Source organism: Lycium barbarum, chromosome 9 (genome assembly GCF_019175385.1).
Source record: "Lycium barbarum isolate Lr01 chromosome 9, ASM1917538v2, whole genome shotgun sequence".
NCBI classification, from domain to species: domain Eukaryota; kingdom Viridiplantae; phylum Streptophyta; class Magnoliopsida; order Solanales; family Solanaceae; genus Lycium; species Lycium barbarum.
In genome coordinates, this window is record NC_083345.1 from 16494220 (window position 1) to 16566308 (window position 72089).

At 33.4% G+C, this 72089-nt stretch overlaps 4 protein-coding genes across 4 annotated transcripts; 1 reads left to right on the forward strand and 3 right to left on the reverse strand.

Moving 5' to 3' along the window:
• Nucleotides 1–11622: 11622 nt before the first annotated feature.
• Nucleotides 11623–21326, forward strand: LOC132608847 (sucrose synthase 2). Its single transcript, XM_060322614.1, has 15 exons — nt 11623–11857; nt 12477–12609; nt 13504–13655; nt 13763–13955; nt 14499–14617; nt 14727–14943; nt 16770–16865; nt 16949–17122; nt 17279–17395; nt 17506–17672; nt 19181–19405; nt 19887–20208; nt 20299–20543; nt 20658–20796; nt 20937–21326. Exons 1-15 carry the CDS (start codon nt 11760–11762, stop codon nt 20973–20975), a joined length of 2436 nt encoding a protein of 811 aa, XP_060178597.1. The 5' UTR covers nt 11623–11759; the 3' UTR covers nt 20976–21326.
• Nucleotides 21327–22657: 1331 nt separating this feature from the next.
• On the reverse strand, nt 22658–28805 carry LOC132608848 (uncharacterized). Its single transcript, XM_060322615.1, has 6 exons — nt 28461–28805; nt 27502–27567; nt 24142–24216; nt 23505–23634; nt 23296–23418; nt 22658–23163 (listed from the first exon to the last, which is right to left on the reverse strand). The coding sequence occupies exons 1-6, from the start codon at nt 28616–28618 to the stop codon at nt 23020–23022; spliced, it is 696 nt and encodes a 231-aa protein (XP_060178598.1). The 5' UTR covers nt 28619–28805; the 3' UTR covers nt 22658–23019.
• Nucleotides 28806–40827: 12022 nt separating this feature from the next.
• On the reverse strand, nt 40828–44499 carry LOC132610916 (endoglucanase 17-like). Its single transcript, XM_060325326.1, has 8 exons — nt 44085–44499; nt 43064–43270; nt 42769–42969; nt 42444–42536; nt 42202–42363; nt 42003–42114; nt 41755–41918; nt 40828–41532 (listed from the first exon to the last, which is right to left on the reverse strand). Exons 1-8 carry the CDS (start codon nt 44325–44327, stop codon nt 41200–41202), a joined length of 1515 nt encoding a protein of 504 aa, XP_060181309.1. The 5' UTR covers nt 44328–44499; the 3' UTR covers nt 40828–41199.
• Nucleotides 44500–63148: 18649 nt separating this feature from the next.
• On the reverse strand, nt 63149–68321 carry LOC132608857 (pectinesterase-like). The gene is made up of 2 exons (XM_060322625.1): nt 67183–68321; nt 63149–63993 (listed from the first exon to the last, which is right to left on the reverse strand). Exons 1-2 carry the CDS (start codon nt 68174–68176, stop codon nt 63293–63295), a joined length of 1695 nt encoding a protein of 564 aa, XP_060178608.1. The 5' UTR covers nt 68177–68321; the 3' UTR covers nt 63149–63292.
• Between the last annotated feature and the right edge of the window lie 3768 nt (nt 68322–72089).

Sequence of the window (72089 nt, forward strand, 5' to 3'; positions counted from 1 at the left end):
TGGTGGGAAGGTATGAAGAAAGATGTTGCTAACGTTGTTTCTAGTTGTTTGACTTGTCAGCAGGTTAAAACCTAGCATCAGCGACCCGCGGGATTACTACAACAGATTGAGATTCAAGAGTGGAAATGGGAAAGAGTTACTATGGATTTTATGATCGGGCTACCGCGAACCCTTAGAGGTTTTGACTCTGTATGGGTATTTGTAGACCGACTAACAAAATCAGCACACTTCTTGCCAGTAAAAGACTACATATGGTGGAGTGAAATATGCACAGATATTTATGAATGAAATTGTCCGACTTCACGGAGTTCCAGTATCCATCATCTCTGATAGAGGATCAAAATTTACCTCTCGTTTCTGAAAATCTTTTCAAGAAGCATTGGGTACACGAGTAGATCTTAGTACGACATTTCATCCGCAGACAGACGGGCAGTCTGAACTTACTATACAGATCTTGGAGGATATGTTGAGAGCCTGCGTTCTTGATTTTGGAGGTAGTTGGATTCTTACCTACCCTTAGCTGAATTTGCCTACAATAACAGCTTTCATTCAAGCATTGAAATGGCTCCATATGAAGCCTTATATGGAAGGCGGTGTCGTTCTCCTATCGGATGGTTTGAAGTGGGAGAGGCTAATGTATTGGGACCAGACTTGGTACAAGAAGCTATCGACAAGGTCCAGTTAATTAGACAGAGGTTGCTCACGGCTCAAAGCAAACAAAAGTCGTATGCAGATAAGAGAAGAAGAGATTTAGTGTTCACAGTTGGGGACAAAGTTTTCTTGCGAGTCTCTCCTATGAAAGGTGTGATGCGATTCAGAAAAAGAGGTAAATTGAGTCCGAGATTTATAGAACCATATGAGATACTTGACCGCGTAGGAGAGGTGGCTTATCGTTTGGCACTTCCTCGTGAGATGTATTTTATCCATCCAGTGTTTCATGTTTCTATGCTAAGAAAATGCATAGCAAACCCTTCTCGTGTGCTGGAAGCACCGACTATAACGTTAGATGAGAACTTGAAGTATGAGGAGGAGCCAGTGGCTATTGTTGATAGCCAAGTAAGGACGTTACGATCAAAAGAAATTGTGTCCGTGAAAGTCTTATGGAGAAATCATACCGTTGAAGAAGCTACTTGGGAATCGGAAAATGATATGCGAGTCAAGTATCCCCACTTGTTTCAGTCTACAGGTATGCCCTTGTTTTAAATTCGGGGACCGAATTTCTTAAGGTGGAGAGAATGTAATATCCCATATTTAATAATTTGTATTTTGGTGATTAGAAAAGAAAAACAAAAAAATATAGAAAACAAGCATATTTCTTACAAAGGTCAAAAAGAGAATAAATAAATAAAATAAAGGAAAATAGGCCAAAGCCCAAAAGAAAAGGACAAGGACATGAACTTAATAGGGATTAGGGAAGGGAGTATTTTATATTATCAGTAGCCACCAACAAAAAAAAGGAAAGCACCTTTTCACTGAAGGAAAATTACGGAAGAAGAAGAACAAGTAAGACATACTTTAACTTTGGTGAATTATGAGAGATTTCCTTCCTGTACCAACACCTACCCTATCATTAATTTATTAGTTGAGTAATAGAAAAAGGGAGTATAATTTTTCCTTCTCGGTGTAGTGCAGCCATGGATTTGCTACAAAAATAAGTGATAAGTCATCACATTAAGGGGAGAAGTACTACTAGCAGTAAAGTAGCACAAGATATTTTTAATAAGTCAACTTCTTCTACCATAGAGATTGGAGTATCAATTTAAGAATAAATGTAGATCATGACCCACCTTCCATCTCATCAAGTTACACCTACATGAATTTATAAGGAATCACTAGTCAAATTTATGAAATAGGCATATGGGGTTGACAAATGATTAGTGGGGTTGACAAATGATTAGTGGGATTGAACTGATTATATTGGAAGCTTATGAAGCTGATATATGGATTAATTTTGTGATAACATAGGTAGTTGAAGAAGTCCTACAGATTTGCGTGGTGACGAGTTTGGTATTTCGACACGAGTACTGTGAGTAGTAGTTCATAACCTTCATAGTTTATACATGATTTTGAAAATAAAATGCATTACTGATGCTTTGAAATTGCATGTGGGACAAGTCCTTTACTTGATATGGCACCGAACAGTTTACTTGAGATATTTTCCGGTTATTCTAATTGTTTTCACCGTTACTAGATATGTTTTACCGTTACTTGAGATATGCTTACCGTTTCTGTAATGAAATTACATGATTTGATAAGAATTAAAATGTCATGTATTGTTTGAAAATGCTTTCATATGAGTACGTACTATTTACAAAGAAAAGTATTAATGGGAGGAGACTTTGAAGGATCCCATAGCTAACGGCGGGTTCGTTAAACCTGGTGCACCTTGTATTTACAGATTACAGTTACAGCCCTCGCTAGTGGGAAGGTAGAATTAGCATACATGTAGAGTTTTTCCCTCGAGTAGGGACCTACAGTTATATTTGACTCCTTTTACGAAGGGGTCCACATGATATAGATTACATGATCCTTTCTAGGAAATCTCCCAAATATAAGAGTTGATATGACAGTGTTTACAGAGTTTATTACTGAATTGCTAAATTATTTCTGCTTACATGAAAACAGACAAGATTGGTTATTGTTACCATTTTTTTAAAAAAGGGCATTTATTTCATGATAGTTATCGAATATTATATAAGCATGTTTTATGACTTGTCCCCAATAAAAATGGTTGTGGTTAAGTGTTATTACTCACTGAGCAAGCGTCTCACTCCTCGCTATTTTTTTTATAGAGACCGCAGGTGATATTGGTGAGGATTACGGTAACTAGAGAGCACGAGTTGAAAGTTTCAGGTGAGCCCCACGCTTGTTCGCGTGGGCAAAGAGTCTATTATTTATTATGATCTTTTCTTTTGAACTCTTAAAGTTGCTCCACAATCATTTGATTTATTCCATGAGTATTTTTTATTATTATAGACTAGTGACTAGTATTAGGCGTTTTTTCCGTATTTCTGAGATGTTTTAGTTTTATTGCGTTGAAAATGGGTTGATTGAGGATGATTGCATTTAGTTTGGTTCAGATTGGATATTTTTGTTGTTGATTTTGAGACGGGAAAGTTTTGGATAGTCATAAAAACAAGGGAAACTCTGCCCGATTTTCTGTAAATTCCCGTTAAGGCTTGCCTTGGGAATCCTACCCCATAGCACCGGTCATGGTCCTAAATTGGGTCGTGACACCCTCCGTTTACTCTTACTTGTCCACGTTAACATATCAAGAGAAAGAATTTTTTGTTCTTATTGCTAATTTTACCCTTCACATTAATTACTCATTTTCAAAGGCTATTGAGACTTATACCAATAAATATGAATATTGTGGTAAAATTTATACTCCCTCTTGTCACTTTCTCTTTTGCACGCCCCTTAAGAAATCATAAATAAAAGATTTATTTTACTATCTTACCCCTATCTCTCTCCAATAAATACATTCTAATCAAAATTGACTATTTCAAGAATATTTATTACTAAGGGTAAGATGGAAAGATTTAATTAATTTTATCTTGGTTTTGTAAATGAACAAGTAATTTGGACATATATATTTAGTAATATGTGGCCAAGTAATATGGGACGGAGAGGATAAGATGGGAAAGACTTAATTAATTTTATCTTCATTTTGTAAATGAACAAGTAATTTGGACATATATTTTTATTTTTAGTAATGTTGAGTACTTCATTTATGAACAAGTAAAAGTGCACGGAGGAAATAAATATGTCTCAAAGAATTAAAATTGAAGTGCATACGTGTATACATGAAGAGAGAATAAATATTCAGTACTATGACATATGTCCATGTAGGATAAAAAAATAGTTTAGTAATGTGACCAAGTAATATGGGTCGGAGGGAGTACTTCATTTATTAATTCTTAAAGAACTTGAAAAGTTAAAATTCAACAAGTATAAGTGCACGGAGGAAATAAATGTGTCGGAGAATTAAATTTGAAGTGCATACGTGTATATATGAGAAAAGATAAATATTCAGTACTATGACATATGTCCATGTGAAATAAAAAAGTAATTGTTTAAAACGTACAATTTATATAGCTTGTGGTAAAAATTTGTATTGTTGTGTTAGTTCTTTGAAGTGCATACGTGTATACATGAGAAGAGATAAATATTCAGTACTATGACATATGTCCACGAGGAATAAAAAAGTAATTGGTTAAAATGTACAATTTATATAGCTTGTGGTACAAATTTGTATTGCTGTGTTAGTCCTCTCTTCACATTTATATATATTAGAAATAAGAAAAATATAGAATAGAAAAATAGACATATATTTTTAGTAATGTGGCCGAGTAATATGGGACAAAGGGAGTACTATGAAAAGTCAAGTATAGTAATGTGGCCAAGTAATATGGGACGAAGGGTTTAATTTATTTATTAATTCTTAAAGAATGTGAAAAGTCAAATATAATAATGTGGCCAAGTAATATGGGACGAAGGGAGTATTTCATTTATTAATTCTTAAAGAACGTGAAAAGTCAAGTAATGTGGCCAAGTAATATGAGATGGAGGGAATACTTCATTTATTAATTTTTAAAGAATATGAAAAGTCAAAAGTGAACAAGTAAAAGTGCATGGAGAAAATAAATGTGCCGGAGAATTAAAATTGAGGTGCATACGTGTATACATGAGAAGAAAATAAATATTCAGCAAGAACGGAAAAAGTCAAAAGTGAATAAGTAAAAGTACACGGATACATGAGAAGAGAATAAATATTAAGTACTATGATATTTATTCATGTGGGATAAAAAAATAGTTGGTTAAAGTGTAAGTAAGTAGATATCCCAAATTGCTAAAACATCTGTCAACCAATAGAGGTAAAAGGCTTATTCGTGTAGATAGGGGTGTCAAATTTAGCCCAAGAGGTGATTGCCCGCCCAATCCGCCCAAAATTTTATGGGTTGGGCTCAAGATAATTTTACATTGGGTTGATTTTAGCCCAACCCAACATAACCCATTTTAAAGTGATCTCCAACTTAGCCCAATTCTAACTCGTTTTTAAGATTTACTTAAATTTGGGTTTATTGCTTGAGTTTACTTTAGTTTTTTTTTTTTTTGTTTTACGTATACACTTTTCTTGTATCATGTATCTTATAAGTTTGTAGTGTGTTTGATATGGAGGGAAATATTTTTCACGAAAAAAGTTTTGCTCGAACATATTTACCACGGGAAAAAAATTCCTCAAAAAATTTTTCGAAAAATCGGCGAATATTTTTCATGAAAAATGTATTTCTAGAAAAAGAAAATATTTTCCACGAAAATGTTTTTCCAAAAAATAGATCCTTCAAAAAAACTGGGTCAAGTTGGGCGGGTCATGACCCAGCCCATTTTTAGCCCGTTTCAGCTCAACTCATTTCAGCCCAAGTAATTTTTGGGTCAATATTAGCCCAACCCATTTATTACCTCAACCCACTTTGATTGGGCCAATTTCAGCCCAATCCGCCCATTTGACACCCTTACGTGTAGAGTTGAAAAGTAATGTGGGAAGAACTATTTGCCAATGAGATACGGCCAAGTATATAGTACAATGCATTCTACTTTTTGTACAATTAGCCAGTGCTATGTTCGTCCACCCTTTCCCACTTATATAAAGTACTAGACGGCGCACGGGCCCAACACTTTAGATTATAGTGCATTTATGTGTGTATGTAGTTGTTTTTAAATAGTGATAATATATATATATATATATATATATATATTATGTTCAAAACATTGTAGTTTGTGTTCCGTATTTAAAATTTTATTATATTAATGTTTGCTATGAACACAAAATCGGTAAATTTATTAATATTTTTTAAAAGAGAAGACTTGTTTAAAAGGAAACTATTTTCTTCTCTTTGAGATAAAACAATAACAATATTTAAGCATCAGTTGATACTTTTAATTTTAATTCGATTAATTTAAAGGTGTAAAATACTTATTATTTTTTATCAAATTTTGATTTGGACAATTCTAATTCAAATTATTAAATTAATTTTACATGTTTAAAACGAAACAAAGTAGAAATTGATTTTTTATTTAAACGAAGAAATACTATTTTTTAATTTTTAGTAAATATTCTCGGTTTAGCTCATTTTACTTGCCGTGTTGTCTTTTGCATGGTTTTTTAAGAAAACGTCGATTAGAATTATAATTTGACTAATTTACCTTATTCATTATTTGATCTGCATTTGATATATTTTTTTTACGACATTAATTTCTTTTCACATTTATTAGAGTAAGAATAAAAATAAAAAAAAGTAATTAAATTCTATCTTATTTTAAAATATAAATATTTTAGTAAACATAACAAATAAATGACATGGCGGAATAGCAAATGCAACAGTTTAATATCTAGATTAGATCTCAGGCTAATATAAAAAAAGAAAGAAAATTGTATGGTTTGATTACTTAACCTTTTGAAGAAAAGCAATTTCATGGATTGACACGGACGTGGTAATGAATTCATCATTATTGACTTAATGAGATACATTGGAAATTACATGAATATTGTTTGATTTTTTAATAGGGGGCGCACTTTTTTTTTGGACATTATTAATTTGCACTATATATATATATATATATATATATATATATATATATATATATATATATATATATATATATATATATATATATATATATATATATATATATATACTATGTTCAAAACACGATTAATATAACATTGTAATTTGTACTCCGTATCTAAAACTTTATTATATTAGTGTTTACTACGAATACAAAGTCTGCACTATTTGTTTTGACATTATTTTTTTTAATATGGGGTTCACTTTTTTTTTTATATTACTTGATTTTGTTAATATGGGGTCCACTTTTTTTTACCGTGAGTTTGGAGATGGTGGGATCCACTTTTTTTTTTTTTTTTTTTTTTATATTGCTTGATGTCATTTAGTATGAGGTCCACCCTTTATGGGGTGCACTTTTTTTTTTTTTGACATTATTAGTTTGTACTATTTTTATGCATATAATATATATACATATAATATGTTCAAAACACGATTACTATAACATTGTAGTTTGTGCTCCGTATCTAAAAATTTATTATATTAGTGTTTGCTACGAATATAAAGTCTGCACTTTTTTTTTTTAACATTATATTTTTTTTAATATAGGGATCATTTTTTTTTTTTTAATATTGCTTGATTTTGATAATATGAGGTCCACTTTTTTTTTCCCATGAGTTTGGAGATGGTGAGTTCCATTTTTTTTCTTACTTTTTTTTATTGCTCGGTGTTATTTAGTATGAGGCCCACCCCCCATTTTTTTTTAAGGGACAACAGACGACGAAGCATGGGTCTAAACTCATGCTTTATATAATTTTTTTTTTATATTGCTTGGTGTTGTTTAGTATGGGCCCACCCTTTTGTACATTATTAGTTTGCACTATTTTTATGCATATAATATATATATATATATATACACGATTAATATAACATTATGGTTCGTGCTCCGTATCTAAAACTTTATTATATTAGTGTTTGCTATGAATACAAAGTCTGCATTTTTTTTTTACATTGTTTGTTTTTTTAATATGGGATTCACTTTTTATTTTTATTTTTTATATTGCTTGATTTTGTCAATATGGGATACTATGTTCAAAACACGATTAATATAACATTGTAGTTTGTGCTCCGTATCTAAAACTTTATTATATTAGTGTTTGCTACAAATACAAAGTTTGCACTCTTTTTTTTGACATTGTTTGTTTTTTTAATATGGGATTCACCTTTTTTTTTATATTGCTTGATTTTGTTAATATGGAGTCCACCTTTTTTTTCCCGTGAGTTTGGAGACGGTGGGTTCCACTTTATTTACTTCTTTTTTTTAAAAAAAATATTGGTTGGTGTTTTTTTTATTTTTTAATATTGGTTGGTGTTTCATATGGGGACCACACTTTTTTTTTTAAATGCTTAATTGGTTGGTGTTTTTTTGAATTTTTTAATATTGGTTGGTGTTTAATATGGGGACCACACGTTTTTTTTAAAAGTATTTTAAGTATGTTGTTGTACAATAATTTCATTTGCTTCCACTAATGGGTTGATACGCATGTGGCAATAAATCCATCATTATTGATTTAATTGTTTGATTTTCTAAGCACTTTTGTATTTTAAGTATGTTGTTGTGCAATAATTTCATTTGCTCCCTCTAATGGGTTGATACGCATGTGACAATAAATCCATCAGGCTATATGGGCCCACAATTATTTTTTTTCAATTTTCAAAAATTGGAAAACAGATATATATATATATATATATATATATATATATATATATATATATATATATATATATAAGTATTTTAAGTATGTTGTTGTACAATAATTTCATTTGCTCCCACTAATGGGTTGATACGCATGTGGCAATAAATCCATCATTATTGATTTAATTGTTTGATTTTCTAAGCATTTTTGTATTTTAAGTATGTTGTTGTACAATAATTTCATTTGCTCCCTCTAATGGGTTGATACGCATGTGACAATGAATCCATCATTATTGATTTAATTGTTTGATTTTCTAAGCATTTTTTTTAACATTGTTTGTTTTTTTAATATGGGATTCACTTTTTTTTTAATATTGCTTGATTTTGTTAATATGGGATCCACTTTTTTTTTCCCGTGAGTTTGGATGTGGTGGGTTCCACCTTTTTTTTTTATTACTGGTTGGTGTTTAATATGGGGCCCGCATTTTTTTTTTAAATATTAGTAGTTGTTTAAAATATGTGGGCTACAATTTTTTTTAAAAAATATTAGTAGTTGTTTAAAATATGCGAACCCACAATTATTTTTTTTAGGTCCACAAACGGACGACGAAAAAGTGGTGGGTGGACGATGAAAAAGTGTCCAACCCACCTTTCTATATAGTAGTAAAGTAATATAAAAATAATAGATAGAAATATATATATAATAGAATATAATAGACCTAGATGGGTACAACATGGAATGCTTTATGTACAATTTGTTAATGCTATGTTGGTCCTCCTTTGGCTATAGAATAGAATATAATAGAAATAGATGGGTACGACATAGAATGTTCTATGTACAATTTGTTAATGCTATGTTGGTCCTCCTTTGGCACTTATATATAATAGAATATAATAGAAATAGAAGGGTACAACATGGAATGATCTATGTACAATTTGTTAATGCTATGTTGGTCCTCCTTTGACACTTATATATAATAGAATATAATAGAAATAGATGGGTACAATATCGAATGCTCTATGTACAATTTGTTAATGCTATATTGGTCCTCCTTTAGCACTTATATATAATAGAAAAGAAATATAGAATAGAATATAATATAATAGAAATAGATGGGTACAATATGGAATACTCTATCTACAATTTGTTAATGATATGTTGATCCTCCTTTGACACTTATATATAATAATAGAAATATAATAGCAGAAAAATTAAGAAAAGAAAAAGATTAAGGATAAACAAATAATGGCTGCTACGCGTCTACGTTGTTGCATATATGGACATTTGGCAGTGCTTAGCACAACGTTAACAAATTATTTATCCCTTTGCCTAAAAGTTTGCAAATGGACACATGTCACATTTCACTTGCCACCATTTGAGCTTCGACCACGACAGCATAATGAACTAATTCAAATTTCAAACCACGAACAAGCAAGATATTTGTTTGAATTTGAACAGTATACAAGGGAAGAAAAATGTCGAAACATTAACTGGGAGCCAGTCAAACATATCATGGGTGGAAATAATATGTGAAAATTCAGTCAAATCGTTTCATAATAACGTCAGTTAGTTAGAAATTAACATAAAGAACATATAATATAATATAATATAATTATTAGTTCTACCAAAAACCTTACTTATAATAGTAAAATATTATCTCCGTCTCAATTTATATGACACTTTTCACTTTTTGAGAGTTAATTTAACTAAATTTTAATTGATTTAGATTAACTCAATATTATAATATTAAATTTTATATATTTGAAAACTACATGAAAAGTACTATAAGTTGCAACATTTCTCATATTAATTTGGTGAAAAAATACATTTTAAAATATTGATCAAAATTCATGTAGTTTGAAGCTCGGGTAGCGAAATGTGTCACATAAATTGGGACACAAGGAGTGCTGCATTATAAAAAATAGCTATTATAAGGTCTATCCCTAAGGGCTCGTTTTGTATGCGTCTAGATTATTATAATCCGGAGACTGATTTATCTCATCTGGAAAATGAAATAAAATAATTCAAAGTTAATGGATTAAGGTGGGATATCTCATTTTTAAGATTGTGCTTCATTTTATATTTTATTTAGTAAACGGAAAAGGGCCAAAATTACCCCTGAACTTTGAAAAATAGTTCATCCATACCCTTCGTTATACTTTAGGGCCAATTATACCCTTACAGTTATACTATGGGGTCAATTATACCCTTCTGTCTAACTGTTGCCACGTGGCATCATCCCAGCCCTTCAAAATTATTTTACCCTCAAATAATTTTTTAATCACTAAAATAACTCAATCCGACCCGAATTTTTTTTTTTTAGCAAAAATAATACGGATAATCTTTCCAGAAAAAAATATAAAAATTATCCGTATTATTTTTGCTGAAAAAAAAAATTCGGGTCGGATTGAGTTATTTTAGTGAGTAAAAAATTATTTGAGGGTAAAATAATTTTGAAGAGCTGGAATGATGCCACGTGGCAACAGTTAGACATAAGGGTATAATTGACCCCATAATATAACTGTAAGGGTATAATTGGCCCTAAAGTATAACGAAGGGTATGAATAAACTATTTTTCAAAGTTCAGGGGTAATTTTGACCCTTTTCCGTTTAGTAAAAGGTGTAAACTTATTATGAGATGATAAATTTATACAATATGATATAAAAAATTAGTGCTCGAATATGACAACTTATACCATGCATGAAACGACCCATTTAAGTTATTAATTTCACTTTATCATGATCATGTAATGCATAATCATCTTCTAGATGATATTACATACTAGTATCAATATTTATTAAGAGAGTGGCTAAGCCGACATATCAGACATCAATAACAGTGGAAAGAGACGTAGATTAATTTTCTTGTTTGGATAAGAAGGGGAATGGGAGTCTCGAATTGGATTTCAACATTTGTACAAAACAAAAAAACAAACCTTCAAACAATCATGTCTCAACACGAGTACTACACTAATACTCCTTCCGTTTCAATTTATGTGAACACATTTAACTGAGCACAATATTTAAAAAAAAGTGAAGACTTTTGAAATTTATAATTCAAAATAAGTCTTGAATATTTGTGTGGTTATAAATCATTTCATAAAGTGAATTTGTTTTCAAATTAAAAAAGAAATCATTCATTTTGATAGGAACTAAAAAAAAAATAGATTCACCTAAATTGAAATAATGGAGTATTATTTACAATGTGCTTAGGTGGGTCCCACGTAATTTAGACAATATTATTACAATGTGCTAGGTGGGTCCCACGTAATTTAGACGATATTATTACAATGTGCTTAGGTGGGTCCCACGTAATTTAGCCTTCTGACTCGCTTTCGCTCATCAAACCGAATACTCAGTAAACAGCCACCTTTTTCTCTGTTTTGTGATTTTCTTTCTACCACTTTCTTGCCCATTTTTCTCTCTATAATAATATCATCTTTACATTTCTACAAAGTCCTGTAAAAAAAAATTCTTTGAATTGTAACTCGAAAAGATGTCGAAACCTAAGTTCACAAGAATACCTAGCATGAGGGAGAGAGTTGAGGATACTCTCTCTGCTCATCGTAATCAGCTAGTTGCTCTCCTCTCTAGGTATAAATATAAACAACTATATATACTTACACCTCTATATTTGTCTTTAATTTTCTGATAGATCAACTACTAACATGCTCTGGTGAAATTATGGGTTCTTGAAATCTTGGTTTTGATAGCATGATTTGTATTATTAAAGTGTGATCATATTATCTAAGAGACTAAGAGTGTTAAAGATAGCAAATTCAAGATTACTACTTTACTGTTAACACTTTTATAATTATGGGTTTAAAATGAGTATATTTATTGAGATTTTGGTGATTTTTACATGTATATGTTCCGAAATTACAAGTACTGAGTTCAGTTGAACTCGTAGTTTGTTAACTACATCCGAGACAACACACTATTGATTGATTGTATTATGTGTCAACATGCTACACACTGGATTCTGATTCTTTTTCATGGCCAAATATATTAAAAGCTTAATTTTGGTTTATTTTGAATGATTTTTGGGTTCAACTACTACCATGTGAGCTTGGCAAAAAATAAGTTGACAAAACAACTAGTTTTAATTGATTTATTTTTTTAATATATTGGAGAAATTTCAAGGTTTCTTTTTGTTTGTTCGTTTCTCCAGTTTGAGTGATTCATCTATATGTGTTTGTTTGTTTGTTTGAAGATACGTGGCGCAGGGGAAGGGGATATTGCAACCTCACCACTTGATTGATGAGTTCAACAACGCAGTATGTGATGATACTACTTGTGAGAAGCTCAAAGAAGGTCCCTTTTGTGAAATCTTGAAATCTACTCAGGTATATTTCACCAATCCAGGCCATTAAACATGATAAATATGTTCTCTCATTTTTTTTTTTTTTTGGGTGTGTGTGTGTGTGTCTTTCAGGAAATTTGAGAATGAACTGCAAGTGTTGTCTGTTTCATGCCTTAGCTAGAGTGATTTAAAAAAAAAAAAAAAAAAAAACTGGAACTTACTTAAAAAAAATCCTTTGTTCATCGGTAAAGCCTGCTTTATTATGTATGAAGAATGCATGGAAGAGCCTACCCAATATTGATGAAAAAAGATGTAAAAGATGGTGTTCATCTTCTTTTTAAGGGTCAGCTTTTTGGATTTTCTGATCATACCTTCCCTAGAGGCGAATCCACTATTTAGACTCTATGAGTTCAATCTTTAAGGTTCTTGGCGTTGAACTTATTGCTTTTTGAAATTATGGGCCCAGACCTATAATTTGTTGCTAATTTAGTAGAGTTTTACACTTAAATTCATTCGCGGTTCAACTGAACCCAGTACCTGCATGCTGCATCCATCCCTAACCTTACCCATGTAGAGGCGGGATCCAGAATTTAAACTTGATAGGTTCAACCTTTACGATCCTTTCCTTGAATCCGTTTCACTTTTGAAATTATGGGTTCTAACGTGTGTTGAAATATTTGCAAATTTCTACACATAAATCTGTGCTCCGTGTCGAAAATACTGGGTTCGATTGAACTCAATAATCCAGGTTACCTGCCTCTGTCTCCATGCTTCCACTTCTTCATGTGACTGATACACTACCATTTCACTGTTTGAATTAGTTGCTTAATATCAGAGCAGCTTTTGATGTTACTTACTTGTCTCTGACTGAATTTCTTGTTCGTTTTGCTGACAAGTAGTTTATTCTGTTAATGCTTTCGCTTTGTTGTCAAAATAGGAAGCCATTGTGCTCCCACCATTTGTTGCTATAGCAGTTCGTCCAAGGCCAGGTGTTTGGGAATATGTTCGTGTTAATGTATATGATCTGAGTGTTGAACAATTGTCTATTCCTGAATATCTTCGTTTCAAGGAAGAACTTGTGGATGGAGAGTAAGTTCTTTCTTATCTCTGATTCTCTATTGCAAGTACGAAACATCAAAACTTACAGAAGTTGAATATCTTTACAAAATATGTTGATTTCAAATGTTGTACGCTAGGGATAACAATCACTTTGTGCTTGAGCTGGATTTTGAGCCATTTAATGCGTCAGTTCCTCGTCCATCACGCTCATCATCCATTGGCAATGGAGTCCAATTCCTCAATCGTCATTTGTCCTCAATTATGTTCCGCAGCAAAGAGTCTCTGGACCCATTACTTGAGTTCCTTAGAGGACACAATCATAAAGGGAATGTAAGTACTGAAAGCAGTTTTTCCTTTGTAAATGTCTGTTTGTCCCTGATTGTCTACCACTCACATCTTTCGGTACGTTGCAACCATTATAAGATATGTAATTTGCTCCTACATCGAATTTCATCCTCAACAAACTATCTGCTATTGTATTGCTGGATGAAGAGCACCATTATTTTTTATCTTTCCACTTGATGGATGCTCCCTGCATCCCAATTATGTGGTACACTTCCTTTTTAAGTCTGTCCCAGAAGGAACGTCACATTTTTGTAATTAGAAACAACTTAACTTTAAAATTCCTTTTTTTCCCTTAATAAAATGATATATAGGCACGCAAATGTCTAAGGTTTGTTTTAGACCACAAATTTCGGAAGTCTTCCTTCCTTCTTTAAACTTTGTGCCTAGTCAAACGGTGCGACATAAATTGGGACTGAGGGAGTAATAGTTTATCCATCAGTTGACTTTCGGGAATAATATTGTCTCACTTGAAAATGTTCAAGAAGTATTACGACCTGTATTTGTAAGATGGATTGTCTATCTATGCAGGTCTTGATGTTGAATGATCGTATACAGCAAATCTCCAGACTGGAGTCCTCTCTTAATAAAGCAGAGGATTATCTCAACAAGCTACCACCAGATACATCTTATAATGAGTTTGAATATGCGTAAGTTTGTACATACATGTTTTGCCTTCTTACAAGCGTATGCAATTGCTCAAGAGAAGGGAAAGATATAATAGTTGAAACTGTCTTCATGGAAACCACGTGCATGCAGATTGCAAGAATTGGGCTTTGAGAGAGGTTGGGGTGATACTGCAAAACGTGTATTGGAGACGATGCATCTGCTTTCTGACATTCTTCAGGCTCCTGATCCCTCAACCTTGGAGACTTTTCTTGGTAGATTACCAATGGTGTTCAATGTCGTCATATTATCTCCTCATGGATTCTTCGGCCAAGCAAATGTCTTGGGTTTGCCGGACACTGGTGGCCAGGTAATAACCAAGGAGAAAAGGGTCTTGTATTATGTAAATAGTTTGCTTACAGCTCCAATCTCTTTTGGGATATTCCCCTTAAACAGTTTGGTATCAGCTAGTTCCTCCTCCCCATAAATATTGTCACCTAGTTTTTTCGTTCAATCTAAATAAGTGGAAAGTTCTCATGTATGTTAAGTTGATGTCTTACTGTGCTACAATATTAGTTACAACAACAACAACATACCCAGTGAGTCCCACAATGTGGGGTATGGGGAGGGTAGATTGTACGCAGACCTTACCCCTACCTTAAGTAGGGAGGCTGTTTCCGGAAGACCCTCAGCTCAAGAAAAAGCATAGGAAATTAGATATAGGTAAACAATTCAAAGCAATTATGAAAATGAAAACAACGAAAGTGAATAAGCCATGATAAATCATTCTGTGCAAACAGGTACTCGCAGAAATCAAGGGACAAGAAACTAAAGATCAATGCAACTACTCGCAAGAAAGGATAAACGCGACTACCTACTAGCCTTCTACCCTGATCTGAGCCCTCGATACCCTCTTATCTAAGGTCATGTCCTCGGTAAGCTAAAGATGCGTCATGTCCTGTCTAATTACCTCTCCCCAATACTTCTTTGGCCTACCTCTACCTCTTCTGAAACCATCCATGGCCAGCCTCTCGCACCTTTGCACCGGGACATTTGTGTCTCTTCGGATCACATGCCCAAACCATCTCAGTCTCGCTTCCAGCATCTTGTCCTCCGCCGAGGCTACTCCTACCTTGTCTCGGATAACTTCATTCCTAATCATATCGCTCCTAGTGTTCCCACACATCCATCGCAGCATTCTCATTTTCGCCACTTTCATCTTCTGAACGTGAGACTTCTTGACTGGCCAACACTCCGCCCCATACAACATAGTCGGCCTAACCACCACTTTGTAGAACTTTCCTTTGAGTTTTGGTGGCACCTTCTTGTCGCACAACACTCCGGAGGCAAGCCTCCATTTCATCCACCCTGCACCAATACGGTGTGTGAGCTACAATATTAGCTAATGAATGAATATATATTTTTTGGAGAAAGTGACAAAATATGGGAACATATGTATCTACTAAGGGTGTTTGGTAGGAAGGAAAATGTCTTCCTGGAAAAAGTTATTTTCTAGTGTTTGGTGAGTAATCAAAACAAATTGTCCTAAAAGCATTTTTGTATATAATTTATTCAAACACTACAGGACTGAGGGCAGGGTAGGGGTGTGAGGGTGGGTGGGCTGTGTTGAGAGTGGGGAGGAGACAATTAGTGTGGAATGCTACTCATGGAACTTGTTTCCATACTTCCACTAGGAAAGTCAATTCTCCTCATTTTAAGGGACTTATTCTTTTAGAGAAAATGTTCTCCAAGAATTTTTGACCAACCAACTAAAATTGAAAAATGTTTTCTGTTTCCCTCCATATTAAACACACCCTAATACACCCCTCCAGAAAAGCATAATATCTGGTCTTCTATTTAGTACTTATGGGAAAGGCTATCTTCTTCGGGAAATTCCAAATAGTACATTTGGTTCCCCCCTCCCTGCAAATTATATGCTGAATCATCGCTAGATGTGCCAGTTTAACTTTAGACATAAGGGTTAATAAGCGACCATTACTCTGTCCTTTGTTGCAGTAGGCTTGATCAGGCACTCTGCTTTTGTATTGCAGTTAATATAGTTCGTATAGTTGCCAGAAGCTAGAGCAGTGTTGGAAAACTCAGTAATAGCATTTTTTGGCAATGCTTATTACTGGTAATGTTACTGAAGCATCCATGTTTTTTGTTGATTTTGTTCTCCTTTTGGTTGATTCGTAGGTTGTCTATATACTGGATCAAGTGCGTGCCTTGGAGGCCGAAATGCTTCGTAGGATAAAGCGACAAGGACTTACCTTCAAGCCTAGAATCCTTGTTGTGAGTACATATCTGATATGCAAGCTCTTATTTGGTGTGTGGGATTGCAGTTGACATAAATATGTTTTCTCTGATTGCAAAAGGTCACCCGACTGATACCTGATGCTAAAGGAACTTCATGCAACCAGAGATTGGAGAGAATTAGTGGAACTGAATACTCGCATATTTTACGTGTCCCGTTTAGGACTGAGAATGGAATCCTTCATAAATGGATATCTAGGTTTGATGTATGGCCTTACCTGGAGAAGTTTACTGAGGTAACCTCTTTGTCCCTTGGAAATCGCCTTTTGTTGCTGATGTTTTTCTGCTAATATGTATTGGAAGAAGACATAATTGCCCTTTTATAATATCTCTGGACCTTTCTATTAGCTACACATTTTCCATCTAATGTTTTCACATGTCTTCTTGACCAGGATGCGGGAGGTGAAATCGTTGCTGAGCTCCAGGGGAAACCAGATCTGATTATTGGCAATTATAGTGATGGAAATTTAGTTGCCTCCCTGTTAGCATATAAAATGGGTGTCACAGAGGTAGGAAAGATATAATTCTTGAACTGGGTAGCACAATGTCTTGAGGTTATGTATCGGCAATAGTAATTTTGCAGTAATTTTACGCTTTGCCTTTTTTTTTTCCTTTCCAGTGTACCATTGCTCACGCGTTGGAGAAAACAAAGTATCCTGATTCTGACATCTATTGGAAAAACTTTGAGGAGAAATATCATTTTTCATGTCAGTTTACTGCTGATCTACTGGCAATGAATCATTCAGATTTCATTATCACCAGTACTTACCAAGAGATTGCAGGAACGTAAGTCATCTTAATTTGGTCGTTTAAATCTGATACTCTTGCCGGGTTGTCTATTTAGTCCATTTTGTAGTTCATATATGATATCATCATTTGAGGAACTGTGATTGGTGATTAAACTTACATGTCTGTGGAATCTCTACAATTTATTTTGTAATTGGATAAACGATCTTTGTTTTCCACCTGAGCTTGTAGTCAGAGAAATAATTGTCAGAGTTTGAGCTAAAACTTGGTTCATTATCTGTGGAGTATATTTTGATGTGTGGCAATTTACAATTTCATACATAAAAACTGCAACTGTACTAGGTTATCTCTACTACTTTATTGTCAGTACGTTTATTTCTTTAATATTTTCTTCTTAGCATTTCACTCTTGCACTTCTTGCATACCTGTCCTTAAAAATGATTTTCTCGAGCCGAGGATCTATCGATAACAGCCTCTCTACCCCGCAAGGGTGGGGTAAGGTTTGCGTACATCTCACCCTCCCAAGAACCCACTTGTGGGACTATACTGGGTATGTTGTTGTTGCTTGCAATTTACAATTTCATCTTTCTTTTTCTTATATTTGTATATGTTTTGGGCTTTTCTTCGTGTTGATCATGTTTACATGGCTGAACCTAGAAAAAAAGTGAGTTTGCTAGCTGATCCGTACTCATTGGATGCTTTAAAGTCAGTATATGTTTTGCTACAAGAATGACCAATGTTAAATAAGAAGTAAATATCGATTGGATATAAAGTTATTCACCTCGTAAGCAAGCAGAAAAAAAGAGGACAAATGTAACATCCATCCTCAAACCTAAATGGATTGCTGAGACTTGGAAAAATTTGTATGTAGAAATTTTTTCGGTTTGTAACCACATGTATATTATTCCATATGGATGTGAACATTGATGTGACTTAGACTTCTAAATGTTTTGTATTCCATATCCAACAGAGTTTTACAGAGTTAAAGAGGAGAAGAGTGAGGAATACTAAATGTACGGTGCTACCCTTGGCTTCATATCTGGAAACTGAATTCAGTGTTCCTGTTTGGTCCTTGATTTCATTCTCCCCTTTCTAGCTTGAGCTACATCAAAGAAATTTCGACCAGTTGTGAAAAAAAAATAATGCTCACCTTACTGATGCAACATAGAAAACATGTTTTCTCTGCGAAGACCAATCATTTTTTTCTGCCTGTTAAATCACCTGGGGGTAAAAGTGCCTATGAATAGCATTGTAACTCGTGTCATGATTCATGAATAGGGTACTAGAATTGGATGGTTGAGAAATAGTAGATGGTCGATTGTTAATCCACTAAACATGCACTTAATGACTTGTATGATGGAAAATATGATGGGACAGATTTATTTTGTTAGTAACATAGTACTTAATCCTTTATTTTACACAATCGGCCTGGCTACAATTTTGTCTTGAGAGTTTATGGAGGTTGCTTAATTAATATTGTAGGGACATAATGATGTTAGGCATTAGACGAGATGCTTTGCTTACAATTTGATAACCGCTTGTTTCAGGAAGACTACTGTTGGTCAGTATGAGAGTCATGGTTCTTTCACACTCCCAGGCCTATATCGGGTTGTCCATGGAATTGATGTTTTTGATCCCAAATTCAATATAGTGTCTCCTGGAGCTGACATGACAATTTACTTCCCCTATTCTGACACGGAAAAGAGACTAACGTCTTTGCATGGCTCGATTGAGAAGTTGTTATTTGATCCCGAGCAGAATGAAGAGCATATGTAAGTGAGACATATCCTAGTAATTTGGAGTAGGTTACGTATTGATTTGCATAAATATGGACCTGACACCCAGAGATTTGCTACCTTAAAAAAGGAGGGTCTAATATGGTTCTCTACAAATAAACTTCTAATGAAATTTGTTCAAAATATTTTTATATCTACTTATTTATAATATTTTTATGTTCTTCTTTAAATGGTTAATTCTTTATTTTTTGATAAGTGGTTAGTTTCCACAATTCTAAATTAATGCCATTGTCATAGTAGCTTTGTACATGCATAAAGGTTGCTCATACGATCCAAAGATCCAAACAAGGCAACAATGTCGTAGTACTTGGACCTGCTTCTGCTAAACCACCCTTGATTGCAATAGTTAATATGAGAGTATATAATAGAGATTGGATTTTTGTACTTTGCTTCTGATTGGTAGTTTTATTGTGATCTATAAATTAGCGGAGACTGATGTCATACTCTTTGATTACAGAGGTCACCTGAATGATCAATCAAAACCCATAATTTTTTCAATGGCAAGGCTTGACCGGGTTAAGAACATTACGGGACTAGTTGAGTGCTATGCTAAAAATGCCACACTGAGGGAATTGGCGAACCTTGTTATAGTAGCTGGATACAACGATGTAAAGAAATCCAATGATAGAGAAGAAATAGCAGAAATTGAGAAGATGCATGCTCTTATTAAGGAGCATAACTTGGATGGCCAATTCAGATGGATGTCATCCCAAACAAACCGGGCACGTAATGGTGAGCTCTATCGCTATGTAGCTGACAAGAGAGGTATATTTGTTCAGGTATGATGTGTTTGTATCGAATCGTTTCCACTTCCATTTTCCTGTACCGAAAGAAAAGGTGGTTATCGGTGACAAATATCTTCCTTTCAGCCTGCATTTTATGAAGCATTTGGACTCACCGTGGTTGAAGCTATGAGTTGTGGTCTTCCAACATTTGCAACTTGCCATGGTGGTCCTATGGAGATCATTGACAATGGTGTATCTGGGTTCCATATAGATCCTTATCATCCCGATAAAGCTGCTGAACTCATGGTGGAATTCTTCCAACGCTGCAAAGATGATCCTACACACTGGGAAAAAATATCTGCATCTGGTCTCCAAAGGATTCTTGACAGGTTTTTATAGAAAGAAGATTAAAGAATGTTCCCTTGATATTATGTGAATGAAAGATAGCTTTCCCATCTTTGTTTTGAACATCACTTAATTTCTCGTGTTTTACCAATTTTAAGGTTTACATGGAATATTTACTCGGAGAGGCTGATGACTTTGGCTGGTGTATATGGTTTCTGGAAGCTTGTTTCAAAACTTGAGAGGCGTGAAACTAGACGATACTTAGAGATGTTCTACATTCTCAAATTCCGTGAGCTGGTGAGTGCCTTTTCTGCTCGTTCTCATTTCAATCAAAAATATAAATGCGGTTTAAGTATTATTTTACACAAACATGTCCGCGCTTGGGGCTGTAGAAAGGACTTTTCAAGAGAATTTATGTGAGATTACTTTGTTTCCAGGCAAAATCTGTTCCTCTAGCAATTGAAGACAAGCACTGAGCATTGATGGTGCGAGCAGTAGGATTTTGTGAAAATAATCATAATGGCATGGATTGGAGTAGCTGTGTAACTCTAGCGAAATGTAGACATAGATGTTACACTTAACTCATTGTTCCACCATCAATAAATGTGACGAGAAAAACAATGAGCTGCCCCTATCTACTTGAACTAAGGGGGTGGCTGATATGCACTTTAGTGTGTGTGTTTTTGGTTGAAAAGACACTTATGTTAATAGGGAATGCTACTGACTGTTGCATATTTTGCTCCAAGAGGATTGGCATACATGGACGACTAAAGGCTGCTCTGTAAGTTCTATGGATGGAGTACCAAAAGGAGGGTCATTTGCACTTCTTCCCTATCTTGTGCTGGTCTTTAATTTTTGCCCCTCATAATAAATAAATTTTTGCGGGGCGTTAATTTATATTTTCTCACATCATGTATCCCATCAGTTACGCCCCACGATGCAAGTTTCTAAAAGTAACTTACGCACCACTAAACATAAGTTCTGTTGCTGAGGGACAAAAATTGAACACCAGCCAATTTGAAGGGCAAATCTTGCAGTTTTGTTCAGTTCCAATTTCTTTTTCCTGCATAACTAATGTCTTGTGCAGGAATTTACGTATTTAGGATCGAAGATGAAGCAACAAAATGACAAAAATCTCTTCATGTTGATTTTATTTTGTTAGAAAAATAAAACACATTTAAAAAACTTCATGTTGATTTTATTTTGTTCCAAAAAAAAAAAAAAAAATTGTACACTCTGTGATTGGTAACTTTTAATATAAAGCGCAAGTTCGTTGAGTAATAATTTTGACATTACAATCTCTGTTATATTATTAATCATGGTCCAATAGATCTTTTAGATCTCAATTGATGTGGAATTCCAATAGCTGAAAGCTCTTTCAACAAGTTCAAAGTTCAAGATATATGTTCCCAATAGCTTCGTAACATCCACGACATTAAACATCAGTCAACATCAGTCACTAACCTTCAGTCTTTTTCCTTCTTCTAACCTGACTTGGATGCATAATGTAAGCTCCTATAAACACTCTTACTGGTCAATAAATTAGTTCTTACTGGATAATTACAACAGGGATCATCAACAATCAAAGCCCGCATGGATTATGGTATTCAAAAATACCAATTATGTTGCTGTCGTGTCCATGCTAATGAAAAGGATGCGTCATCCAGTTACTACATAAGATTGTGTAGAGAAGCATGATCATTGGCATCAAGAAACAGTAGTACGCAATTATACTCGTTGATTTGCCTTTGGCTGAGTAGATTACAAATTAAAATGATAATACCAATTTGGACTCTTACCTTGAGGGTTGGCAGTTTGACTTTTTTACAACAGAAAGAAAAAGTTACTTTCATATCACAAGTTACAAGAAAAAGTTGGTATAAATGGATAGACCAAACGACTCCAGAGCATTAAACAGAGCAACAAGCACCGGGAGACAATTAACCATGATTAGTTGGCATGTATTCTCACTTCATCAAATCACTTAACTATAGTAAATTTACATGGTTGGTAAGTAAATACCCACTTGCTATTGAAGGATCTCCAAATAAGACCATGCAGTCAATGATTAAAGACACAATCATCTTGATAATCAGAATATTCTCCATGCTCAATGCATCTATGTAATAAAACTCAACAACTACTTAAGGCTACAACATGGTAAGTATTTGTTTTGTTTATTTCTTAACACAAGATGAAATCATGCATCTACAAGCATATTCATACTGAATTGCATGACTAGTTCAGAGTTCTGAGCATAGCTTCTCACAAAAAGAAATGGGAATAGCTGAGACAGAAGGCCATCACAAATTTATGTATCCTACGTTCAAAATTCTACAAAACTTGATGAGAGGCGCACTGGGAAATGATAGTCAGATCTTCTTACTGTGGGGGCATAAAATTGGTCACCAGCAGTCAAAACCCATTACATTGGTTGAAAGAAATGGATTTTCAGATCAGTATATAATCAAAACTATTTCCACTATTCTACCCAGCCTAAAGTTGAAATAGAAAATAACATCAGCTGATGATCATCTTGTTCAGGAATTCAGCTTGCTCAGGAAAGTATTCCAACAGTTCATCTTTTGTCACCCAGACAAAATCATCACACTTTTTAATATCAAATTTGTTGGCTGCAATAACTTGGGATTTGAAGAAGAAGCGCTGTCACAAAAAATATAGAACAAACGCATTAGAAACACTTTGCAGAAGCAATCAGGGAATTTCCCCCCTCCCTCCCTGTGGATTAAAAGAATTTATACTGTCTCACTACTTCGATAATTAAAATGTCCATACCTTGATTGATGAGATTTTCTTATCTTCAGTGGGTTGTATGACCATATGACCCATAGGGGCATTTCCAACAAAATATGTATGTGAAAGATCTCCAATAACAGATTCTAGGGCAGACTCAGCACACTGCAAATAATTGCAACAAATATCTCATTTTTCTAACCCAAATTACTGAAATCCCAAAAGAAATAAATTGAATAAACACTATTTACCTTGCGAAGGGTCTCTTCAGACTCAAAAACTTTTTCTGGGAAATGCCAGACAGGCTTTCCACTAGGAGAGTCATGTGTGGCACCATGAACAAGAAGATAGAGTCTTCTGTCAAGTGCTCGCTGTAATGACCTTATGCATATCAACAAAATTTCATAATCAGTAACATGAAACAGTAGCCAGCGGAAGGAAATCAAATGCTGTGAATATCTATTGACATACTATTCATGTTCATGCAAATCCAAAGTTGTGTATGCCATATTGGAGCCTAAAGCTGATTAAACCAATAAAAGAAAGTGAACCAACAGTTATTACCTTTTAGCAAATTTTGACTTAGTGATTAGTTGAAGGACAGAGGCAAGCTTTGTTGTATGGGGGGAAGGGGTGAAGAAGGCATTCAAAGAGAGGAAAAAAGCAAATGACAACCGCTCTCTGTTCTTAAAAATTTAAGGCACGTCAATGTCAAAAATTTAGTTATGGTAAATAATTTAGAAGTCAATAATTACCTATTGACAAGAAATGTTGAGTCTGCTGAATTTTGGTAAAGCAACTCTTGAATAGAAAAAAGATCTAGTGCAATGTCCATTTTCAAATTTTTATATAATGTTTGACATAATGTAAGAAGTCCAAGCTTGGTACCTCTGATCATTAGTTTTATCGGCCTCTGAGATTCGAGGAGCTGGTTTATAATCAATTTGATAATCACCTTTTCCCCTGCATATGAATAAAGATGTTACTGTGCGGCCATGCCAGTTGACCATGTGGCATTTGATACTAAACAGAAAGGTCGAAAACTAGACAATGGTATCTGATAAGCATGTTCAAAAAGAACCGTATACATAACTAACGACTAATCAGAAAGAATACATGAAAAGAAAAGGCAATAGCACTACACTAGTCAAGGAGTAAAATCAGTTAGGATATAATGCTCTTATTTATAAAAGATGGGGCAGTGTTTACTGTCCAACACGTGCACTGTTAGATCTCAATTTCTTAAAACCCGATATATTTAGATATTAATGAAATTAGGCCATTTCTAATTTTCTACCACAACATCATTAATCTGACAAGACAGTGAAGTTCTTCAAATTGTAAAATGCCAGCACTAAGATAGTGAGTATTCTTCAAGGTACATAAACTGTTCAATTTTGCATGGAATTAATGAAATACGTCAAGTATCCTCTTTATATGGCCTTGTACTATTGAAGAATGACTGCTGAGGCCTGATCGTGATCGCTTCACAACTTTCTTGTGGCTTTAGATCATGGATATTGAAAACCAAGCTGATTAGACTTTTAGTTGCTTTCCTTGAGTTAATGTTTTATAGTTGAATTTACCATACTCGATAAAGAAAGTGTATATTTGTTGCATTCCGGAGAAAACAAATGCCAAAACTGAAGGTGGAAAGAACCAAAGAGAGAGGGGATCAAGATTTAAAAGAAAGAACAATGAGTATGCCTCAAATCTCATGTATTTTTTGGATCAACAGTAGTATACAGTGCTATTGGATTTAGCTGTGATATAGGGTGTATGTCAGAAGTATCATAGAGGAAAATACTTGAAAGTTAGAGAAAGGACTGCCGGTATGGAAGAGACATATCTACCAAGGGGAATATCACTCTTGTAATAAGCATGCACACAAAGTGAGGGTAATGCATACTGGTATTCTAATTTTTTTTTTGATGAAGTCATTACTTTTTTATATTTCATATCAACTATAAATACAGGTATTCTAATTTTTTTTAATCAGTAGTAGTATTCTAATTTGTTATCTTTCAAATTATTTAGCCAATATAGAAAAATAAGTTGGACAAAAACCAGACATTCTTTAGTAAAGGAGAAGAAATACAGCTTTAAGTATCACCTTCTGAATTATTAGAAATACCAATGCAAATGTAATAGGAACCTCAGACTTTAGACTCAAAGTTTACTATAGAAATGCTAAGGAAATTACCACAAGATCGTTACACATATTGGTCAATGATATCATTAAAGGCAACTATTGACAAAGGCAGGTCCATGATTTGAATTTTATGGGTTGGAGTTCGAAATTCTACCACAATCAATCTAATTTATTTTTTTTGAGTCAAAAGGTAACCAACAATCAATCTAATTTACTGAGTTCAAAATCTATTATTTGTATATCTTTAGTGTGTTGTTTAACACATATATAGGTTCTGAGCTAAAGTTACTGGGTTCGTACGAACACGTAACTTGTATGCTAGGTTCGCCCTGGCTACTGAACCATATGCAAGGAAATATTAGGTGATAATGAGATTCATGCATATGCTAGGAGGGGAGAACCAGAAAATAAATTATAGGAAAGTTATATGTTGTATAGCCATCTCTGCCATAAAGTCAGAGGTGACTGGTGAGAGAATAATTATGTTCCCTAGTATCTCATGCTTTGATGCGCTAGGTTTGCACCGAAAGAATCCTCGTGCATTTGAAGAGAGAACAAAACCTGCACCTGGGAGTACTGTGCCATTTATTCTATTTTTGGAAATGGGGAAGTTGATGTTGAGATTCATTATTTAAGGGTTTAATCATATAATTCTTGTACACCAGGATTCCAAAAAGTTTTATTAACAGAACTTCAAACAAGAAAATAGTAAAAGGGCTAAAACGCCAAAAAATTGATCTTCTCTTTTGCCAATAGAGGAAGCAACAATTACTCATATTTTCCTGCAGTAAGTTACAGTAGCAACCTATGGCCCTAATTAGGCTTATGATGCTAGACAACATTGTGTGGATTAATGGTGGAAAAGTCCAAACACTGGGAGAGAGGCATGGTTGGTAATGCACGATGAATTAGAAACTGAGAAGACTAATTTCTACAGTAAATTTCAGATTTAAGAAAGCTAGACACTCAAGAGGAAAATAACAGTAAAACAAGGAAAACCTTGAAATCTCTCCAAGACCAACTGTGCCATTAGCTTTCATGAGCCATAATGAATGTGTTATATTTTGGTACTTCTAACAGGATTTCATGCTTATAGCAATGAGCTATTTTTCCTGAAATTTTTTCCCCACTTCTTCATTCATTTGTAAGTTATAAATCCTTCCTTTTAATTGTTAATTGTAGTTTAAAAAGGAAACTTGACCTTACTCTATGAGCATGAAGATTCCCTAAACCAACTAGGAAACAAATTATGATACCTATTCTCACAACTTCAAATTATCACAGCTGTAAGTAGTTTCCTAGAAAGAATATTTTCGCACAGATTTCCACAACTCAGGAATTCCGAAAATTACCAAAATACCTCTAGTGCTGGAATTCCAGAACTTAAACAATCTACGGAAAATAAAAGGGCACCAAATTACAATAGTAACCAATCAGTAACAAATATTTTCTGGGCGAAGCTATTATGCATCCAAATTTTGAACTTTCTATTTGTCTCTTCTCTATTGTCTTCGTCGTCGACAGCATCAACCATTGCTGCTCATGCCTTTTTTAATAACTTAATACAGAACAGAGTAGATTCTGCTGTGGAAAACATCAACCAGCATTTAAAACAATATATCTCACACAGACAACTCAATTCTAGAGTAAAGAAGAATGCTCGGAACACCTTCCAACCTTTTTGACTTTTATGTTCTCTGCACAGTGTTCAGCTCCTACAACAATTTCACTGGTCTATTATGTTTTAAACGCGTTTCATGTTTCGTATGCACACTCTTAATACCATTCATTACTCCCTCCGTCCCAATTTGTGGGGCATCATTTGACTTGGCACGGAGTTTCATAAAGAAAGGAAGACTTTTGAAATGTGTGGTCCAAAACAAGTCTTATAATGTGTGGTTTTAAATCTTTCCATAAAGTTAAATTGTTTCTAAATATAGAAAGGTGACATTCTCTTTGGGACAGACCAAAAAGGAAATGGTGCCACATAAATTGGGACAGAGGGAGTAGTTAATATTCATAATGATGATACATAATTCACAAGAAAAAGAATAAAATGACAAGGTATAATTCAGGCAATGCAACAGAAACTATACCTGGTATCAGACTTCTTCAGGAAACTTTCTGGATACTCCCGTCGATACTGCTGCCTCCAACGAAACCTATAAAAGCAATTAATAATAATTACTGCAATCAAATAAACACTGATTGAAGTTTACTAGTTATCCACATTGTCATTTACCAACTCTTGTCCAGGAACCTTTGCTCTTTTTTGCCCTCTCATTTTCTCCTTTTACTGACATCCTAGTTACCAACCTAATCTATGACCTCATTATTCTCAACTTTATTAGAAAGCACAAAAGCAAAATTAAACAAAAGAGGCTCCATTGTTTTTTGGATATACTTCATAACAGTTACTAATCAAAAGAATGAAATAGCTATCAACGCCACGTTTTCGCTTCCAGTAAGAGTTATAACCGTTATAGAAGATCCAGAAAGTTGACCTGACTAGTTTGGGATTGAGACATAATTGTTGTTATTATTGTTTTTAGCACTATAGTTTTGTAAAGCACATATATCAAACTACCCCCTTACTCCCCAATTAACAGTCCCATTTTCCGGAAAACGAAAAAAAAAAATCAACACTAATTTTTGTTTTTGTCATTCTATTATAACACAACAATAATAGCATGTATTGAAAAACTGGTTCGATTGAAATTAAAAAAAAAACATCTCTTTACATCATATACATGATTTAGGATCAATTAGGTACACCTGTATAGTTGAGGAATTTATGCTCTAAAAATGGTTCATTGTAATTGGATTATACTACAACAAAAACAACAACATACCCAGTGAAATCCCACATTGTAATTGGATTACATAAAGACTAAAGGACAGCCCGGTCCACTAAGCTCCCGCTATGTGCGGGTCCGGAGAAGGGCCGGACCACAAAGGTCTATTGTACGCAGCCTTACCTTGCATTTCTGCGAGAGCGATTACATAAAGACTATTGAGTAGAAAAAGAAACTACACATTGGAAAGAAAAACTTACGAAAATTCTTGAAAAGCATAGACAGTAGGATCTATTTTGGGGACAACAACTGGTAATCTCTCGAACAGGACGGAGGCGACAATTTTATCAGTGTTGGATGAAGAAAACCATCGTTTACATTGCACAGATCGACCAATTGACGAACCCCACCTCTGCATTTTCACAAAACCCTAAAACCCCAAAGTTCCACAGCTCTTTAGAAATGTTTACTTAGTAATTATTATAATCTCTCTGTGAAATGCGTGTAAGCTCAGTAAAAGTGAAACCTGATGTGTTGTCCCTCGAATTGAATGTACATATTTTCTTTCACAATATCATTTTTTTTTTTCTGACTGTTAGTTTTTGTTTAGGGTTTTCTTTTTTCCTCCTCCTATTTTGGGAAAATTTTATTATGTGCGAGGCACAAATATGATGTGGAAGACAAAATTTGTGTGAGTCTCCTTTCATATTTTGCCAAGTGGATTTTAGGTCCCAGTTCAATAAAAATTGGCAAAAGACTCATCCCTCCGTGAAGGAGAAATATAAACATGACAGGTGGAATATAGTGGGTCCACTGTCAGCACGCTCTCTCACTTATTTTCCTTCCTTCTCTTGTTTTGTACTTAACACTTGTACGCTTCTCCTCTTCTTCTTTTATTTTTTTTATTTTTTATTTTTATGATCTTATCTTCTATTTGTAAAATTATATTGATACTAGCCAAAGCAATTGATTTTTTCTCTTATTTTTCCCAATGTATTCACCGATTGTGTTTCCAATATATGCAAAGGACTGAACTTTCTTTTTACTTTTGGAAAATTAAATGTGGTTCTAGATCTGACAATAAATATAGAATCAAAAGCAAAATTAGAAAAAGTGAAGTTTCAAGTAATATCAGAGTTTCTAAGTAGACATTTGGCTATGAAAACCAAATATTTTTCACTTTATTTGGTATTTTAGAATTGGAGTTGAAAATAGAGTTGTGTTTGGTTAAGTTTTTGCAAAGAATATTTAGTTGTTTGAATGTGTTGAAAGTGAAAAAAGTGAAAATAAGTTTTTTAGTATTCTTCAAATTCCAAATACAACTTCAAATTATATTTGAAATTTCAATGGCCAAACGTTGATTTTCAAATAAAGTGAAAACGGTTTCTAAAAAAAAGTGAAAAATTCTTACTGGAATTTTGCTTCATCATTGTCATGCTCATTATATGAGATTAACAATCATCTTCCTATTTTTTTTTTCTTTATGTAATTTTAATCTAAAAGCAATTTACAAGTTTTAGGAACTGAAATAAATTACAATTGAAATCTTGACAGTGTGCACTTATTAGTGAATGTTAGGAATAAAATTCAGAAAACAAAGAAAAAAAAAAGAAATTTGAGGTAGCCTCTATCAATTTTTTCTATTTTATTTTAGAGGTGAAGATACGGTGTAAAAGTGAGAAAAATATAATAAGAGAAGAAAGAAAAATAAATAATAAAATAGAAAACCAAAAGAAATGTAGGGAAGAGAGAGAATTCTGACAGCGGACCCACCAATTCCACATGGAAAATTTTGAGAGGAATATTACACAACTATTGTCTGCCCAGTTGGCGTGCCTCGCCCATAATAAAATTTCTCCCTATTTTTACGTTCAGCCGTCTCGTTTTCTTTCTCGGAAAAGGGCCAAATATACACTTTGTTGGAAGAATTAGCTATAGGTGGCCTTTTAGTTGTGAAATTAGTATAGATGACTCATGGGGACCAATTGAAAGCAAAACCCAATTAAATTTGGAATTAACAAAATTGAGGTCCAAAATATATTTTTTCAAACTTCTTAATCTTTTATAAAATATAAAAAGACTCCAACTTAATCCAAAAAACCCACCAACCTCCTTCTCCTCCACCCACACCCCCCCCCCCCCCTCCAATTCATTTTTTTTAAGTTTTAAATTTTTTATTTGCTTTTTCACCAGTCACCTCCCACCTCTCGCCTGCCGCCCACCCCCAACCAAAAAAAAAATTGATTTTTTTTCAATTTATTTTATTTTCCTTTTCACCAACCGTCCCCTTCTCCTCCTCCCATCCGCCTCCCCCCAAATTTTTTCTTTTATTTTTTTTTATTTTCTTTATTTGTTTTTTCATCCCCCTCCTCCTCCTCCCAACCCTCCCCCTCGCCCCGCCCCCAAAAAAAAAAATTTTTACCGACCCTCACACCTCCTCCTCCCACCTCTTCCCCCGTAATTTTTTTTTTTTTAAATTGATTTTCTTTATTTGTTTTTTCACCTCCCCCCTCCTCCTCCTCCTGACCCTCCCCCACCCCCCGATTTTTTTTAATTTTAATTTTTTTTATCAGCCCCCACTCCTCCTCCCCCCCCCCCCCATTTTTTTTAAATAAATTTTTTATTTTCTTTTTAAAAAAAATTGATTTTTTTTCTTACCAACCCCCACTCCTCTTCCTCGCCCCCAATATTTTTAAATTTTTTTTTTGATTTTCTTTAGTTGTTTTTTTCACCCCCGCCTCCCAATTTTTTTTTTAATTTTGAAAAGTTTTTATTTTTGTTTTTTTGCAGCCCCCACCCTTCCGGAAAAAAAATTGTTTTGAAAAATTTATTTTTTTGCACCACCCCCTCACCCCACAAAATGATTTTTCTTGAAAAGAAGTTTTGAATTTTTTTTTTGGTTTCTTACTTCCCCCACCCATCTAAAAAAATTTAATTTTGCTTAAAAAAGAAGTTTTGAATTTTTTTTATTTTTGCAACCCCCCCCCCCCCCCCCCCAAGTCCAAAAATAATCTTGAAAGGAAGTTTTGATTTTTTTATTTTTTTTTTGGGTTTAGGAAATGTTTGGATAAAATCCAGGTTGTTGTTGTTATGTGTTTGTAGTGAAATAAATGGTTTTTCTGTTGTTGTCCTGGCATGGTTTAGGGTTTAGGAAAATATATTCAACAGATAATTTTTTTGTTCTTGTCCTGGTATTTATCTGGTTCTATTTGTAGAAGATAACCAACATATTTGTAGTTGTTGCAACAAATTCTACACTTTTTGCAACAAGTAGACAATCTGTTGCAACGACTCACTAATCTGTTGGACATAGCTTCAGTTATTTGCTTCTGTTTATAGAAGATAACCAACAGATTTGTAGTTGTTGCAACAAGTAGACAATTTATTTATGAATCAACAAATGTTGAGGAAAGATATAGTCAAATTGGCAGTCAAACTAACAATCAATCCTCAGAAAGAGATGAAGAACAGAGCCAAGAAGCAGTATATACAAATGAAGAAAGTGAAGAAGAACTAGAAGATGAAGAAACTGATGATGGAAATAAAGGAGATGAAGTAGATCAAGGAAATCTGCTACACCCCAAAAGGTAGTTGTTGAACAAATTATTACTTAAGTTGTGGTATTTGGAGGTTGTTGAACAATTCCTGTTTTTTTTTTTTTTTTTATCCTTTATGTTATTTGTGAATAATGTTTATGAACTTATTTATTTTGATTAGTTGTAGCATTTGGAGCCAAGGTGGCTGCTGAACAATTTCTATTTATGAACTTATTTATTTTGCTTACTAATTGTTGCAATAGATGCATACAGTAGAATTACTTAGTTGCTTAGTTATTGCAACAAATTACTCACCTTGTTGGAAAAAATCAAACAATTGCTTAAATTATTGTAAAAACTAAAAAAAATATATCGCAACAGATGAGTTAATTGTTGCAACAGATCATACACTTGTTGAAGAAGTTGCAACAAGTTACTAATCTGTTTCGACAGATGGATCAATTTAAACAAGTCACTAATCTGTTTAGACAAGTTGCCTAAATGATTGCAACAGATCATACAGTTGTTGAAGAAGTTGCAACCAGTTACTAATCCGCTCCAATAAGTAACTAATCTGTTTAAACAAGTTACTAACCTGTTTAGACAAGTTGTCTAAATGATTGCAACAGATCATACAGTTGTTGAAGAAGTTGCAACAAATTACTAATTTGTTTCAACAAGTTACTAATTTGTTCCAATAAGTAACTAATCTGTTTAAATGAGTTACTAATCTGTTGCAACAGATAGTACAGTTGTTGAAGAAGCTGCAACAAATTACTAATCTGTTTCAACAAGTTACTAATCCGTTCCTACAAATAACTAATCTGTTTAAACAAGTTACTAATTTGTTGCAACGGATCATACAGTTGTGGAAGAAGTTGCAACAAATTACTAATGATTTTAGTAGATATATATATATATATATATATATATATATATATATATATATATATATATATATATATATATATATATTGATCAATAAATATGGTTGATTTCCACTGTTTATCACTAAATATGGGTGAATCAAGTAGTTCACTCCAATGATCACTCCATTTAGTGCGTATTGGACTTAGTTGATCATCTATCCTGACCCAAAACACCATCAAATTGCTTAAGTATATATATTGATCACTAAATATGGTTAATTTCCATTGTTTATCACTAAATATGGGTGAATCAAGTAATTCACATTAATTCACTCCAATGATCACTCTGTTTGGTTCGTATTGGACTTAGTTGATCATCTATCCTGACCCAAAACACTATCAAATTGCTTAAGTATATGTATTGATCAATAAATATGGTTGATTTCCATTGTTTATCACTAAATATGGGTGAATCAAGTAGTTCAAATCAATTCACTCCAATGATCACTCCGTTTAGTGCGTATTGGACTTAGTTGATCATCTATCCTGACCCAAAACACCATCAAATTGCTTAAGTATATATGTTGATCAATAAATATGGTTGATTTCCATTGTTTATCACTAAAGATGGGTGAATCAAGTAGTTCACATCAATTCACTCCAATGATCACTCCGTTTAGTACGTGTTGGACTTAGTTGATCATCTATCCTGACCCAAAACATCATCAAATTGCTTAAGTATATATACTGATCAATAAATATGGTTGATTTCCATTGTTTACCACTAAATATGACTGATTCCCTTTATTGATCACTAAATATGGGTGAACCAAGTAGTATTTGTTGCAGCAAGTGTAGTATCAGTTGGAACAACTGTAGTATCTGTTGGAACAACTGTAGTATCCTTTGTAACAACTGTAGTATCTGTTGTAGCAAGTGTAGTATCTGTTACAACAACTGTAGTATCTGTTGCAGCAACTGTGGTATCTGTTGCAGCAAGTGTAGTATCTGTTCTAAGAATACACTTAGAATTGCCATCTAATCCATGAAATTACTATCTAATCCATTAAGGATGTTAGTAGATCATCTTTTCTGACTCAAAATACTATCAAATTGATTAAGTATTATATATTCATCACTAAATTTCGTGATTTCATTTGTTTAATACTAAATATGGGTGACTGAAGTAGTTCACATCAATTCACTCTAATAATCACTCGATTTAGTGCATACTGACTTAGTAGATCATCATTCCTGACTCAAAATACTATCAAATTGATTAAATATTATATATTCATCACTAAATATCGTTGATTTCATTTGTTTAATACTAAATATGGGTGAATCAAGTAGTTCACATCAATTCACTATAATGATCACTCGATTTAGTGCATACTGACTTAGTAGATCATCTTTTTTGACTCAAAATACTATCAAATTAATTAAGTATTATATATTGATCACTAAATATCATTGATTTCATTTGTTTATCACTAAATATGGGTGAATCAAGTAGTTCACATCAATTCACTCTAATGATCACTTGATTTAGAGCCTGTTTGGATGGGCTTAAAATAAGCAGCTTATAAGCCAAAAAAAAAAAAAAAAATTGGGGTAGGCTAATTTTTTTTTTTTTTTTTTGGCTTATAAGCTGTTTTCATCTTATAAGCTGCTTTAGATAAGCTAAGCCAAACGGACCCAATTATTTTTTTGGGGTTATTTTATGCACAAAATGACTTTAAGCTGGCCAGCTGATACGCTCAAATTACACCTATTAATGGCGTAAAGCGGACGTTGTCAAATATAGTAACCCAAACAAGGTTGGGGTCGAATCCCACGGGGAATATGGAGAGAAAAGGATACTAATCGTATGCGATACTAGTCTTTAAAGACTTTAATCCTATCCCTGATAGTTTGAAATATTTGTTGAATAATGTAATTGAATATTTTGACTGGAATTGTATTTAAAGCGAGATAAAGACTAAGGTTGTGTTCCCCAACTTGATTAGATATTATGCTTCAGGTTTCAATGTGATATATTTCTAATGGTTGTTCTATGAATATGCACTTGATCTCTTAAGGACTTCCTAATGTTTCCCAACAGTTAAGCCGTATTTCCTCTTTATGATTCTTCCGAATATAAAAGAGTTGCAATCGAAGAGCGACCAATAATGCCAATTTAGACTTGTTCTTATCCCTAAGTTAGTCTATTAAACGAGGGTTAACACCTCGAGTCATTGTTATTCGATCTTACCAATACTAACTCTCTTTCCCAAGAAAAGTTAATATAATGGCTTAGGCTAATGCTTGCAATCACTAACCAACGCTAATGCACAAAGATAGAATAAATACTAACAACCATTATGCATATATCAATAGTAGAAACCCATTCACATAATATCCATCATGGGATCCACAACCTTAGTGTTAAAATTAGTTACTCATAATTTTTGCTAACAAAGAAAGCTTGAAAGTTAACATGATATACTTACGATGCGAATACAATATGGAATGAAAGTGAAGTTGTTGGTTTAAATGCTCCAACAACTTCTAATATTAAAGACCTAAAGTTAATGCTCCCAAGAGAAATCTGAATTATGAATTTAAAACCCTACTTTAAGTATTTATAGGGAAAAAAAGCGCGTCATGTTTCTGGACAAAAACACCCTTACGCGGCATCGTTACGGTCCGTCCTTTGGTTCGTCCTTTTGTCAGCATGATGTCACGACCACTATGCGACGGACCGTAACACAGGTTACGGTCCGTATCTCCCAGCGTATCATGGCCTCAGTCTTAAGTGATTAATGCGTTACGCCACGACGTTACGCCCTGTAACCTAAGTTACGGACCGTCCTTCTGGGGCGTAACCTGTGACACTACTTGGCAACTTTTTCCAATTTTCCTCAGCTTACGGTACACGTTACGGACCGTCCTTCTGGGGCGTAACCTGTGACACTACTTGGCAACTTTCTGCAAATTTTCCTCAGCTTACGCTACACGTTACGGCCCATAACATGAGTTACGGATCGTCCTTCATAGCGGCACGTATCCTCGCTGGTACGGATCACGTTACGGTCCGTAACTCGAGTTACGGACCGTCATTTAGCTCCAAGTTGTCCGTTTTTTCAGCATTTTATATCATTTCCGATTCTTATTCAACCAACCCTATAAAACACAAAAATAACATAAGAAACGATGTAAAAACACTTAAAAACAAGCAACACTTCTAGTTACAAAGACATAAAATGTGCCAAAATTCACGGCACATCACTAGCCAAACACTCAAAAAAGCTGAAAACAACTTATGAGCAACTTATAAGCCAATCCAAATAGGCTCTTAGTGCATACTGACTTAGTAGATCATCTTTCCTAACTCAAAATACTATCAAATTGATTAAGTATTATACATTGATTACTAAATATAGTTGATTTCCTTTATTTATCACTAAATATGAGTGAATCAAGAAGTTCACATCAATTTACTATAATAATCACTTGATTTAGTGCATACTGACTTAGTCGATCATCTTTCCCGACTCAAAATACTAAAATTGATTAAGTATTATATATTGATCACTAAATATCGTTGATTTCATTTGCTTATCACTAAATATGGGTGAATCAAGTAGTTCACATAAATTCACTCTAATGATCATTGGATTTAGTATTATATATTGATCACTACTTATTATTGATTTCCTTTGTTTATCACTAAATATCATTGATTCTCTTTGTTGAGGGTGAATCAAGTAGCATTCGTTGCAACAACTGTAATATCTGTTGCAATAAGTGTAGTATCTGTTGCAACAACTGTAGTATCTGTTGCAGCAAATGACATAGTTGTTGAATAAGTCCTTACTCTTGTTGGATAAAACACAACAAGTTACCCACTTTATGCAACAAGTCACTCCACTTGTTGGAAAAACCCCAACATGTAACTTAGTTGTTGCAACAAGGCCTGTCAGTTGTTGCAACAAATTGCTTATTTGCTGGAAATCTTTTAGCAGTTGAATAAAACACAAGTTACTAGTTGTTGCAACAAGTCATGTTACTTGTTGGATAAAGCCCAACAAGTTACAGAGCTGTTGCTACAGATTCATTACTTGTTGAAAACTGTTCAGCAATTTATTAACAACAATACACACATTTGTGATTTGAACACGATCGACATATCATATAAACCAAGTTCACAAGCACCAAGAACATAAATTACCATTCTAAAAAAGAATAACATTAAAATGTCATAAAGTTCCAACAAATAACTATTATTACAACACAGTGCAATTAACAACTCTGGAGCATTTTGGCTTGGACAACAACTACAAATCTGTTGGATATTTTCTACAAACAGAACTAAATAACTGAAGCTATGTCCAATAGATTTGTAGTTATTGGAACAGATTTGTACTTATTGCCACAAGTGTAGAACTTGTAGCAACAACTATAAATCTGTTGGATATCTTCTATAAACAGAACCAGATAAATACCAGGACAAGAACAAAAATACCATCTATTTGGATATCTTTTCCTAAACCCTGAACCATACCAGGACAATAACAGAAAAACCATCTATTTCACTACAAACACACTACAACAACAACCTGAATTTTATCCAAACTTTTCCTAACCCCCCCCCCCCCCCCCCCCCCCCCCGCCCCCAAAAAAAAATCAAAACTTATTTTCAATATTCTTTTTGAGTGGGGGAGGGGGTGGTGCAAAAAAAAAAACTTTTCAAAACTTTTTTTTTAAACGAACATTTTTTTGGAAGGGTGGGGGGGGGGGGGGTGATAGGTGCAAAATAATAAAAAGAAAAACTTTTCAAAACTTTTTTTAAAAAAACAATTTTGGGGGGGGGGGGGGGGGTAGTGAGGGATGGGAGGAGGAGGGGGGCTGGTGAAATTTTTTAAAAAAATCAAAATTTTTTAAATTTTTTTTGGGAGGTGGGGGGGGGGGGGGGGGGGGGGGATGGGAAGAGGAGTGGAGGCTGGTAAGAAAAAATTAAACTTTTTTTAATTTTTTCTGGGAGGGGGGTGGAGGGGTGGTGTTAGTGTGGTGGGGGGTTGCGAGGAGGAGGAGGACAAGGGGTGTGAAAAAAATTGGGGGTGGGGGTAGTGAGGGGTGGGAGGAGGAGCGGGGCTGGTGAAAAAACAAAAAAAACATATCAAAACTTTTTTAAATTCTTTTTGTGGGGCAGGGAAGGGGGGGGGAGGGGAGGAGTGGAGGCTGGTAAGAAAAAATCAAAACTTTTTTTATATTTTTTTAGGGGTTGGGGGAGGGTTGCGAGGAGGAGGAGGGGGTGAAAAAATAAATAAAGAAAATAAAAAAAAATATTTTGGGGGATGGGGGGTGGGGAGGGGGGGTTAGGGGGTTGGGAGGAGGAGGGGCGTGAAAAAAAAAAAAGTTTAGCGGGGGGTGGGGCGGGGGGCAGGGGAGGCGAGTGGGGGGCATGGGGTTGGGGGGGGGGGTCTGGGTGGGGGTGGGTCAAAGTGTTAAAAATAAAACTTGAGTGCAAAGTGTTAAAAATAAAGTTGAGGGTCAAAGTGTCAAAATAGAAACTTTTGGGCAACTTCAAAACCCCTTAATCACTAATAGAAAATTATCATCTCCACCTAATAATTAAAACTTGAGTCACCTCCCCTAAAATAAAAAATTAAAGAGTCACCAATAATTAAATGCCCTCACTTTGTTATACTTTGGCTCTAAATATACTCCTGTCGTTATACTATTAGTTCAAATATATCTTTTTTCTGTTAAAATTGTTCAAGATAGACATCCAATCCAACATGACACTAACATTTGATGAGGTGGATGCCATGTGACATGCCACCTCAGCCCCTAACCATTTTACCCCTCCCCTCTATTTGTTCTTCCACCACTAACCCTCTACCATTATTACCACCAATTGGACCTTAAGATCGACTCCGACTGAATATGTTTGTTTATTCTATGAGCTTGTCTTGACTCTTTCTGCTATGATCTTTCTAACTAATTATCAGGGGTGGAGCCAGGTAATGGCTAGGGGTTCATCGGAACCCTCTTCGGCTAAAAATTAGCCTGTATATCCAAGGTTAAAATTGTTTTTTATGTATATATATAGTCGATGTTGAATCTCCTTAGCTTCTTCGTTTGTTTACTACTTTATATTTTGCAATCCCCTTAGTGAAAATCCTGACTCTATTTTAGTTCAACCTGCTAACACATATTGCTCCTTTAAATGTTCTGATGAAAATTAGCAACAGAACTGAACCTCAACTTTCAATTTTTCCATCAGAAACTTGGTCATTGGATCACTTGCCACTTCTCATGAATCTTGAGTAGCTATATGTTTTCTGTGCTATAACGCTTTATGTTGAGATGGTTTCCATCAGAAACTTGGTCATTGGATCACTTGCCACTTCTCATGAATCTTGAGTAGCTATATGTTTTCTGTGCTATAACGCTTTATGTTGAGATGGTTCAACTGAAAAAACAATTGCTATCTGATAAAATTTTAACTACTTTTGGTTTCTATGTCCAATTTTTAAGGCTTAATTGGTGGCAATGATGGTGAAGAGGAAAAAAAATTTAGTAGTGGAAGAACAAATAGAGGAGAGCGGTAAAATGAGTTAGGGGTGCTGAGGTGGCATGCCTCATTAAATGTTACCGTCATGTAGGATTGGATGTCCACTCTGGACAACTTTAACAGAGAAATGGTATATTTGAACCAATAGTATAACGACAGGGGTATATTTAGACTCAAAGTATAACGAATGGTATATTTGACCCTTTCCCAATAGTATAGGGGTATATTTGGCCCTTTTCCGAAGAAAAAAATATTATATTTGCTAAACGAAAATAATACTCATTAGATAAAACAATAAAAAAGCTAGCCTCTTTCATCTCTTCGAAGGGAAAATGCTCATGTCCGTAAATTAAACAATTCACACAATTTATTACGACTAAATACTTCAAAAACAACAAAAGCCATCTTCAAAACAAAACACAAGTTCAAACTAAAATATAGAAGCTATTGAAAGAAGATGGCAACACCATCAAAATGGGAATGATAGAAATTCAACACATTGCGTTGGAGTTTGATAGGTAAAATTCTAACTCTTACATATTGTGATGGTATTTCACATACGTGAAGCGTTGAGTTATTGTAATTAGGAAAAATGTCAAAAATATTCCTGAACTATTCGAAATAGAATAACTTTGCCCTCAATTTCATTTTTTTTCTTTAATAAAAATATCCTCGCCGTTGGTCAAACAGCTCAAAAATGCCTATCATCCACTTTGACAATGTACTCCAGAACAAGAAAAAATGGTCAGTTTTGCCCTTAAATTATTGGACGATGTTACCCTTTGTTTAACTGGGTTAATAATTACAAATAATAGTTTAAAAGCAAGATTTTTAATTTCAACAACAATAACAATATACCCAATGTAATCCCACAAAGGTTAGTGCGTGCGCAGATCTTATAAAGTAGAGAAGCAGGACTTTTAATTTAAAAATGGAAAACTGATACATATTGTAATCATCAAGTTGAACTGATAATATAAAGTTTAATTCCTTTTCAATACGCCTTTTCTACGACTTTGGCTAATATCCACCTCCTTTTCCTAAATTCCAAACATAAGAGGTAAATTGCGTTGAGTTGGAACTGAGAGAGAAAGAGAGAGTGAAAGAACTTCAAAGTCAGAAACATAAAAAGGACTTTCTTGTGAGAGAGTTGCAAGTCACTGACACTTATTCTAGTTGAGTGTGCAGTAATTGCAGCCTTTTTGATCACGTGACACACCGTACCCCCACCTTCACTCTTCAATTGTCAAATTTGAGTCGTTATTTTGTTGGGTTTGGGAACTTATTATTGGGCTCTTCGCTTTCAAGAACTAACGGTCAAATATTTGGGCCCCATTGCTCCTCCTTTTAGAAAGTTGTAATTTCTTTTGTTTTTGAGCATTTTGTTGAGTTCTCGATTATTATTTTTGTTCTTTACTCAATGGTACTTAGTAAAGTGAAAAAAATGAATGAGAAAGTAACAAAATTTAGAAAGTCAATAACACTGCAGTTCGGATCGTCACTTCTCACTTTCGAATAAGAACTCTTTTATCCTTTCTTAATTTTTATTTTATTGCTTAAGTTTATTCGTTACTTCAAAGAAGGGCCATTAGTCCTTGAGTTTTCAAAATAGTGTAAAGAGAAGCGTTTCGAATCATTGCTATTTGACTAGCAGACGAAATTCAGATGATGTTATCCTATAACCTTCCAAAGTTTAAATTTACACAAAGCCAAAAGTGGAATCATAGCATGACAGTTAAAACAAGAATTTCCACTATAGTAATATTAATAAAACTGATAACATATGCTCCAAGGCCAATACTAAAAATGAAACAGCATTTGCCTGTGCATAATTTGGGGGGGGGGGGGGGGGGGTTGGTTGGGGGCTCGAGCCTCTTTTTTTTGGGTCTCGGCCAATACACCCACCACACCAGTACATCACCAATAGGACTAGGACCTATATATTAATTAAATTACTACTATTATCTTACTAGTAACAAAGCAAGTAGAAAAAAAAGACCAACATGGCTTCATTCTTGATTCTACACTTGACTTAGAGTTGGCCAAATGAGTGAGCAAGGTAAGTGAGTGTTCCAACTAGCGGAGCGTTAATGTAAGTGGCTGGTTCAGATTGCTCATAATCTGAACGCTCGTCTGGGAAACGATCGTGCTCATCCGGACCACCCACCACGGCCCCCACAAGTACATTCGGGTTTGGTGCTTGTGAACTCATCACACTGAAACCGGACCTGCATTGTATCTTTGCTGGATGTGTCGAGACCGAGGGCAATGAGGATCCCCTGTGATGAATCCTCTGCGGATACTTAGCTCCGTATCCCACCATAAATGACATTTTCAATGGATTATCTCCTAACAGATAGTCCACCTGCGCGTGTATATGTAATGTATATTAAGTACAAATATACAAATCATATACACGAATGTACATATAATATACAGAATCAGTTTATAGGTTTTGAATATTTTGGCTAGCGCCCGTAATTAAATTCAACCGACAGGCCAAAGATGAATAAAGCCCTTCATTATGCACTGAGGGCTGCCTTCTGCATAGAACTTGAAATGTTGGTACAAATTGATTTTAGCTAACCTGCTTTTTGGCTACATTTCGAAGCTTCTTTGGGGTAATAACAACTCCACCACATTTAACAACCATGCGAGCAGAGGTTAAGTACTTGGCATAGGTGACTAGCAGGAAAGAAGTGGAGGTCACATACTGCATATTGCTGTCATCCATCTTGAAGAGTAACCCTCCTGTAAAATTGTAAAAATATTAAAATCCACAGCTTTGAACTGGAAACTAAGAGAAATGTGAGATGAACTAAGTAGGAAAGCAACCTGGTGTATATTGAGCCTGAGAAGCCGATGTGCCTGGAATTAGAGAGCAAATGTAGTTGTCTGCGTGACTCTTGTAATCGTGGAGAGATTGAAGCTTTTGAACAAGAAATGCCTGAAAAACGAGAGAAAATAATCCGTTATATTGATGTTACTCCAGCTAAAAAGTATCTATCAAAACTACCACAGGTAAAGATCGAACCTTGGAAAGAAGAATCCTTGCTCCAACATGCTTATTGTCCCACCCGAATGTGTTATCAGTCTCCGCAGCCCCAAGAATTTGCCCGTTTCTTTGGATATAATTGAGATAAGTCGGGTTCCTTGTAGCTCTATGTAACCAAGCAGCACCCCACAACAGCTCATCCTATACATTTATCAATTATAATCAGTGCATCAGCTAAGAACAATGATTTTGTTTCAGCTTAAAATGTTGAGAATACAAACCTCATATCCAGAAACTGAGCAGTAATAGGGGCAGACTACTTTTCTCAGCCCATTGCTGTATGAACCTCTGTACTTATCCGCAAAAGCAAACACCTGAAAGCCAACATGTTTTTAATCTACATGGGATAATTACATTTTTGGACCAGCAAATGTATCTGTTTTGTATATTACGTATGAATATACATATTGTATACACGGAATACAAATATAATATACATAATCAATGTATAGGCTGTATATATTTTGGCTAGCGCCCGTAATTAATGTTGGCCGACGAGCCAAAAATGAAAAATGGCCTAGAGGGAGTTTGTAAGAAATAATATACCCTGATGGCCCTTTTGAGTAGTAGCTTGGAGTAAGATGGGTTGCATTTTCTAAAGACTAAAGAAGCAGCAGCCAGAGCAGCAGCAGTCTCGGCAGCAACCTCTGTCCCGGGGGTGTTTTTGTCAATCTTGAACACACTTCTTGGGGTGTCCATATCCTCAGGTCTCTCCCAACAAGAGTGGTCCCTTCCTGCATCCCCTACCTGCAACAAACAAGATTGTATGTAAAAAGTCAAGTAGTAGAAGATTTGCTTCAAGACAAAAAAGTATTCACTTCAGAGTTGAGATTATTCACACCTGAACATAAATGGTGTCTGGATGGGCAGTGGCCTTGAGAAGATATTCAGTAGCCCAGCCAATGGCTTCTTTAGCATTGTTTAGCTCTCCTTTCATCAATCCACCAAATTCAATCACACTCCATGACAGCATTGTGGTGGTGAATGCCATTGGGAAACCGAACTTCACGTTGTCTCCAGCGTCGTAATATCCACCAACCAAATCGACCTGCATTGCATTATTCCCACCAAAATCAACAAAAAAGAAATTTGAGATTCTTCCTTGACAACTAAAAATGTCAAAAGAGGACCTCCACTGACACTATTCACCCAAAAAAATTCAACAAAAACAAGTCCAAGATTCTTCTTTTACAACTAAACATGTCAAAAGAGGACCTGCATTGTGATTATTCACCCTAAAATCAACAACTACTAGTTTAATATTCTTCCTTTACAGCTAAACAAATCAAAATAGGACCTGCACAGAGACTAATCACCCCCAAAACCAACAAAAACAAGTTCAAGATTCTCCCTTTACAGAATAAACATGTCAAAATAGGACCTGCATTACCATTATTCACCCCAAAATCAACAAAAACAGGTTGAAGATTCTTCCTTTACACCTAAACATGTCAAAAAAGGGCCTGCATTGCCATTAGTCACCCTAAATCCAACAAAAACAAGTTCAAAATTATTCCTTTACAACTAAACGTGTCAAAAGAGGACCTGAACAACCAGTAATCACCCCAAAATAAACAAAAACAAGTTCAAGGTTCTTCCTTTTACAGCTAAATATGTCAAAATAGGACCTGCACAACCACTAATCACCCCAAAAATAACTTCAAGATTCTTCCTTTACAACTAAACATGTCAAAATAGGACCTGCATTGCTATCATTCACCCCAAAATCAACAAAAAAAAAAGTTCAAGATTCCTCCTTTATAACTAAACATGTCAAAATAGGACCATTTCTACTGTTGTAAAAAACAAAACAACAACAATGTAGTATTAAAAAGGCCCAAAAAGGTGAGGAAAAAACATACACCCATGGCTTTGCCATCTGAAAGACCAGAATCTTTACGCCAAGTAATCCTCTGACTAGAAGGTAGTTTCCCTGACCTCTGACCCTCAAAATAAATAATGGATTTGGCAAGTGCATCTCTATAGTTATGAGAAGCAAAACGATGATGATGGGAATGGTGTACAGGTTTAGCAAGAAACAAAGGGGTAGTAAAGCTTAACAGAAAAACAAAAATGGCTGTGGTTGCTAAAGAAGAAGAAGCCATTTTGGAAACTGTCAACCTGAAAAGTAACACAACACTATTACTATAAACTTTAAAACCCCAACCCCAAAAACCAACCAATAAACCTGCTAAACAACTAACTACCAGCACGAGTGGCAGAAAAACAAGAAACCTCTCTTTGTATTTATAAAGAAAAGTAAAGGAAGAAGCTCTGCTTTTTTATAACGTCCTGCCTGCTTGCAATCATTTCATTAAGTTCCTATAGTTACTCACATTAGCAGTTAGTGCCTTTTTTCTTTAACTTTTGGCTTCATTTGATTAATTAATTGATGCTGCTCTATTTTATTACTATTGCTCTCTCTTGCCCAAATTTAGGACCAGTTTGCCCAAATTTTTCACATTTATCTCTTAAAGTTGTATTTGAAATTTGAAAAATACCTTAAAATCTTGTTTTTTTTTTTTTTTTTCACTTTCAATGCATCCAAACAACTAAATATTTTTTCGCAAAAACTATAACCAAATACAACTTCATCTTCTAAGGTAAAATGATTTATGGTCTGAAATAAGTCATAATTTTTTGGAAGATGATTAAAAGAATTCATTCATACTACAAAGTACAGAAAATTATCAACTTAATCTTTTCAATGATAATGAGTCTCGTCATGTAATGCTTTTCACTAATTAAAACTTCTCAGATAAATCCACACATAACAAATACTCCCTACGTCCCATAATAAGTATCACTTTAGCTAAAAAAAAAAATTATCCTATAATAAGTGTCCCCTTAGAAAACCAAGACATAAATTGCCTAGTTTTTTCAATTTCAGCCTTCGAGAAAAAAATGACAAGTTAAAGTAACATGTAAATGATGATTGGACAAGCCACATAGTCACTTGATATTGTTGGATTCTCAATTTAAAAAGGATTACTAGTTGAGCATGCTCTAATCAAGAGGAAAAAAGTAATTTATTTTTATTATATAAAGATAATTTAGTAAATTTTACATTGAATTATTAATTTCTTAATATGAATATTTTTTTGTTATGGTGACACTTATTATGTGACGGAGGGAGTACTGTGCCGACCTCCTTTTAACCCTCATTTATAAAAAAATAAATAATCAAAACCCTCATTTATAAATTTCCGTTTTAGTGTACATGCATGATTATTTAAGTAAGGAATGGGGAGTAGCTTTCTTTCTTTTTTACTGTGCTAGTTCTTTATTGTCTGTAAAAGGCTTTTTTGACTGTTAAATTTGGAAGTTCCATATCACGCAATTCGCCATGCCATTTTCAATAGACAAGTATTCGTTACAGTGAGACTTTGGGTTAGCATTAGTGTCGAGAGTGACTTGTCACACGCCCTCAATAATAAAACTTATCGCAGATAGTGTTTACGTTACATCAATAAATGCATGATATAATGTGTGTATATATAGGCTTTTGGTATTTAACATCGGCTAATTCATATTTTTACTTTATTAAATCATTTAATTATAATAAGTTGAATTGATTTGACGTAAACATTCGGTGTGAATAAATACTCACCTAATATTTTCTCTTTCCATTTCCCTTTTGCCAAAGAAAAAAAAAATCCTTAAGATGGGAGTAGTCCTTGAAATGTTTTCCCAGATTATTTAGTAAACCATGTCAATTTTAGATTCTAATGAGTATTTTGCCCTCAATTGACAAATCTGTCATGCAACTGGCCGATGAAATACAAAGTTTTACGGTGGATCTACATAGCCAGAGGCGGACCTTAGAATAAACTATACTGGTTTACGGGACTCAATAGTTTTTGTCAAAACCTTTTATGTTAAGAAATTTAGTAAAAATTTATAAATCTTTAATTGTGAACCAATTTAATACTATATACTAACTTTTGTTGTAACAACCCATAAATTTTTCAAATGTTGAATCTGCCTCTACACAGTCATCTAATGAACAAAGACAAGCTCATAACGTAGAAAAGAAAAATTGGAAGAAAGTTTCTTCTAATTAATGAAACTATACTGTAATTTTCACCAATTTTTGTGGACAAAGAGGGGTAGCCGTTGCTTGAATTTGATTTATGCTCAAATACTAAAATAGTCCTTTAAATGCATCTATGTCTTTAAGTTGGATTGTCCAGTGGATAATTTTAATTCAAACGATGAAGATATTGTTCAATAACGTCGAGTTGATGAGACTACCCGTTTACTTAATTTTAATCCTTGATGGATTTCCTACTTGCATTGTCTTGTAGGATTTGACACGTACGGAATACAAAGGAGAATGAAAAATGGTAGATACTTATCCGCATAAAGTGTTCAGACCAAATCATGTAATACATGTATTACAGTCAAGTATTTCATAAGGAAAGCATGCATGTTAATACTCATGGTTAAGTGTTAAAAGTCGATGTACAAATTAAACACATGGCGTACATTCATTAGCTTGCTATGAACCTTAGTCCGAGTAAATTTTTAACATTCCCGGCTCATGAGCTAACTTTTGGATTTGAATTAAACCCAAAATCCATTAATTTCTTAACATGGTATCAAAGGTGTTAGAAGTCTTGCATCAATGGGTAATTAGTCTCTATATGTGATTTTGGAACCTCATGAGTTAGTTGGAATAGAATTAGGTCTTTTGGGTTGTCCGAGAGATGCGACTATATCGAAAAACTTCACAAAACGTTCGTACAAAAAACTAAAATGTGCAGTTACATTAGGAGTAGTGACATTACATTCACATGTCTAACAAAAGATGTTCCAGAAGCGACGTTCATCGACATGGCTGCAATCCAAAATTAAGTTAGTGTAGCCTGGAGTTGAATTATGTCGGATATCAATGAAACCTTAGACTTCCACTGCTAATTTAATTTTGTGAGAATAATACTAGCAAATTAAAGTTGCATTATATTTTAAAGATGAATTTGGATATTGAAATTATAGTGGAGATATCCACTCCCATTTCTTAGGAAGAAGGGGTCAAAAAAGTATGTAAGATACATCATACTAAGCACAGGGGTCAAAAAAGTATGTAAGATACATCATACTAAGCACAACCATGAATTTACATAGAAGGGAAACAATTCTGTAAAGAGTAAAACTTTATGTCGGATAAAGGCAAAGAATATAAGGATGGGGTTATATATTTGGTGCTTGAATCTTGAGTTCAGTGAATGAGTCAAAAATAGAGTCAAAAAAGGCCCATGCCATGTACTTCAATAATCTCATGCTTTCATGCTCATGCACTTGAACCTATTTCTCGATCCAGGACAAGACTCTATTGCACATTCTACCAAGAACTCCCCATCCTTCATTCTCTCAACCTAAATTATTGATTCAGTAAATACATATTCCCACTCGGTATTTTCACTAAATCTAAAGAATGCACAATATGCGTCTTTCATCCACATATTTATTAGGCAAAAGGGCCAATTTTGATCCTTTGCTATGCAAACATAATCAATTTTACCATGTTCATGTAAACTAATAATTGAAAATGGTGGTGTTTGATGGTGACACTGAGGAGGTGCTAGTAGGTGTAAGAAAAATGAAGGGGATGGGATAAAAAGAATTGGGGCAGTGATGTGGCATATCCGGTCGTGTCTACCTCACCAAATATTAGTATCACGTGAGATTAGTGTTGGAATTTTAAGCGTAAGCTTTAAAGATAAGTTGGTGTGAATGAGAAATGGAGGGAAAATTTGAACAAAGTTCTTTTTAGAAAAGCACTTTGTACCATATTAGTAGTGCAAAGGGAGAGTTGTATGTTTATATATCAAAGCACATCCTTTAGCTCATAAAGGGTTAAGAAAAGGACATCCCCTCGTGCCGTCGTCGTCGTTCGGCTTCGGTAAAATGATTAATTGGTAATCTTCTTGGACAAAATTTATTTTTTCAAATTCATAATTTAATTTTCATTTCGGATATTATTTAAATATTATTTCCGCGCAAAATTTAATTTGATTTTCGCGGAACATTCCCCACGGCCATTTTCTTTTTGGAAAAGGCAAGTCTTCTCCGAACAGGTATTTCCGTTAAAAAATCCTGGCTATAAATTCCACACGCTTCGCCTCATTTTCACAACACAATGAAAATTTCTAAGCTTCCTGTATTGAAAGTTCTTAACTTCTTCTGCATCAGTTTTTCCAAACTGTTGTAAGTGTCCTGTGATTTGCTCCGTTATTTGAGTTCGTCGGAGTTCTGTGGTTTGCATTGCTGCTACTATAGAAACGTTTTTCCGTTCTATCTTGGGAGGAAGTAACCCAGATCCTTTGACAACATTGAGGGAGTTATAATTCCTTAAGGACACACAAGCAACTTGTGGGCTCGGAAGATTTTATACTTCTTCTACATTTTTGTTCATCTATTTTTCATTGGTTTTGATTAATAAACTAAATCTTGTTTATTAATTACTGATTCAGATTACGGTTGATTACAATTATGACACTAAGTGTTTGCCTTGAATAGCCCTAACGGCGGAAGAGTATATTTGAACCACTTAGGTTTACATATTCGACCCCTTGAGTTTCTTCCTTCTTTGTGATAGTAAGTCTAGAGATCAGAGAATTAGAGAGAAAAAAAAAGGAGGGGGGGATTTTCTTCACATGCCCTGCTTTCATTTCCAGCTGTTAAGCTAGTCTTCCCATAAAAACAGAGAAAAAAAAGAAGGTCCTTGGCCAGTCCATTTGTCTCATTGAGCCCAATGAAGATAAATGAATTAAAAATAACAAAGTTCTCGTTTTGTGCTATTTTTCTTTATTCGTTATCAGTGTGACCGAATTGGGAATGCAGAGGTACATCTGTAGTTTTTCCTTTTGGGATATCACATTATTGATATTAAAATATCAGTAAGATGTCCAACTTGGTAAGTAGCTCTTTAGTGTACTGTGTGCTTGTATGTGAAAACTTTGAAAAGGGTAGGTTGGTCCGTGCATCTAATGGCGTGATCCGGTCAATGAAATCAGTGATATTATAGAAAACCAAATCCAGATTATAATGAAAATAAAATATTAGGTGAAGACTATAAATCCAGTATTTGATTAACTTTTTAGGGCTCATTTGGTTGGGAACAAGTTATCCCGAGATAACTAATTCTGGGATTAATTATCCCGAGATTTCTATAATATCAATGAAATCAGTGATATTATAGAAAACCAAATCCAGATTATAATGAAAATAAAATATTAGGTGAAGACTATAAATCCAGTATTTGATTAACTTTTTAGGGCTCATTTGGTTGGGAACAAGTTATCCCGAGATAACTAATTCTGGGATTAATTATCCCGAGATTGTTATCCCACCTTCTATGTAAGATAAAAAAACACTACAATCCCGGGATAACTTATCTCGGGATTAGTTATCCTGCGATTTTATCCCAACCAAACGTGGAACAAGGCGGTATTAAATTTTTATCTCAAGACTATTTTTTGCTTATCCATCATACTAAACGATCCCTTAGTGGGTAAAATTATAGTCAAAATACTATATACATATAAAATAATTAAGATGCGCCCGAACTGTATTGAACATCACACAATAGACACTTGTGATCCGCTCTTTTCTCAAATCTAGTGTATAGCGAAAACTTAATGGACCGAGCTTTAGGTTTGGAATGGTCTGCGTTGTAAGAGCAAGAGTAGTCAATACTGACTGACAAGTTAAAAGATGCGGAAGAATGAAAAGCAGCGCAATGGACGCCGTGGATTGGCTGAGAAGTACCGTTATTAAACAGTCCAAAAAACATCATCCACAAAGGGCCATGACATTAAAATAAGGGAAAAGGTCAAAAATATCCTCTATTTTGGAAAAAATGGTTAAAAATATCTTTCATTATAAATTTGGGTAAAACATATTCCTCCCATCATTAAAGTTTTTAAATATATTCCTATCTTAATAGAAATTCTCAAAATAATCCGATTTCATTTTTAAATCCTCTTCGTTTAAACCCGACTCAACTAAATAAAAAACTCATATGGTTATCCGCTCCTGTGCCTAGTGACTCCAAATGTAGGACTCGGGAACAAGTTTGTTGCATATGGGTTTTTTATGTAGTTGAATCAGGTTTAAATATAGCGGGTTTAAAAATGAAATCAGATTATTTTGGGGATATGAAAATTTCCGTTAAGATAGGGCATGTTGGAAAACTTTAATAACGGGAGAGATATTTTTGACCCAAATTTATAATGAAAGATATTTTGCCCCTTTTTCAAAGCAGAGAGACATTTTTTTACCCTTTTTCCTTAAAATAATTCTGGAGTGGGGTTAGTAAAATAGAGTACTGGATATGGTCTTAATTATTCCTTGGATAGTAGTGAAACAGTTATTCACTCCGTCCAATGTTTATATGATACACCATTCGGTTTAAAATAAGTACACATTGGTTTGTTTTTAAAAAAAGGTCATCAATTTTTATTTAAAGGTAATTTAATTTCAAATTATAAAGTTTTATTTTTTATTTTAATTTTGTGTTCAATCAATCACCGTTAAGTTAATGAAAAAACTTAATTTCTGATCAGCAAAAAGCAAAAGGCCAATGGGTCCAGAGGAGAAGTTAGAAGCATGTTTCTCATATGAGCATGTGCTTCTTCTGAGTACACTGATCCCTTTCCAGTTTTCACATGCTAAAAGCTCACATTTCATGTGCAGTTTTTTGATAAAGTCTACTTTATCCTTTTTTCTTCACACTATCAAAATAGAGGCTTTTCCAAGTGAAAAATTTATATTATAAAATATAATTTTTCTATTTCATTCTTATCAAATGAGCTCACTAGAAAAAAGCATGGTGAAAAAAAAAAAATTGAAGCGCTGAGAAACTTTTTAATTTCCCCACGTGAAACACTATTATTTTTTCTTTTCTCACCGATTCAATTAAAATATCTGTGAAAATAATCACTGAACATTTTTCATTGAAAATTTTTAGTGGGAAGATAGTGATTTTTTAATAGTATCTCTAGCTAATTGGATTTCTTTTCCTGCAAACTTGTCAAAGTTCTATTGAATGAGAGACAGGCCTCAATAGGGTCTTGGATATAAGAAATACTCCCTCCGTTTCAATTTATGTGAATCATTTGATTGGGCGAGAGTTTAAGAAAGTAGAGAAGACTTTTAAACTTGTGATATAAAATGAGTCATATATATTTTGTGTGGCTATAAATCATTGCATAAAGGTAAATTGTTTCCAAATATAGAAAGAAGTCATTCTTTTTTACATGGACTAATAAGAAAATGGGTTTACATAAATTGAAACAGAGGGAGTATGATATTTAACTAAAAAAAAAATTGAGAAAGGATATTTGATATTGAAATTGTATCTACACATGCATTTAACTTGAAAAAAGTAGCAATTTTGCTGGTGGAAAAAAATTCACTTGAAAACCTGGTCAAAGCCTACTGATCTTCAAAATAAATGTCAGTCCAATTTTAATGTATAACCAAACACTATTTGGAATTTCTTCTGAAAAAATACTCGTCCTCAGGGTTGAAAAGTTAGTATCATGGACAGCCTAATCCCTACTAGGTTTCTATCAATTTCAAAAACCTCATCTGGAACCAATAATAGGAGAGGGAAGATCTATTAATTCCCTTCGTGGATTGCATCTGTAACAACTAATAAGGGGGCATGGGCATGTGATGCTTGCCATAGAACTCATTATTCCAATCTATCTTTACATTCTTTTTCATGTTACATCCCTCTGGAGTTGGCATCCTTATATTCTTTGATATATCCTAGCTTGTTACTATATTCTAAAATAATTTTAGATCATGTAAGTCAATTCCTTTTATAAAATTGGATTTATAGACTGGCTTAAATTGAACAACACAAACATTAAAGATTCATACAGTTAATTTCAACTTGTTTGGATGATCGGGGGGTCAAGCTATAACAATAAAGATGATTCAATTGGATTCCCTTTATCTAAAAAGATGATTCAATTGGATTCCCTTTATCTAAAAATTGTACCGCATAAATAGGTAAAATTCATCATTTTTGTATATACATAAATTATTGAATCTCCTTGATACAATAGAATTTTTTGTATTGGCAAAATTTGCATTCAAATTTTACTTTGTATTCTTGCATATTTTTTTAAAAAGAAATTTTTTGTTAGATTTCTGGTTCCACTACTGAATTAAGGCTTAATTAATATGTGTTGTTAATTCGTACATTTTGTTCTTAAATTTCGGGGTCTCAAGAATTTGCTTTACACATCATACCATTTCATCATGTCTCACTCTTTCTCCAAAAATAGAGATAAATGAAAATTTTCTTGAAATTTCAAGACTTTTGAAACGTACACAATGTTAAGCAGCAGAGAGAAAGGGAGAAAGAGCAAAAGAGGAGGAAAACAAGGGCACACTTTACCCCAAATCGCTGAAGTTGTGGTTTTATGCCCAAAAGAAAGATCCCTCAAAATTACTTATATTACATTTATAAAGTAAATAAATACATGTATTTATTATTTGTGATAAATGAAATCTTTTGTTGTTTAGATTTGTATAAAAAATTAAGCACATATTTTCAAAATTTATCTTACTTTTTAAAAATATGATTAATATAGTTGCAATTGAAAGTTCTAGGCAATTCCTACTTCTTAAGTACTTCTTAATTTTGTCAAAATCTTGATTTAACTTTGTCTTTTTAAGATTTTCTTCGATTTTGTAAGGAATATATCTTAAAGCGTAATAGTCATTATGATATTGATGATTTAAATCTATTTTTGAAGTTAATAATAATAGGAGATATTATATAAGTAGAAGCTGCTATTTTGATTGGAATATTCAGTAAGGCAAAGTTTGATCTTAATTCTACGTTTAGAAATTTCTATTGCCTACCGGATAACTTTAACAACTGCCTCAATTGAAAAAGTATTCGAAGCTAAAATCAATAAGAAAGTGTTTGGTTAAGCTTATAAGTTGGTCAAATTAACTTACAATAAACAATTTTCTACTTGTATGGTAAATATTGAAATGCTTATGAGTCAAAATCAGTCAAAAATTATAAGTTGATCATCCAAATTTATAATTTTACAGCTTATAAACACTTTTGATTTTAACAAATCTTTTACTCCCTAATCTATCTTCTATAATCTCGGAAATTCTTTCGTATATATAACAGATAACACCCTTTTAATTATCTTTCTTGTTCCAAAATTTTGTTGATGTGCCCATACGCTGAAAAGGAAAAACCGGTTTATGGCAAATTGACCAAATGGAAGCTACTGTGGTCAACCTATCCACTAAATATCCTGCAGTAAGATTTTTTATACACACAGAAATCAGTGTCTAGCGACTAGCAATAGTGTCTTACAGAGAAAATAGTGTCTATCGATAGCCTCTTCAGATAAAGCAAATAACTATAGAACTTGTTTGGCGGCTAGTGGAATAGAGTTACTAATTACTAGTGAAAAACGAAAGACGGTTACTTTGAATTGGGCAAGACAATACCGTACAATGTTCAGGGTCAATTGATTTCTGACATAACAGTAGATAGTAGAGGGAGATCGCTTTATTCATTGCAATATGTACCGATAAAAAAATAATTTCTCCCCGGATAACAAGCAGAGATGAATTCAAGATTTCAAAAGAAAAAGTTCACTATTAGCTATGAAGTTTTTTAATTTTTTTTTGCCTTTTGAGACTTAATTAATTAGAAATAAAGGGCAAAAAATTCATTAGATATAATATAATAAAGAAACACATTTTTTACTTTTGAGTAATTAGAACTATAAGAAAAAAAGGATTTAGAATAATATAAAAAGGAAAGTTAAAAAGTTGCTTTAGAAAATAAAAGCATAAAAACATGCAAGAGCTTAGGTTTAATCCTAAGATCTTGAGGAAATAAACACAACATTTAACCAGTGCTCCACTTGACCTAATTTGATCATGTGTTCCTTTAGTTAATATTAGATAGGGAAAAAGGGTCCAAAATACCCCTCTATTTTGAAAAAATGGCTAAAAATATCCTCCGAACTTATTTTGGGTCAAAAATACCCCTCTCATCCTTAAAGTTTTTAAATATACCCCCGTCTTGACAGAAATTATCCTCTAAAATAATTCGAAATTATTTTTTAAACCCGCTCCATCATTTAAACCCGACTCAACTAAATAATAACCCATAGGATCCCTTTATTCCCCAGTTCCCTTAGATTTCATACCTACGTATAGGGGGAATAGGGAGATCTTATGGATTATTATTTAATTGAGCCGAATTTAAATGATGGAACGGGTTTAAAATATGATTTCAGGTTATTTTGGGATAATTCCCGTCAAGATAGGGGTATATTTGAAAACTTTAAGGATGGGAGGGATATTTTTTATCCAAAATAAGTTCAGAAGATATTTTTAGCCTTTTTTTCAAAGTAGAGGGATGTTTTTGACCCTTTTCCTATTAGATATGCTTTCAGAACTATACACATGATATATCGAGTTTAGTCAACTCACCATGTGTTCACGTTATCCAAATTTTATACATAAATTCGCCTCTGTCTCAAAGACATTATTGTTCAAGAAATCTCAAACCTTTCTATTTTTTCATCAAAATTATTTCCCTTTTTATCTTCTGCCTTAATAAGGAGGCTGTAGTCTATAGTTGTAAAATTCGTACAGGCACTCAATTTAGTCGCCTTCATTACTCTATTCCTAAAAATGTCTTAAATTTTGCCATATATATGTCAATACTTCATGCAAAAATATCTGATGTTTAGCCATATATACACACTTCACGTCAAAATGTCTGAAGAACTGTCATGTATGTCTGAATTTCATGCAAAAATGTTTAATATTCTGCCATATATTTGACTGAATTTCATGGAAAATGTCTGAAGTTTGGCCTTGACAATATCACACTTTAGGCGACAGACGTTCGAATTTTGCTAAACTTCATACACGAATTTTTACAATTTCAATCCGTATGTCTTAGTTATTCTTGAGTGATTAAATTTGAAAAAAAAAATCAACTTCGGCAACAGTTTAAACAACAATCACAAAATTACGTATTTATGCACTTGTGCTCTAAGCTTCCTGCATTAAAATTGAGTTTAGCTTATCAGAAAACGTAAAACTCTGAAAGTTGGGCCTAATTGGGCAGTAAGAGTAGAATGGAGACTGACATCTTGGGTCTTTGATCATTTTGGGCTGGTCTGCACAAGCACTTGGCAATTTCACACCTTTTTTTTTACGCGGATTGCCCTTTTTTTGGGGTGGTCTTTAAATTTTGCCCCTCATATTTGTGGTCTTTAATTTTGCCCCCATATTGCTGGTCTTTAATTTTTGCCCTTCGCATTGCAATCCTGAGCTTCGCGCAGAAATCATGAGGTTCTGGGTTCGAACTCCCGCTCAAGCATAAATTAAAAAAAAAAAATCGCAAGGCAAGGTTTGGGTCGCGTGTATGCCAGACCTGGCATACACTTGTTAAGGAATAACCAAAGTTATGCCGAACCCGGCATACTCATGCCTTATGGGCAGACTTGGCATAAGTATGTCGGGTCCGGCATAACTTTGATTATTCCTTAACAAGTGTATGCCAGGTCAGGCTTATGGGCAGACTTTTAGTTAAGCCTTAACTAACAGTCTCTAGGAAAAGTTATGCCTTATGGGGCAGACTTTTAGTTAAAGCATAACTAAAAGTATGCCCCATAAGGCATAACTTTTCCTTAAGACATAGATTTTGCCTTATAAGGCAAACTTTTAGTTATGCCTTAAGGAAAAGTTCCGCCTTATGGGGCAGACTTTTAGTTAAGGCGGAACTTTTCCTTAAGGCATAAACTTTGCCTTATAAGGCAGAACTTATAGTTATGTCGTGTCCGGCATAACTTTAGTTATTCCTTAAGGAAAAGTTCCGTCTTATGGGGTATACTTTTAGTTATGTCTTATGGGACACACTTTTAGTTAAGGCATAACTAAAAGTTTACCTTGAAAAGTTAAAAAATAAAATAAAAATATATGTCTCAAGACAAAGTCTGACCCCATCGGTAGAGTTTTGGTTAAACATAACTAAAATTCTGCCGGTGGGGGCATAGCGAAATTCAAACTCTGCCTTGCGAATTTTTTTTAAAATTTTTGACTGAGTGAAAGTTCAAACCTGAAACCCATGAGTTTTAGCCGAAGGGCAAAATTTAAAAATTACAAATATGAGGGGCAAAATTTAAAGACCACCCCAAAAGAAGGGCAATTCGCATTTCACACACCCGATGGAGTGGCATTTGTAAAGCCCATTTTGGAGAAAGTGATACAAGTGCATATGGTATACCGTGTGAATTTCTATCATTTTGGATTCCTTGCATAAATAGAAATATATGTCTATGTCTATATCTTCTTATATATAATATAAAGCTAGACATAGACAAGATGATGTGACACCTCTCTATGGCTAGCATTCATATTTATCTTTTTTTCTTTTTTTTGGATTTTCTCTACTTCTTATTTTATTTTTCTACTAACTTTTATGTATCTTGGTAACAACATTAAATGATTCAATAATTAAGTAATTACCAGCCTTCTTAGTGGATAACAACCGTTTTCATTTTTCAATTAAAGGACAACCGTGCCCATTCAAATTAGAAGATCAAAAGCCTTTAGCAGTTTCCCTTTTTTTCATCCTCTTTCATTGTGAATTAAATATCAACATTTGGCATGTTAAATATGTGAAACATAGAGGAGAATAATTCTATGATTTGCGAAGGGTAACTTATGAAAGGTTGGAGCTTTCAAGAAAGAGGAGCTAGGAAAGATTAGGAAAAGATTGCTCTCTTAATTGAAGGAAGTAAATTATGTTTGATTTCTTATTTCTCTGTATTACCTTTTGTTTTATTTCCTTATTCTTCAGATTTGATAGAGTATGAGTTTAAGCATGAGAATTTCGGTAAAAAAAAAAGAAAAAAAAATTCTTCCCATTTGACTATCATAGTATTTATCTTGTGAGTTGGACTTATTTTTCGTTCCATTGACGGAGTAGTTTGAATTCTTTATTTTTGTCATATGCCTTAACTACTATATATATGATCATCTCGGTCTTTCTTCCTTCGTCTGTTTTCACTGATGAATTCATATGAAAGAATGATGTCGAGTTCAAAAGTAGGAGAAATTGTTTTGAGAAAAGACAAAATTGCGAGAATTTGTTTAGTGAGTTTAGATGAGATTAAACGAATACATTAAGAAAGATGACAACTTGAAACTAATAATACGTCATAGGGAAAGGAAGAAAGAGGAAGGAGAAAACCTAAAAAGAGAGAAAGAAAAGCTACAAGAAAAAAGAAATGAGAAAGTAAATAAAAGATACACATTGTAATTTGTAAGAGCTTGGTATACAATTCATCACGATTAAGTATGTGATATGACTACTTCTTTTCCGTTTTTCTCCTTCTTTAAACCTTTTCTCTAAATGAAAAAAAAAAAACTAGCTACAAAATAAGAGAAGTTAACTAGAATTAAATATATCTAAAAATATAGGAAGTAGTATATACTATTACTACTGTATAGAAACATACAATAGTAAAGTTTCGTCGTCAGTCCCCACCAAAAAAACAAGATGGGCCTCAATCTTTTTTAATAGTAGAAAAATTATTTAAAAAATTAATAGTAGAAAAAATGTTAAAAAAAAGGCAGGCCCCAATCTTTCATAATATTAGAGATTAAAAAAAAATTAAGGTGGAGCCTACTATTCTATAATAGTAGAGATTAATTACTACTATATAGAAACACAATAGTAAAGTTTCGTCGTCAATCCCCACAAAAAAAAGAGATGGACCCCAATCTTCTTTAAAAGTAGAAAAATTATTTTAAAAAATTAATAGTAGAAAAAATATTAAACAAATTAAGGTGGAGCCTACTATTCTATAATAGTAGAGATTATACTACTATATAGAAACATGAGTTTCTATACAGTAATAAAGTTTCGTCGTCAGACCCCACCAAAAAAAAAAAAAGGGCTCCAATCTTTTTTAATAGTAGAAAAATTATTAAAAAAAAATTAATAGTAGAAAGAATGTTTTAAAAAATAAGGTGGGCCCCAATATTTTATAATAGTAATTAAAAAATTAAGGTGAGGCGTACTATTCTATAATAGTAGAGATTAATTACTACTATATAGAAACACAGTAGTAAAGTTTCGTCGTCCGTCCCCACCAAAAAAAAAAAAGAAGATGGGCCCCAAACTTTTTTAATAGTAGAAAAATTATTAAAAAAATTAATAGTAGAAAAAATATTTTAAAAAATAAGGTGGGCCCCAATATTTTATAATAGTAGAGATTAAAAAAATTAAGGATGGGCCCACTATTATATAATAGTAGATATTATATTACTATATAGAAACATGGAGTAAAACTTCGTCGTCTGTCCCCACCAAAAAAAATAAATGGGCTCCAATCTTTTTTAATAGTAGAAAAATTATTAAAAAAAATTAATAGTAGAAAAAATGTTTAAAAAAAGGTGGGCCCCAATCTTTTATAATAGTAGAGATTTAAAAAAAATTAAGGTGGGGCCCACTATTCTATAATAGTAGAGATTAAAAAAAATTTAAGGTGGATTCACATAGAGAATTAGGAGACAATTGCAAAAATAAAAATAAAAAATTAAGGTGGGGTCCACGTGAAGAAGTTGAAGACAATTACAACAGTAAAAAATAGGATATTTAAATAATGATAATAAGTTCAGAAAATGGTAAAGGTACGCTTAGAGAAAATGTAAAGAAGAGAAGTTCGAGAAAAAATAAATAACGATTTAAATTGAATACAAAAATTGCTAAAGAAGTCATAAAACTAAAACATTTAAAACTTATACCCCGCATACGTCTCACACCAATAATGAGGAATAACTTCAAGAAGACGAAATATAAATGATCTTAAAAATAATTAAGGTGGGGCCCACTCTTCTATAAGAATAGAAAATTTAAAAAGAAAAATTAAATTGGGGCCTACTTTTTTATAATAGTACAAAAAAAACAAATTTAAGGTGGGGCCACTCTTCCATAATAGTAGAGATAAACAAAAATTAAGGTGGGATCCACGTGAAGAATTAGGAGATCCACCTCCTACTCATGTAAAAAAGAAAAAAATTAAAAAAATGAGGTGAGGATCCACATGTGTGCTGTGGGTCCTACCAAAACTTTCTCCCTATTTTTTAGGCTCACTGTCACTTATGCCCTTATTTTGTGTTGTTGTTTAATTTTTGTCCCTAAAAAAAAATTGTGGGGTATAAATTTATATTTCTGCATCATAGTATCTCACAAGTTATGTTGCACACCATTAAAAACTTATGGCCACTACACATTAAATTTAGCAAAAATAACAGCCCATGTTTATTTGGGAAAAATATTTACCTGAAATGACTCATATTTTTAATATTACCCAAAATAATCCTTTTATACATTATTATACACTTTTATATAAGATTGACACATTATGTACAGTATGTGTATAATGTTGTATATCGTGTGTATAAACATTATTGTAAAAGAAGTTGGTTATACAGATGTAAATTAAAAATATAACTACATGGATATAATATTTTATGCTGGATTGTATATTATTGAAATTATTCTGAAAATTAATTGCTAAAGGCAAAAATTAAATACCAGCCCATTTGACGGACAATTCGTGCAATTTCTTCCATTTTTTCAGTTTTTAATTTGTAATAGACAAATTCACTTTTTTAAAACTAAACTATATAAAAGCATGAGTTGAAGAAATGGATCATCAACCAAGGGCAGCCAAGGGCAATTTGGTCAAAGCACTTGCCATTTTCATTAGTTAAAAATAGAATCTTACTGTAGCTTAGTATTAAATATATTCGTACTTTTTCAATTTTGCCCCTGCTCATAAAAATTGCATCACAACAGATGATGTCATTTCAAGTGGCGGGTATTAATTATGTTTTTGGCCACGTGTCACTTTTACACTCCTTTCACTTTTCACAATTTTATCATGCTCACATAATTCCACTTAATAAACAAATAACATTTCTGTATATGTATTAATGTTCATCTATATATATGCATCGACAGTGTAAATTTAGGTATATTTATTAGCAATATAAAATATACATGCTATCACTACCCAATACATAAATCTTTACAATTATACACAACAACATACACATAAATACACTATATAATCAAAAGTGGTTTCGTTTAAAAAAACAAAAGGGAAAAAAAGTGAACCCCACCACCTCCAAGCTCATGTAAAAAAAAAAAAAAAAAGTGGACCATATTAAAAAAAATAAAGCAATATCAGAAAAGAAAAAAAAAGTGGACCCCAAATTAAAAAAAAAAAAACAATCTAAAAAAAAGGGCACTCCATATTAAAAAATTAAACAATATTTATGTAATTTTCAAAGTATCCCCATTAAGTCAATAATGGTGGATTCATTGTCACATGCGTATCAACCCATTAGTGGGAACAAATGAAATTATTGTACAACAAAAAACGTAGACCCCATATTATTGCTTTTCTTCAAAAGGTTAAGCAGTCAAACCATATAATTTCCTTTCTTTTCTTATATTAGCCTAAGATCTAATCTAGATATTCAACTGTTGTATTTGATATTCCTCCATGTCATTTATTTGTTATGTTTACGAAAATAAATATACTATATTTTAAAATAAAAGAGAATTTAATTACTTTTTCATTTTTATTCTTATTCTAATAAATGTAAAAAGAGATTAATGTCGCAAAAGAAAAAATAATATTAAATGGAGATTAAATAATAAATAAGGTAAATTAGTCAAATTCTAATTCTAATTGACGTTTCCTTAAAAAAACATGCAAAAGACAACATGACAAGTAAAATGAGCTAAACCAAGAATATTCACCAAAAATTAAAAAATAGTAGTTTTTCGTTTAAATAGAAAATCAAATTTCTACTTTGTTTTGTTTTAAACATGTAAAATTAATTTAATAATTTGAATTACAATTATCCAAATCAAAATTTGATAAAAAAAATAATAAGTATTGTTTAGGTCCAATCTACATACATTAACAATAGAATATTTTACACCTTTAAAATAATCGAATTAAAATTCAAAGTATCAACTGATACTTAAATATTGCTATTGTTTTATCTCAAAGAGAGGAAAATAGTTTCCTTTTAAACAAGTCTTCTCTTTTAAAAAGTATTAATAAATTTTTGCAAACTTTGTATTCGTAACAAACACTAATATAATAAAGTTTTGGATACGGAGCACAGACTGCAATGTTATATGAATCGTGTTTTGAACATAATATATATATATATATATATATATGCATAAAAACAGTGCAAACTTATTTATAAAAACAGTGCAAACTTATTTATGTTTATTGACAATATAAAATATACATATATTATCACTATCCAAATACAACTACATACACTATAATTTAAAGTGTTGGGCCTGTGCGCAGCACGGGAATACGCCGTCTAGTATTATATAGCAAAATTCAAGATTTCTCAAGTTGTACTAAAATAATGAAACATACTGTTTTTTATTTCTTTTGTAATGAAACAAGTCCTAAAAACGACTTAAAGCCCTAGAGTAGCAAAAATATTGAAAATGAAATGGATCAAAATTATTTGTCAGCGTCAATAATACGTGAGAAGCATCTATAAATAAACTTTGATTGTCTCCCATTTGTATTTTTAAGTGGTTCGGTTATACATATTATTGTGATTTGCTAAAGCATCTTCATGGATAGTAAAACTGCAATGGAATTTGTTACATATTTATATCTTGGGACTTACATCTATCAAACTTTTAATTTACTTTTTCCCATGTCAATAATTCATAAATAGGGGATCATTCGCTATGTTTTTGTCCCTAGAAACGCAAAATACTGAATGAAATATATCACTCATATTAAGAATGAAATTTATCATTCTCTTTTTATTTTATTTTATGTTTTTTTCTTTATAACCGCGCGAATCGTGGATAAATTCACTAGTTAAGGAGTCAGTTTGGCAATACTTACGACCATCAAATTTGTATAGTCTCGTTCTACAGGATTTAAGTTATATATATTGTTAGTAAATTTTCTTATTCTAAATTTTAACTTGTGATAGTAAACTGCTGATTAAAGTTACCAAGTTATCAATTAATTAGTGTTTATCATAGAAATTCACAATTACCTTGTAAATAAATAATCTGATTATATAATATTTTTGTAAATCATCAATACTTAAGCTTAAATCTTGTTTTGAATAGCTTCGGCTCCTTTGTTCCTTATTGCATGGACTTTTGACATCTATGTCAAAATGTTGAATCTTTTTGCCCTCTGAAATTTGAGAATAAGTTGGTTCCGTTATGAACCAAAATGTTGCCTAAAATTACCAGGAGTAAATAACAAGAATGAGGTGAATAGGACACGATTATTTTTCAGAATTCTTTTTTCCTTGGTGAATTTATTTTCCAGGTTTTGGTTCTGTTTAAACTATAACTTAAAAAGTTTCCCTCACAAGCCTAATTCCTAATACATGCTCATATCAACGCATTAACTTTTTTTATGTATGATAATCACAAAAGACCATCTTGTTCACTTTGTAAGAAAGGAAGGCATCTATGGCTCTATGCAGCCCTTAAAACTTTTGTCCATAACAAACTAAATAAAATACTGTAACATGAAAAATGAAGAGAAAAAAGAGAAAGCACACATCAATGGAGCAGGATAGGACAAGTCTTGTCCTGCCTTGCCCCGCCACATTTGCATCCCTATATGTGGGCGGAGAAAGACAGAGATCAAACTATGGACAAAAGCTGTACGATACATTAAGTTACTTCTTAGTCTTTTGTTTGTCATTGAATCAGAAGCTTATGCCTTATTGCTTGTGTCGTTGCCCTCTATGAGAAGTGTATAGTAGGCTCTACTATCAAATCGTGACCAATTTCATGTCAGGTAACTGAACATGTCGGATTTCAACCCAATTTTTTCATATATAATAAGCAGTGATACAAATAACATTAACTTCCTCAAGAATTACTAGCTACAATCTTGATATCAATTTCCTCAGATTAAGGAACTAAATACCTCAAGGTTTCTAATCCAAACAATTAAGAGGCAGTTAAATTAAGGTAAAATGGAAAACCTGTATCTGGTAGCCATTCTTTTCCTTCAATGAACTTCCCCACAGTAAATTGACTGGCCTCAGTAGAATTGTTAATCACCCTGTAACCAGGCCAATTCACTCTGGCACTAGTATTTGAACCTGGTCCTCTGTTCATATACTCACCATAGTAAAGTGTACTCAATGCAAATGTACCATTCCATTCTAAAAATCCAGCAGGATCAATCAAGCTACCAATATGTGCTAGCATAATAACCGTTCTCGAGTATTCTTTCCAGGGTCGTCCTAGGTAATTTTTGAATGACGATTCTACTGGAATTAGATCAGCAGCTGATGCAATCTTGCCACCTAAGATTGAAATCCCGGTGTTCTGGTTAGGATCTTCTCTTCCTTGGGCTGTGAATATGTTCTTTTGTTTCTCGTTTGGTTTACGAGCATATAAGTTGCAGTTCTGTAACACAACTGCCGCGTTACCAAAAATGAAGTCTACAGTACCATAAACATCACAATCGCGATAAAATTGTCGAAGGGAATGAACGTAGAGGGTGTCTTGATATGCCACAAAGCTGCACTGGTAGAAGGCTGAGAGATCTGAGCCACTTCTAACTGCAACTGCTTGGTGCTTGCTTGGTCCAGCATAGTTTTCAAATGTGATTCCCTTTGCTAAAAATCCAGTTCCCACCACGGCTGCGGTACCAATTAAAGAGTTTTAACTTCTATACACTAATAAAATAATGACATAAAAGAATTTTAATACTGTCAAAATAATTAAACGATTTACAAGTACTGAAATATAAACATGAGATTAGTAATATGAAATATATGACAGATTACATGCTACAAGAGGTTAAAATATTCTATAGTGCAAATACTCTTTACATTAAATCCGGAGTTGTGTAATTTCTGAATGTCGACCAAGAAAAAATTCTTTAAACTGTCAAATCACTTTAAAGATGACTCTAAGTATGTCTATAGTTACCTAGAAAACATGGGAGTTCCAACCGGCTAAAATACATTACGTAATATTGTAAAAAATCTTTACAGGTATACTACTATAAGTTAAGTTCGAAAGTCAAACACTAAATGAATTTTAAAGCATTGATTATGATCTAGATTGTCAAAATCTACTTAATTGATTTGGAGGAAAGAGACAAATATGTTGGTAGAAAATCCAGGAACAAACAAGAAGGCTTTCCGTGGAACGCGCTAACGAATAATAGGATAAAAGAGTCCTACAAAGATAAACCAGCATGCTGACTAATTATTTGAGCGTTTAAAATTTGGAAAAGAAAGTTTCTTTTTAAATTCTTTTGGAGAACTTTGTGGTGATTAACAGTGACAGGGCGAAAAAAACAAATTATGATTAGAAGAAAAGGAAATTTCCAGATGCTGACTCTTTTTGTCTTTGCATGAATTGAAATTGAATAAGTTCCGCCAGTACTTGCATGCAAAATAAGAAGAGTATTTATATTAATTAAACGCCACTTTAAATGTTCAATTTGTGCGTCTGAGAATAGTACACTTTCACGTGTATCTTATCTTCATTGGCTTCATATATATCATATCCTATAGTTTTGGCTCCCATATTTTTTTGGGTAAAAGTAAGAGTAGCTAGGGACCATGAAAATGAATTGAACAATATTGTCCTCAGCTTGGTTAGGCAAAAGCTTCCCAAATTCAATGCAGATCAAAAAGCTTTGAAGACAACTATGACTAGCCACTTTAGGTTAACGTTTTTCTTAATTGTCAACTTGTAGGTTTTAGATGCCCTATACGACATATAACTAGCTGTTTAAAGTTATCTTAATTTGTTAACCAATAAAAATGCAGTATATAATTTGTTATAACTAGTCTAAATATACTGACAGATGAAAGACCATTCCAACCTGTCAAAAGGTTTGACTAAATCAACTTTTAGGACCGTGTTGGCGCCTTTACCTTTGGCCTCTCTTCGTCTATGTGTGTGTGTGTGTGGTGTGTTTTTAGTGTTACTACAGTTTTCCCAACCTAAAGCCCAGTCTTCTAAATATGTTGAACCCCACAATAAATATAATGGTCCAAGCAGAGTTACTTGAATGTGTGTACTCCACCCACCCAACAAAGTGCTCACGGGGACATTTTTGTTTACATTATGATGCTCCTTCCAGTACTCTATTTGGTTATCCACTTTTTATTTTACACGATTAGAAAGAGCAAGGGTAAAATATATGAATCATTTAAGTAATTTTATTGAGAAAACATTAAAGATTTTATTTGTAACATAAAAGAGACAAAAATATCATAAAATCATCATGGAAATAGTAAGACTAAAGCACTTCAAACTTTTCATGGCGTTCAAAGTGTGTTAAAGCATCTTAGTGGACAACATGAATCCAACTATATACAGCAGTTGTGGCCTCCTACAAGGCTGCAATTTGTGTTCCCATTTCTTCCCACCGACACAATTAATCAAAATTTTCATACCTTTAATTACGGCCACTTTTTGAATGATCAAAATATAGTCTACTATGACTTTTAGATGTAAGTTTTGTTACCATTACAGCCATTGAATTTGAACATTCGATTAGCCAACCCATAGCAATGAGTAGTACCATTGACTACTAAAAGAAAGAAAATCATTGGTTTAATTGTACCAGGCTTCAACATATGATGCAAAACACATAAGACTTGAGCACTTATATAGGAGTAATATAATAAAAATACTTACATAATTATAGGAGTATTGTTTAAAGTTAACAGCAAGTAAGCATATGGCTATGTATGTGCGGGTAATATAAAAATTAAAGATGATGGATGACGTAGTAGGTGATTGGAGATTTTATTTATAAACAATTTTTTTTTTGAGAAGTTTGAAAAATGACATTTGAGAATAGAAGTTATATTTGGACATACATTTCACTTGAAAAACAGATCATGTCCAAACATGTTCATGTTTACTCTAATAAATGTTTGAAAAATGATTTACACTGCTTATGAATGAAATTTAAATCAAGTGGCTTAGCGATCAACGAAGTAGGTTAACAACGTCTAAAATTCGTAGTAGTAGATGGAGTAGTAATTTCTTTTCATGACGGAAGCTAACAAGATGCCCATGCAGTGTAAACTATTGCAGAAAATGTACGTATGATAAAGATAGTAACAAACTATTACGAGCTATTATAAGTATAGATTTTGTTCCCAATACATACAAAGGTAAGATTTGAAGCCTTAAATACATATCTAGAACACGTGACACTACATCTAACGCGTCAACATCAAGATCTCGAGCATCTGCTCACGGGGACCGAACTGGCTTAGTCAAAATGAGAATGGACTACTTTTTCCAGTATTGCACTTTTTATGTAAAAAGTTAAAAACTGTCATAGTCTAATACTCATAGCATGACACAATATTGAAATATTCAAATTAAACGAATATATTTAATGTAAAAAAGATTTTACATCAGATCTTAGTGATTTACAAATCGAACAATATTTTTGAACTTCAAAATGCTACCTACTCCGTAATGCAAGCGTTTCATCAGAGTAAGTATAATTACTAAGATAAAACTTGAAGTTTATCACACGCATACATAAAATTAGGTTTCAAAATGCTTTTCTGATGATATTTCAAGAATACTTTATACCCGTTTTAATAAACATATGACGTTTAAGTGATTAACTTAAATATACTGATTGTGTTTAAAAATTATTACACTAACAATGTATTTCAACCTACTGTAGTAGGTAACTTGATAAAAGTTATGGAGTATTTGTCTCATCTCTCATACTAAATTAAAAGTAAACCCTGTCAGTGTTTAACTAACTAAATGACCTGAAAAAGTAGAATATATAGAGTATAAATCTAACAGAGAAAATTAAAATTTGAGCAACTTACCAACTGTAGCAGATCGGAAAGTAGTCCATCCATCAACAACGCTACGATTTCCCTTTATCAGCGTTTTTCCAAGCCCATCTCCAAGAAACATAATCATGCTCTTTTTCCTCACTACTTCAATATATTCATAATACGCTCCTTCCTTAATGTAAATCACAAATCTGGTGTTACTTGAATTCGGAGCTACACTTAATGCCTCGTTAATTGTACTAAAATTACCACTACCATCCTTAGCCACCACTAAATCAATTTTCGTCTCATTTAATGGAGCTTGTAAAAGAGCTCTATCTCTCCTCTTAATCCATTTAGGGAAGCCGTTCTTTACGGCCCCATATTCAGGAAAAATGTCCTGAGATTTCGTCGAAGAAGAAGAAGATGATGATGATGTTTTCATTTTGTTCAGCATTGCTAGACAATTACTAACATGGCGAGCAATTGTATGCAGGCTTTGTTGCACGTAACGTCTTAAATTCTTTTTACTACGAGCAAGGCCATCGAGGCACGTGGCCTGATTTGTCATTGCAGCACTAAGAAGTGTTTGTAAATCATTATAGTTCTGTGTACGAGATTTCTTTTTGGAGAGATCAGAGAGAGTTGTTTTAAGCTCAATAATAGTGTTATCCAATAACTGAACACAGTCTTCGAGAGCGCGTTTTTCATATGGCTCAAGTTCAGGCAAATCTTCACGAATTTCAGTGCAGTTTTTAGCGGAGGCTTTGACTTCAGCAACTGTGACATTTATAGTGGAAGAAATGATTTGGGAAATGGATTTTTGTGCGAGATCTGGGATTACGGAGAGAGTGGAAACACAGAGCTGTGGGTAAAGTGTGTCTTGACAATGTGATTGGGCTAGTTGAATGTTTTTGTGAACATGAATATGATGTACTGTGTTTGAGGATGTTTTTGGGTTTTTTGAGAAGAATGTGAGAGAGATGATAGCTGAGAGAGCTAAAAGAGTGAGCAGAAATGGAGTTTTCCATTTGAGATTGTACATTGTGGAAAACTAAAACACTCGCAGAGGAAATTAGCAAGTTCAAGATTTCGTGAGGGGAACTGAGAAACAACTGCACTGTTTAAATAAGAATATATTGTATGCAAGAGGCAAAAAAGATGACATGATACATGTTGAAATTTAGTCCATGGTTAATTAAATAAAATGTTAGGTATTCAAATAACACCGTTCCTGATAAACTGCTTTCTTTAAGGTAATGAAGACCCATAAAAAAAATGAGTTTAAAGTATGTAATGAAGTTTTTATTATCATAGGTAAGTCTTTTTTAAAATGTGAAATTTGATATCTTGAAAATAAGAAAAGTTATCTGTTATACAGTGAGTATAACTTAAACTCTAAAAATTACTCCCTATGATTTTATTTAATTGTCTAAATTTGATTAAGCGCGAAATTTAAAATATAAAGTAGAATTTTAATCTTATAGTCCAAAACTAAACGAATGTAATCTTGTAATCTTAACGTGTCTTGTGATTTCTAAAAGTGAGTGTGTGTTATTATCGGTGAAACGAGAATGTCAAAATCTATAACTTACTGTAATAAAATATAAAAAGAGGCGATCATTTTAATACATGTACAAAAAGAGAAAGTAAATTTACATATTAGACAGGTTTTCCCAAACATGAAAAATGAAATCGAATCTGGACGCCTCCTTTATCTACATTGCATGTAGGTGACGCATGTAATGACAGTTATAAGGATTAGCTTTATACATTTACTCCCAACCAAAAAATAAAAGAAAAGAAAAAAAGTTTTGCCTCTCTACTTTTATTCTCACACATTGGTAGCACACACGCTGGTCCTAAACTCTAGGGGAAAAAAAAGAAAGAAGGAGCTATGTGGTCGGGGCAGAGCTAATACGCAGACACTATAGTTTGGTAGAACTCAGTAATTTTGACTTATATTTTATATTTGTTTACAAATTTTATTTAGTATGTACAAATTATCTATTTAGAACAGTAAGCAATAAACATTAATTGTCCAAAATTTATAAACTTAAAATTCTAGCCCCGTCTTTAACCGTGTCATATTAGTTCTGTGAAACCTATATTTAGTTAAATTAATGTTTCTAAAGCTTCAAGGACTTAGCTTGAGTGGCATGAGATATAATGGCTTCAGAGACGAAGTCAAAATTTTGAATTTTTGAAATTCTACAAAAAGACAACTGACTGGGTGCTAGACAAATTAATTATATTTATTAAGTAGATTTTTAATTACACATGTAAAGTTTAGATCAAAATTATTGAATTCTGCCTAAAGCATAGACAAACTTCTAGCTTCGTTCCCCAATGGCTATCAAGAGATCAAAGTTACTACTACCATTGTTCATTCGTTTCGCTTATTTCTGTTGAAGAGTCTCACATCATATGAAAAAGGAATGGATGGTTTCCTGATATAGACTTATGCAATCATCCCTCATGAATTAATTTTTAGGGTTGAATTAGGCCATAATCAATTTCATTACTATTTGAGTTTTGATGTAACTGATGTCGGCTAGTTTGTTTCTTTATATATCCATAGCTCACACATGGCAATAGTCATTAGATTGATAATCATGGGGATCATTTTATCATGCCGTTTACTTTATTTGTATTATTGGTGCTTGCTTTCGTAGGTGATGAAGTTGGATACAGCCAAAACGCGGTTAAATATAAAGCAGATCACGGCAGTTTGCTGATCGAGGAACGCATACAAATAAGAGAAATTAATACGACGGCACGAATTCACATGGCATTTTGATATACGATGACCCAAATTCAAAACGACGCTCTAACTTACTAACTATGGACATTCGTTGTGAATACTAGGGTTCAAATTTTATGCACTTTTGTATTTTCATTAGCCTATTATTGCGCTTTTGTAAGAGTTTAAATTTTAGACACTATTATATTATTTTTATTGTGTAGCAAGTAACATATCTTAAAATACAAATCAAAGAAGATACGTTTTATATAATTAAAGTATTTTTAGAATGCATATTATCAAATTCATAGAGTATATAAAAGATAGTGAATATAATGATATCCTGCAGAAACTGAAGTAAAATCTCCGATGGTGGTATATGAGATCTCAGTGTCTGTCATTTTAACTCATGACAAAATGCTGCTTTTCTTCTTCTTTATCTTCTGTATAAAGACAATAAGGTATTCAAAATTTATTGCTCTACTAATCCATATTCGTGTTATACAAAAGCCTTACTCCTTTAATATTTTTTTAAGCTCAAAAAAATAATTAAAGAAGTAAGTGTTTTCTACTAGGGAAATATGGTTTTTTTAAGAATCGAAGGATAAAGGAACTTAAGTAAAGCATTTCCTACCGGGAAAATAGAGTTTCTAGAACTTTAACTTTTAAGTATTTTCTATCAAGAGTGAAACTTTAGGGATCAAATCCGTAATCTTTAATTAAGCGTGAAGAAATCTTATCTATCACACTGCGTTTATTGATGATAGTCACAAAATGTTACTACTAAACACATTAATTAGAGTTTAAAGCTCCGCAACTCGTACGCTCCAGCTGACAGGGAAACGGCTTTGGCATGGGAATTGATTAACTATACTTATCTCCCTGCAGGTATTTAATTCGCTTCACATGTGCGTTGTTGCCCCAAAATAGAACCTTAAATCAAGCTCCAAGAACATGTATTGTCTTACTTCATTTGTAATTCATAAATTCTCATTTGGCTCCATGGCAAACCTTAAACCAAGGTCCAAGAACATGTAATGTCTTCCTTCATCTGTAGTTCCTTAATTTCCCTTCCGCTCAATTTATTTGGCTCCATACAGAAATGTCTTGCTATGGTTATGGTCTTAGATAATTCTCACATCAAAAATAAATTTTGTGATTGAGTCAGATCATCGGCCAATTTCATTAGACCATACATTCACGTAGAGGCAATCTAGGATTTCTAGAACATGAGTCCGTCACAAAAAAAAAAAAAAAAAAAAAAGGAGAAATAATATATTAAGTGGGAATTGATCGCTAAGTTCTCTTGATAAATAACTCTACATTCAACCAAGTGCATCATTTAGCCTTCTTATAGTATGAGTGTTAGCAAATAATATTATACCGATTGTAAAAAATATATACATAAAATACCTAATTTTATGAAAACCATGTATTCACGTGCTCCACATTTTAGCCTATAAATTCGTCCCTGCATTAATGTTAAAAGAGCCAAATTTGTCCTTCTATTATTCAAATTCAAAAAGGCTCAATTTTGATCTCTGTTAATACCCTTCTCCACTGACAGCCGACCAACGTGGAAAAAGATCTGACAGTTTTTCCACGTAGATGCCATTAGCTAGATCTGGACTATTTTTCAACTAATTAATTACTAATATATAATTCCAATACGACTACATGTTCAGATGTTCTTGTGATTTGCTAACAGAGCAAATAGCTCCAGCTATCTAGGTTTTCAACTGATTAATTTTCTATTATATATAAGTGTCCAAAAGGGACTAACACAACAATAAATGTTTGTATCAAAAGTTATATAAATTTTACACTTTAATCAGCTATTTTTTTATCCTACGTGGACATATGTCATAGTACAGAATATTTATCCTCTTCTTATGTATACATCTATGCATTTCAATTTTAATTCTCCGACACATTTATTTTTTCCGTACACTTTTACTTGTTCACTTTGACTTTTCAAGTTTTTTAAGAATTAATAAATAAAGTATTTCCTCCGTCTCATATTACTTGCCACATTACTGAACTACATTTTTATCCCACGTGGACATATGTCATAGTAGTGAATATTTATTCTCTTCTCATGTATATCATATGCACTTCAATTTTAATTTTCCGACACATATTTATTTCCTCCATGCACTTTTACTTGTTCACTTTTAACTTTTCACGTTCTATAAGAATTAATAAATTAAGTATA

Excerpts from the sequence above, each read along its gene's own strand:
- LOC132608847 (XM_060322614.1), top strand. The coding sequence starts at position 11,760 with ATGTCGAAACCTAAGTTCACAAGAATACCTAGCATGAGGGAGAGAGTT. Across the intron at positions 16,866-16,948 it reads TCAAGCCTAGAATCCTTGTT|GTCACCCGACTGATACCTGA; the intron begins GTGAGTACATAT and ends TGATTGCAAAAG. Across the intron at positions 17,673-19,180 it reads TACCAAGAGATTGCAGGAAC|GAAGACTACTGTTGGTCAGT; the intron begins GTAAGTCATCTT and ends CGCTTGTTTCAG.
- LOC132608848 (XM_060322615.1), bottom strand. The coding sequence starts at position 28,618 with ATGCAGAGGTGGGGTTCGTCAATTGGTCGATCTGTGCAATGTAAACGA. Across the intron at positions 24,217-27,501 it reads CTGAAGAAGTCTGATACCAG|GGGAAAAGGTGATTATCAAA; the intron begins GTATAGTTTCTG and ends ATTCATATGCAG. Across the intron at positions 23,164-23,295 it reads AGAAAATCTCATCAATCAAG|CGCTTCTTCTTCAAATCCCA; the intron begins GTATGGACATTT and ends TTTTTGTGACAG.
- LOC132610916 (XM_060325326.1), bottom strand. The coding sequence starts at position 44,327 with ATGGCTTCTTCTTCTTTAGCAACCACAGCCATTTTTGTTTTTCTGTTA. Across the intron at positions 42,970-43,063 it reads CAGACACCATTTATGTTCAG|GTAGGGGATGCAGGAAGGGA; the intron begins GTGTGAATAATC and ends TGTTTGTTGCAG. Across the intron at positions 41,919-42,002 it reads TCAGGCTCAATATACACCAG|GAGGGTTACTCTTCAAGATG; the intron begins GTTGCTTTCCTA and ends ACAATTTTACAG.
- LOC132608857 (XM_060322625.1), bottom strand. The coding sequence starts at position 68,176 with ATGTACAATCTCAAATGGAAAACTCCATTTCTGCTCACTCTTTTAGCT. Across the intron at positions 63,994-67,182 it reads TTTCCGATCTGCTACAGTTG|CCGTGGTGGGAACTGGATTT; the intron begins GTAAGTTGCTCA and ends TTGGTACCGCAG.